Below are 72089 nucleotides of genomic sequence, written 5' to 3' on the forward strand. Positions count from 1 at the left end.
TAAATAGATATTTCTCCAAATAAGACACACAGATGGCCAAAAAGCACATGAAAACTGCTCAACATCACTAATTATTAGAGAAATGCAAATCAAAACTACAGTGAGGTATCACCTCACACCAGTTAGAATGGGCATCATCAGAAAATCTACAAACAACAAATGCTAGAGAGGGTGTGGAGAAAAGGGAACCCTCTTGCACTGTTGGTGGGAATGTAAATTGATACAGCCACTATGGAGAACAGTATGGAGGTTCCTTAAAAAACTAAAAATAGAATTACCATATGACCCAGCAATCCCACTACTGGGCATATACCCAGAGAAAACCATAATTCAAAAAGACGCATGCACCCCAACATTCATTGCAGCACTATTTACAATAGCCAGGACATGGAAGCAACCTAAATGCCCATCGACAGACGAATAGATAAAGAAGATGTGGTACGTATATACAGTGGAATATTACTCAGCCATAAAAAGTAACAAAATTGGGTCATTTGTAGATGCATGGATATATCTAAAGACTGTCATACAGAGTGAAGTAAGTCAGAAAGAGAAAAACAAATATTGTATATTAATGCATATATGCGGAACCTAGAAAAAATGGTACCGATGAACTAGTTTGCAGGGAAGAAATAGAGACAGAGATGTAGAGAACAAACATATAGACACCAAGGGGGGAAAGTGGCGGTGCAGGGGGCGGGGGTAGGATGAATTGGGAGATTGGGATTGACATATGTACACTAATATGTATAAAATGGATAACTAATAAGAACCTGCTGTATAAAAAAATAAAATAAAATTCAAAAAAAGTTGGAATACAAATAGTGATACTAATCTTTCGGCAAATCTAACAAAAACACATGTCCATGTGATCATTTAACTAGGACTCAACCAACGCCATGGAATGGACTTAAGCTTCCCTCACGTCAAGGTAAAACTACCTCTGGTTCTCAACAAAACTTTTTAATTTTTGTGACCTGAAAGTTCAGGTGGTTGCACTGGCCATCAGTTAACCTAAACTATTATGTTCTGTAAATCTAGTATAACAGTTCTTTTAAAACTTACATGGTAATGGCTGTATCTACAAAATGAATCTTCAGCACAATGTACGAACACCTCTGGACACTCCGTCAGAGACGGAAGAAGGGTACGAACACATGGAGGGCTGCTAAGTGGCCAAAAACACTAACTTACGAACCAAAAAATTAGAAGAAAAGAAACTTCACGGATTTTGTAATTCAGAGACATATATTAATATCCCATAAAGTGGGCTGGCAGGACTGTGAAGCTTTACTGATTTTCCACTTTCATTCTAATCTTTTTAAGCCAAGGGGAGTCATACCACCACCCTGCTGACACAGCATATTGACCCCAGTTTTTGAAAATTAAATTATACTGTTCTACTTTACTATGAAAACTGGGTGGTTTATTAAGTTCTTTTACATGTATCCTCCCAAAATGGCATACATTATCAAACTTCATTTATCTCTTATGATTGTCTTATAGTGTGTTTAGTGAAATAAATCACCATGACACAACAACAAATAGTAACACAATAGAAATAGCTGCATTAAACAGTAAAGCGCCATTTTAACATTATCCCAACAACCTTAAGTCCCACCAAAAAAATAAGACATGGAAGATGCTCCTGCAAAAGCATCAGAAATACATGCGTTTGTAACTGCAGATTCAGCATGCTGAACAGAATTCTGATGTAGGGACCTCACAGAATTTGATCAAATGTATCCATCTGCTTGCCTTCGTGTACATAATGCTCAGGCAACCAACACCAGGACCTCTTCTACGACAGGCCCTGAGACTTTCATTACATCTGTCACTTCCCCTGTTTACAGCTGCCTCATCAGTAACTCATGGGGTTTTCTTCCAAAACATTCCAACAGCATCCTGACTAAACGGCACCAGGATAAAGCTCTTTTTCTATCTCTTCTCTCTCTACCTGATTTCTGCCTCAGTCACTAATGTTAATAGCCAAGGTAAGGCCCTCTTCTTGGAAGCATGGAAACACTTTAAGAAAACCCTTTTGTTTTCTCATTTCTGCCTCTTGAACCCCGAGGGGACTATTTCACAAGCAAATGTGAGCACCTCCCAGCAAGTGCTCACACTCTGAGAAGCAAGAGGCTCTCCCAGTTTCTACGGCTCACATGTGGCTCACGAAATGCAGTCATCAATGCTCGGCATCCAACCATTTGAAACAGTCTGTACTATTGATGCCGCTAACAAAATCTCTGAGGGAAAGAGCAGTACACATTAACCCTTATCTGTAGGTGCATTAGGCTGTTTCTGTGGCGGCATCTTACTTACTGGCTGCAAAGTAGCTCTGACCTGACAGAGGGATGAAGCCGGCAGCAGTCAAGTAGGGAAATCTGATCTCCAGAAACTGGAGGATGCGTTGCTGCTGGTCATGCCATTGGCCTATTGCTCCATTTTCTGGGCTCTTTCCTGTTCCCGTGAATATGTCAGGTCTTCACATCCATGAAAGGTAAAATACGGAATTCCACTGACATAATATATCAATAGAACTGGAAACAGGCAAACTTTCCCTAGTTTGCAGGATTTTACATTTAGTAATGATAAATCTATAGCACAGATATAGGATAAAATAAAAAATGATAAAATATAATACAGATATTTTTAATTATATATATGTATGTGTGAACTTATAAATAAAAGTAATTACATGTATATCCACATATATGACACACACACATTTCTATTTAGTTTCTTCTACCGGCAGCAATATTTTTCAGTACTACTCTTTATTGCTGGAGGACCTTAGACCTTAGTATTCTCTACAACACACTAACACTTTTCCTCCAATTCCCTCTTGTTTAAGCACACTCATCTATTCAGAAAATTAAGTGGAGAAATGATGCACATACTGGCTATTTCAAGCACCTCCAAACACAAATCCTAAAATTTTAAACTGCATGCGTGGGGAATACAGTCAATAACATTGTAATATCTTTATATGGTGAAAGACGGTAACTAGATTTATTATGGTGATGATTTTGTAAAGTATAGAAATATCAAACAAGTATGTTGTGTACCTGGAACTAACATACTGTTGTAGGTCAATTATACTTAATTTTTTAAAAAGAAAAAAATAAAATAAAACTGCACGCATGGTGTATCTAGCCTGAAAAAATTCAAAGTGTGTGAACACTAAACTTTCCCTGCATCATTTGTGTCTACTAAAGGATATTTTGCTCTTTGAAACTGTTTTTTATATAGTACTTTTCATTTACTGCATCTAATATGTAGCCTTTAGACTCTATGAATCAGGACCTGTGTGTGGTACCAAGCAGACTGATTTTGTTAATGAACATTAGATATAAACTTCCTTTTATGGTGTATTACTTCGGAATATGTCTCATCTTTGAAATCTGAGCCACTTGTGAAAACAATAAAGGAAAATTAAATCTGAGAAATAACACATCCTAAAATGATGCTGGAAAAACTTCATAATATCCTTCACTACAACACTGGACAAAAGTTTATCCGAGACTCCATGACAAGACATTTAGCTTCTGAAGAGCAGAAATAGCTCTTTATAAGCTGATTTTATTTCTTTAAGAAATAATCATCAACATTTACCCGCTTCATCTTTTTTCATGGATTTTTCAGTAGCAACGCTGCAAAATAACTTAATGGGAAAAGTTAACTCTGTTACCACATGATTGTGAGATCTCCTCACTGATAAATTAGGGAAGTCACAAACATTTAAGACTATATTACACTTCAGTCACAATGCCCCTTCTCCAGCACCGTCTCCAAAGCTTTGTGTCCTTGGTTAGGACATGAGAATTCTGAACAGACCCAGCCATGCTCTACAACAATCAGGCCCTGGACAGGTGCTTTTCATGCTAGTTTCTCCCTTCACCTTTGACACAGTTGTCAGGTATAAGCATGACCTGGATATTTAAATACTTACTCAGTCAAACTCATGAATAAGTGAGGAAAATATCTTTTGAGAAGCAACAGTTGCGGCTTCTCTGTGATTTCTGATGATCCAACTTTCTGACTGAGCAACCACATGAAACGACAGGGCAGTAAAAGCAACATGAAATCACTCTCCTATGCAACCTTGTTCTCTAGATCTCTTCACCTAACGAAGGTGTTATTACTTCACAGTTCTAGAAGGCAAATCTGTACTCATCAGATACTGTGATCTCAAGAAGGAATAGTTCAAAAAAGGCTAAACCTTTTTATTTCCTAGATAGTATAATTTTTGCCACCTGGGACACCCATACAACCCCACATGGGCCTACACAGACAGACACACAGACGAACACATATACACCAACTGCTGTTGATCCCTAACCTACTCATCACCCCAACTTCCAGACAATTCATTAATCATTTTTTAATATTTTAATGGTCACAGTCATAAAGGTAGTTTTGCAAAGTAGTTTACAGTTTTTACTTAGAGGAGACTAAAATATAGTTTAGAATCTTTCTTATTCATCTGCTTACGTTTCTTCCTTGTAATTAAAACTGTGGATCTAACCTATAATTCGGTCAAAATCTTAAACAGTGACTGATGCTTATTACCAAGGAGGCTTATCTAACATGATGTACATTTCGGAGGACAGCACTTATGGTTTTTAAATCACTGGGTCTTTCTGTTCAAAATAATCAGGGGCTGAGCTTCATCTTCTGCAGCTTTCCCATTCTCAAAAGGCTGTTTTCTTTCTTTCCAATAAAACAAGCCGTTCTCCACATATCATGAGCTAAAAAGCAGGCCAAGAATACAGCAAGGGTATCTGGAAATGGGATTGCCTTAACTCCTACACAGGCTAAATCAATTAACCAAAATAGGTAAAATGTCCACGCTCTCCCTTAAACATTGCTAAAGCTATAATACTGCTTAAAATAATGAACAGACCCTTCATAGCAGGCAAATGACTCAATAAGCCAAGAAGATATGACTCCTTTTAAGACTGTCTTTTGTATTCTCACTGCATTCCCGGTGCTTCAGGTCAGGGCAAGAACTTCAGGAACTACGGCGCTGTGGAAACACAGCGTCTGTGGGTCTGGAACTGTGCGTGACTGCTCAGAACACTTCCCTAAGGAAAAGAATTGCACAAGGGCATAGTGTACCAGCTGCTGGCTCAGAACCAGCACAGCCTGCTCCACAGGGGTAACGGTGCTTCTCCTGACACTACCACAGAGGTACTCCTCAGCCAGCTTCCCCTGTCTTTTCCCTTTTCTACTCCTTTTTCTTCCAATTCTCACTTCCACATGGATTTTGGATGACAGCTTTGAATATATACGCATGTTAACTCTCAGTGAAAAGTCATTCACCACCAGCCCGCCATAAGCATCCCTCCTGTTTTCAAAATGACAGTGTCTTCAATAGTGGCAATTTTAAGTTAAAAGAAACTGGATTTTAAAAGATCTTAACAAAACATTCTCAAAGTTCCTTTCCAATTTCAAGTCTATGAAAATGTATGTGGATTCTTAATATTTAAAAAATAGTGTCAAGTATTTTATTCAATGGAGGTGAGTAATAAAGTAAAAATCAGCTACATAGAAATGTTATATTAAAACATTCCTTAGTTGTACTAGTGGCAGTAGTATTAATAGTACTAGGAGAGCAGTTGCTATGCGTAAAACATTATTTCCAGTATTTAACATGTTTTTCTTTTTTAATTTAAATCTCAGAAAAATACTGTGCGGGAAGTGCTTTGACTCACCCACTTTTTACTACCCCACACAGAGGTACATTGTTAGCTTCTGTGTTTCTGGTAAATCTTTACCCTCTTGTGCTAGCTCCAATATTCTCCTACCACTAGTCCAGGAAAAAATCACATTTCAATCATTGGCCTGAGTACCTTTGACTCTCAATTCCTCCAGAATGTGAAAGAGTAGTTAGTAATTTACAACATGCTTCATATTCGAGGTTAAATCCCTAATTTCAAATGTCAGAATAAGTAGAAAAAACAGACCTAAATCTAAAAGAATGAACGTTTACACAAAGTATCTCTCATTCTTGGTATCCAGCCAGGTGAGAATCTCATATTTTAAGTATTTTTCCTTTTTAACTGGAAGTGCTTATATCTGGGTACATTAAAAAGCCTTAGAGATTATAACCTATCCAGGCAGGGGTTCACGTTTTACGATTTATTGTCTATTGCTTAAAAGATTTAAAATTTTCTGCACAGCGTCTTCAAATCTCTGGAGAAAAGAGGCTATATAAAGTCAAAATAAACAAATCCTAGACAGTTTATGTGGTAGCACTTTTGATTTTCCCAATATGCCTTTCCAACTGACTCATGGACATGATTTCATTTAATAAATTAATTTCAGAAAAAGAAAACACATGTATCCCTAGTGAATGTCATTGTTTCCTACTATGTCAACTAAGTGCTTCCAAAGTTCTGCTTCAAACAAAGGTTTATTTTTAGCAGCTAAAATTTATCTCCTCTGATTTGATACTTATCATCTTTGCCTCCCTTGATTTTATGACCCCTTATTCTACCTTCCAGCAGTATTTAATTTGCTAAGACTAAAGAGGGCATAACAACCCTTCATTTTCCCAAGACGATCTCAAAGGTAAATAAAATTCTAGAGGCACTTTCCTAAAGGAACAAAGGTTAGTACAAACTTTTCCTTAAGCACTCCGATGAGAAAGAAACAACGCTGGAATTTAGAGAACCAAGTAAAACACTGCTGTTGTCAACAATATAAAACTTATTTTAAAATAATTTTTTCAAAAGCCACAACGCTGTATCTAAAGGCTGACAAAATTCTGAGACTGAAATCCTGCCAGTGGTAACTTCTGGGTTCAGAAAAAATAGAAAAACATGCCAAAAAGAGAAAACCCTGAGGAAAGATGCAGGGGAGACCCTACATGTAAGAATTAAAGTATACTGGAATTCAGATATATCTGCATTAACTATACATGTTAGCTAGTCACAGGAAGGCTTAAAAATGGTGTTAAATGTACCATCTGGAATCCTGTAAAATGAACTTTTACCTGATGGTTAGTGGCAATTTATTACTAAACACAAGAGAGATGTGTGAGCTATTCTGGACTCAAACAGGACATTATCCTTGCAGCAAGACCAATATTCACTAAGCAACGTATCCACTGAACAGTAAAGCAGACCACTGAAATCGTGGTAAAAATCCCATAGCATAATGGATTTCAGTCTAGGAACTGAGAGACTTTTCATTCCTTCTGTTAATCTCTCCTTACAACTTCTTTCTTCCAGGAAGCCATCCAGTAAGAGTTCTTCCAAAACTTTCAACTTTCATATTTTGTGTCTTAGAAACAGTATACTGCCTATTCATATAGTCCCAAATTCCTGGGTAACTGAGAGCCTACACGTCACCACAAGTTGTGAGAACCCAGAGTTAGGATTTTAACGCTGGGGGGGGAATCAGGCACTCATTTAAAAATTTCTTTCTACACCATCTTGTCTCTGTGTATATTTTATATATGTGTACATTAACTGAAATTTTATCTGTGTTTATCTAGCATGCTGACCTCCACCTTTCAAATGATCTTTGCATAGTTTTGTATAGAAAATGTTCCTCCTCCAGCACTGCCGCTACAAATGCCACGAGTAGCAAAACCCCAGGGTCTCCGGACTCTTAGCGCCACCCTGAGGTTGCCTCAGTGCTTCCTGCCATGAGGTAGCAGCTGCCGTAACCTTCCACCATGCAGAAAACCCAGACACAAGAAACCTGCAAGCTCTGCTTCCTAATTTGCCCCCAAATGAACGCATGAAGTCACTGATGATCCTGACACTTTAATGCCAATATTAGTTATTGAAAAAAGTATTCCACTTCAAGAGGCAATTTAATTCTCTGAGACCTAGTCCACTTTGTACTGAAATGCCATGACAGCTGGCATTCTTAAATGGGCATCTTAAAAAGTTGCCCAAAATGCCTAAGTGTCTGGATTATCGTCAGAAAGCATCAGTCTCAGTGGATCTATCTTATAATAACTGTGAATATATCTTATGATAATGATGAATATATCTTATGATATATTCTGCTAACCATGAATTATGCACATTCCACATCTCCACAATTAAATAAAAGAGCAGGGACCAAAATGTAACATCACAGAAAGTTTCCATCACTGCTAGAACTGACTAGCTAGTTAATAAAATATTGTTATAAAGCAAAGCAAAAGAGTATTCCAAATTCTTCAGTCCCTTACTACACTTTCTAACAATGTATGGTTCTGACCAAAACATATTTACTTCTGAAGTTATCCTTGTTCTGTTATATTTTAAACAAGTGTGAGTGAGCAAATATACGCTTGTGCAGTCCTGGGTGGAGGATGGAGAAAGAAGCATTTTTCTGTCTCTGGCTACAGGAAGTCGATAAGCCTACAGATATCAGGGATAAAATGATTGTGATCAAAGCTGATTTTAACACATTGAAAATGTTTTTCCTCAGTGCTGTTCTTTGCGCAATATATATCAACTGGATCGGTTTGGGTACAACAAGAAGCAAGAGTAGTTTTTGCTACAAATTATATACATTAAGTTAGTCATATTCACATACTTAAATATACATTCATAAGGTCTTCATAAAATCTCAGTAAGTTTAGCATAATAAAGTTTTTCCTCTAAGTTTCTCTTTGTTATTTTATCCCAAAAATAAAATATTAAAATCCAACTGGCAGAATGTTGTCATCTTTTTGACATGATTCCAGCCAGATGCAAGAGGATTCAGACATGTCCTAAAATATCCCCTAAGGTATTTCTATATCGTATGTATGCATTCCCATTCTCTCTCACACCTCTCTCCCTGTCTTTCTCTTTCTCTCTCTCTCTCTCTCTCTCTCTCTCTCTCTCTCTCTCTCTCTCTCTCTCTCTCACACACACACACACACACACACACACACACACACACACACACACTCCTACCTATGCGCCTCTATAGGGTTCGTTTGATTAAAAGAAGATATAACAAAATAACAATACGTGTATGCGTGTGTGAATTTAGTCTCATTTTTTATTTATATATGAGTATCTTGATTTCTTGGACTGCTGAATATATCTGCAAAGGCCCATAGAGAATAGTTTTATACAAGTATTTCTCACTATAATTTGTACTAAAAGCACTTTGTAAGTTAGAACCTGGAAAATGTTTTCAAAGAACTTCAAGGTGTTGCTTCTTTTCTTACAAAACATGGGGAAAGCAGGTTCTAAAACAGTATAAAGATAAGTCATATGGAACTTGAAAATGTTTTCTAAGTGTTGCAAGGTCCCAGGCAATTGGTGCAGTTAAGAGAACTCCCTCAGGGTAATCAGAAAAGAGGCACTGCCAACTCTGCTGAGAGTTTTAATGTGTCTGGGTGTTCAAGTTACAGCCCACAGAAAACGGTAGAGTAAAAAGAACTGCCGAGGATTTTAACACCAAAAGTGAACAGAGAATATAATCATTGTTGTCCAGAATCGGTCTCCTAAAGTGAGTGATTATCTAGGGACAGGGTCCAATGTGTCACAGTGGGACATATCAAAAGCCATTATATAGGGACAGCTGATGACAACAGCCCTTGGCGTGGGGAAAATGAAATTGCTGACTTCACGTTAGGAATGGGGGAAAAACAACAACAGTAACAACAACAAAAAACTAAATTTCTAAAAACAACACATGTTCAGAAATTGCACCAAATCTAAAAGTACACCAAGATTCATTACGAACTAGAAGGACCAAAGGAAAGAGCAGGCATAACATAAGACAAGGCTCACAAAAGAGGCCATTTTTATACCTACTGTGATTAGAGAAAAGCCACCCAAAAAACATGGCGCACAACGAATATATATACTAACGAGAAAGGAGGATATAAAGTATAATCCCCAGACAAATTCTGTAGCCACATACGCTTTTTTTAAATATCACCAAAAATATGTGAAATCTATACACATCCAGCATAATTCAGATATTCCTTGAAATTACTGATTTGTCTTACTCCAAAGTTAATAATACTACTATAGTATGTTATATTAATAGTATAGAGTAGAGGGGGAAAGTAAAAAGTTAGATGTGATCCTAACAGAAGGTCAAAAAGCACGTATCTATTTGCCCACTGAAGAATATCGACCAAAACATACTCTGGCCCTGATATGAGTAAAAGTCTTCTTAATCACTGGCATTAGGGAATCCATTATATACTACAGTATCTGAAAAAAACAGGTCATATTATAATGTTAGCGTTCCTTAATATAGGTATTCCAGATATAATTCCTATAGTTTAAGAGAGCTTGAACAATTTCTCTTATTATTTGTGTCATATGAAATGGCTGTGCTTTCAGCACTGCTCATTAACATCCTATGTAAGTAAATGAGGAATATCTCATCCCTTCTGCTGTATTCTATTTGTGGTCATTGTTTTAAGCAAGTCAGTAAGTCCAGCCCACACTCATGGAGAGAGGGTTACACAACAGTATGAATGTCAGGAAGTGAGGATCCTGGCGGGAGACATCTTAAAGGCCGCCTATCCCAACAGGTAAACTTAAAATTCGGTAAGTTCTATGTATTAACTTTCAGTTTTTGAAAATTGGGAAAAGTAAGCGATCATCAATTGTATGTTCCACTAAAGCAGAAATGTTGAGACTATTGAACTAAGGGAATCCTAAAGCTCTTTCCAATCCTAACATGCAGAGAATCTCTGAATTTATAGCATATACCAGACAAAAATACATCAGAATACATGTGTTTAAAAAGACAGGATTAAGTGCAGGAATTCAAAAGAGAAAAATAATATATCATATAGGAAAGAATAAAGGATAAAGGTTTGGACAGGTAGATTTTGGAGTAAAGAAAATTCCAGTGAAAGGAACAGCATGAACAAAGAAGAAAAGCACGGAGGTAGGGAAGTATAAGGTCTTGTTGAAGAAACTGAAAATGGTCTTGGTTTTAGGCTAAGGATATATCTGGTAGAGGAAGAGGGGAAAATGAAGCTGCAGTGGAAGACTGGGTTAGAATAGAGAGGAACATGAATTCTAAGCCAAAGAGACTGAACTAAACTAAACAAAGAGGAGCCACAGAAGATTTCTGAGTAAAGGGAGAACACCTGCAGAGCTGTGATTTAGAAATAGACATGTGGCGGCCACAGACGAACTCAGGGCTAGACACCACAGAAAGGGTGAGCAGTGTGGCAGTCACTTGGTCTGAAGGAAGGTCATAGCTGCCAGGGCAGAAGGGAGAGGACATGCCCCAGCACTGGGGTTTTGCAGACTTCTCTCCTTTGCCATGCTTTCTACTTGCTCTCTATGTCCAGCTCAAATCTCTCTCCTGACCCACATTTCCAATATGTCCACTCAAGTGTCTCCCAATTTACTTATGATGCCTCCTCTCCAACCTGCTTTCATCTCATATTCCTTCTCATTGCTCTCAGCGCCATGACTGATTCAGTGTCCCAAGACCCTCAGCCTCTCTCATGCCCACCTTTCAATCAGTCCCGCCACCATCATTACCGATTTACCTCCTACCTTCCGTTCCCAATATCCCTGGCTTATGTCAGGTCTTCAGAAAGTCTTGCTACCGCAATGTAAAGATGATTGAATTACCTGGAAGTATCTTCCACCCCAACTGACGTCTTTGTCCTGAAGAAGATCCTGGAAGACTTTTGACAATCATATCAAAGGGATGAGTCCGGAAGACCCATGAATGACAGATGTTAGATTTTCTACCCGTCTGACAGAATGGTGGCCTGAGAGTCAATAGTTATGTTATTATGACTAATTATGTTAATTTAAGATAATGATGTCAATAATTATCTTAAATAGTAGAAAATAAAGGAAATTATATTGCTCAAACACATGAGATTGTGTTCTCACGTTTATCCACAGTACGCATGGGGACCTTTTCAGGGATTGCTGGAAGTCCTTGAACATGCATAACTGTGACAAAAAGAGATGTCAATCCTTAGAACTGAACCCAATATGCTTTGTGACTGTGATTGTGATTGTGATCGTGTTGGAAATCTGGTATACAGAGGTGGGGGGATACATATTTCTGAAATATCAGTGGTTTGTGATGAAAATGAGTTCTGCTTTAAATTCCATAAGCAGATAAAGAGTGACTGGTAGATGAGAGGGAGGGTGAGGCAGTCTGGTTAAATGTGGCTGAAGAGATATATCTTTCTGCGATTCCTAGGTGAATACTTATGAGAGGGAGAGGTGAGGAAAGATGTTTTTCAGATCGCCACCTCAGACTCCAAATTTCTTAAAATACAAAACAAGACCAAAAAAAAGAAAAAAATCAGAACACTTCCTGGAAAGGGATGGGTTCTGCCCAAGGAAGTTTAGAATCAGAAACTGTAGATCTGACCTGTTTAGAACAGGTTTTGGCAGGTGTGAACGGTGTACCATGCTCTGCTTAAGGCACTATCGGACTGAGTCCCACACCCAGCAAAAATTCTCCTGAAGCTGGAATTCAGGGCTGGCAAGAGCTGGGGAGGGTGGGGAAAGTTGGCATTTGCCGCTCATTTCTGAGGAGCCAGGGGAACCAAGCACAGACTGGGTGATGCTTGCACCACCAGCTCTGATCCTGGAGATAAGAAGAGCCTTGGCACCGTAGTTCAAAGCTTGTCGTAGTGCTTTTGAACGCCAGTAGCAAAGTGACCCCAAAAGGAGAAAGGGGCAATACCCCTTCACCTATGATTTTTCCACCAAAGTAGCAGCCTAGGATCATGCAGAAAACTGTCATTTAGAGAACTAGATCATACCCCACAAGGAGAGCAGAGTCCTGGCCGCCTCACAGAAGGAAAATTTCTTAGACCCCCTAGAGCACTTAGGAAGTGCAATCACTCTTCTGGCTTTGCTTGAGGAGAAGAGGAACGTTTGTTATACCGAGATGGCACCCGTGAAGAGAAGCCACAACCCACAGGGAGAAAGCTGAGGAATGCTTGGAGAGGCAATCACTAGGAACTTCAGGGCGTTCAGAGAGTAGAGTATTTCCCCCTCACAGTTAGGACAGCTGAAACCCAGGGAAGGAAGGGAAAGAGGGAAAAATCCTTTGGAGACGGATCCCTGGTGGGAAGGTGGGCTGGGGATGGTAACTACCTTTCACTCTTACCCTTTGATGTGAAAAAATGTCAGAAAGGTGGCCAATTCTCAACCCAATTCCTAGACTCAGGGCAAGACAAGAACTCAGAGAAAAAAGAGAACACAGCTGGATCGGTGACCTCCACCAAATTATATTCTGTCCTCCATCTTCTGCCAAAGACCAATGCTCACCTCCCAAAGATTTCAGGACTGATTAAGGATGACAGCAATGGTCAAACTGGTGCTCAGATTCCACAAGGATTCAGCTGTGGTAAGACCACTCTGAGGGGAACTGCCATGCTCAGAAGCTCTTGGTTGGCAAAACTCCTCTTACAGGTATAAATACCACAAGGAAGCACCCTGAAGGGTTGCATGTGAAAAAGTTTTAGAAGTCAATCAATATTTATTGAAACTTATGTTCCATTGACCAAGCAACTGCTACGTATATTTACAAAGGAAACAAAATGTTTGTCTTCAAAGACAAACGTAAATATAGCCATATATTTGTCCATGAGAAGATAATACTCAAAACAAGTTTTCAAAGTAATTTTGAAGTATGATAGTGTATTTACATATTCATATAAGCATGTGTGATTTTCTGCAAATGCACAGTAATTAGAATGAATGAATGAAACAAATATATAAATAACAAAGAGCTAAGCAGCAACTTCTTCATTACCTTTCCCCCCATCACCAATCTGAATTTTATTTTTTCTTTGCTCCCAGCTTCATTTCACAAATGTATAGTAAACCTTTAAGTGTGTGGGATGACATCCTAAGTTCTACAATTTCCACATTTGCAAATAGAGATTTACACAAGAGCTTGTTGCTCATGAATCACAATTCTATTGAGAATCTGACTGCCTGAGTTTAATTCCACACCACAAGTTAGCAGCCTTTCCAGCTTTCACTAAAGTTTGATTTTCCCACCTGATGGTCATGCTTGAGAAAAGCAAGGGCAGAATCCTAAAGCCTTGCCTGTTGATTGCAAATGCTGGGTAGTCAGTTAGGATTCCTCTCTAGTTGGTAATGAATTTGATACTAATGGTAGATCCCATTGACTGAGGGCTGACCATGTACCAGATACTTTATAAATTAATGATGTTATTTAGGTCATCTGTTTATGTTACAGCAATCCTCACAATTTTTTGAGACAGGCTTTATCACCCCCATTTCAGATGAAGAAGCTGTAGTTTGAAAAGACTATCCAAATGTGTGATGAAGGACTCAAACCAGGTTTTCCTGACACCAAAGCCCAGATTCGTGATGACTATGCTACACCACGTCCCCACTAGTTCCAGTCTCTGAGACTCCCAAAGCACGTTTCAGGTGTTTGCCCAGGAAAATTACACCATACAACATCACAGAGCTCCAGAGTCTAATGAGAACAGTCAAAACGATGAATGTTAATAAATAAAATCTCTATTGTATGATGTAACTAACTTCTTCCTTGACTTTGCCCTCTTTTCTAAAATTGCAGTATTCACTGTATACAACGTCCCTGGAACAGGAGAGTTCAGTTAACTTCTTAAGCACAAACTGTGTAAGTACAAAGTGTGTAAGAACTTTCACACACATCATCTCTACCATCATCCCCACCAGGGTCCTCTGACAGAGGTATTATTTTTCCTATTTACTAGTGAAGAAACTGAAGCTTAGAAAGATTCAGGGATTTAGCCAATATACCACACTCATTAAGGACACAGATCATGCTTTTTTTCATGTATATATTTGCATACATTTTTATGCTTGTATATACAGAACCTGTCTCAATAAATGCTGAGTAATAAATGGAACAAGCGGAAGAAATGGGATCTGGCAGGGGCAGTAGTGTCTTTCTTGTTTACCATTGTCTAGCTAGATGCTCAATAAATGCTTGCTGAGGGAAGGAAGGAAGAGAGGGAGGGAGAAGTTCTTACTTCATACCTCACTCTCTTTTGAGCTTAGAACATACTAGACTATTTCTCCATCATCTTTCTACTTATAACATCTAGTGCAGTACCTGGCACTCAGAGGCATTCAACAAATGAAGATTGACTGTAGGATACCTACTGAAATAACAAATTAAAAAAAAAACAACACACATACACACAACTTTTTAATACAGCAAGAGACTTCCAAAGGCAAAGTAAACATAAGTCGATGATCAGGTCAACACTATAAAGAAGCAGATAAAATCAAATGGAATAGAAAATCAGAGAAATTGGTTGTTGAGTGTATAGAGACACAGCCATAGAAAACTCACAAACACACGCAGCATAATATAGCCCTACAGAGACATAGTTAAGTATTTAGATTCTTCAGGTATCCAGGTCCCATACCATTTAATACCTTAAAAGTAAAGGTCAGAACAGCGAACAGAATCACCAATCAGTGTGAGAAGCAGCGCTGATAAATACATAGAGAAACCGAATTCACACATGCCCCTCCCTTTTGGCTGTGATTTTTCGAATATAAACTGTAGAGAGCAGTAGAATGATGATATCACCGTAGATTAGATGTTCTATTTAACAAAAATGGTCATATTTTTATTTTCTTCTTCCTTGGGGAGCCTTCATCTCAAGATAACTTTTAAATAGAAACAACCAGCTTTTCAGCAGAGCCTGATTTATCAATTTGCACCTCCGGCAAAGGAAGGCCTAGAATTCTATTGTTTTGTTAATTGTCAATTTGCATCTTTGAAAGGTGTTGCATTTTCTCTTCTTTCCAGCAGGTTAAGACTAATTCTGTACGTTAATAAATATTATAAACACTTTCCACAGGAATGTAGCTTGCTAAAAAGTATGTTATTATTCTTATTCTTTATTTTCCTCTACCTAATTACACCATGGATCTTAAAGTTGATTTTATGAAAACTAGTTAAGCTCTTGTTTAAACTTTTTCTTCAAAAACACTTTTGCTTTTCAAATAAACATTTAAACAAAATGTTATGTAAAGCACCAATTACTGACAGTCATGAAAAAGTTACAAATTAATTAAGGCAAACTTTCACAAGGATATCTTAGATTTTTACCTTGAATAGACGTGAAAATATCCTTTCCTTTTCTTTCTTCTGGTACATATATAGCATAAAAAATATAGTAAGTAAAACGAAAAATCCATTTTACAAGGTAACAGAAAAGATGGAAACAGAAACTATAAAAAACGTATCAGGAAAAGGGATACAAAGAAGATAAAGATTATTACTTACACTTGTGTTTACAAGTAGTAACTTGGAGAACTAAAAGTTCTTAACATACCCCATCAGTACTAGTTCCAGTACTTGTTTTGGAATGATATGATCTTTTTGATATGCTTGTCAAAGCAGGTATTTTTAATCCACTGCAACATTTTCCCTATCTGATTGCTAGATATAAAATACTAAGCCAAATATATGGTAACTTTCAAGCTTTTGAACTGAGGGAGGTGGTGTTTAAAAAGAGCAAGTGATCATTTCCCATCAAATCCAAGTAAGGATGCTTAAAGGCCATTTCTGTTGCTAAGAAAATGACTTCACATGTCATAAGTAGCTTTAATTTACTAAATTTATTTATATTCTACCTTTTTCCTAAAGGGATTTGAGAGGGGTAATCTCTATTTGTGTTTCTCAACTTTGGTTTCTGAAGTACAAAATCACAGATGAACAATATTTATGGATCAATAACGAAGATAATATATTTAACATGTCTGTAAAGTGCTTTGTAAACTATGAATGCTACATGTGTTATTTATTACCGTCTATGGGCTTGCTCCTAAACCATGTATGTCATCACTCCAAGAAGCAGCACTTAATGATATAACCTTATTATAAATATTTAAAAGCTTTCTTGAAAGTATCAACACTTCGAAAAGAAAATTTAACATTTTAATCAACTTCCTCAATTCAGCCTATCCCTGGCCCCAGGATACTTCTGTCTCACACTCATATATATACATACGTTTTATGCACGAATCCATTATATAATGCCTCTTAATACTGTTATACATTCCTTTTCATGAAATCTATAATATTGATCAAACTAAATCTATTTTGGGGGAAAAGCCAGGAAAAAATGATAATACAGCAACTAGAAGGAAAAGTCATTGGGTACAAAGAATTAGTGAAGTAATGAAGAATGGAGCTCTAATAATACAAGGCATTAATTCTGTATGCAAATAACTCAATCCTGTCAAATAAATGTCAGGGAAACAGACAAGACTCATTAATAGCTTAAGTGGCTCTAAAGGATTTTCAGTGTTTTTTTCTTCCCTCCTTTTTTTCTTTTTTACTTGAAAAAATATATACTTCCAATTTTTTTTTTAATGGCTGGGGACAGCAGATATACACTACTGTGCTTCATAAACTTTTTATACACCATCTACTATGTGCCAAGTTTGTTGAACTTGGAAGATTCAATTTGGAAAATTTGGAAATTAAAAAAAAAATCAGATTTTGCATGTGGAATATTTTAGGAGTAGGATTGAATATAATATTACACAAATGAATTTCCAGTTTAAGTCAAACCTAATATCTTGGGGCAAAATAAGTATAATTTAGTCAGTTATCACCAGAGAATAATTTTAACCATTTTGTGTAAATACATTGGAATCACTTTCAGGTCAGGCTGTTAGTAGAAGTTTTGAAGATGGAAGTCCACATTTCTTTAATTCTTGACATCATTTAGTTCTTTCTAAAGGCTGAGGAGGTTCCCATCAGACACCTGGGCTCTTATAGAATCCCATAACCAGTGCCTCCTTCCCTCATCAAGTGACTACCTGCTTCTTTTTTGATAATGAATAAAGCTGTGATTAGGAATATGATATCTGGGAGGTCCCTTTAAAATACATAAAACAACAACAAAAGTACATACTTTGTCCCAGGCAAATATTTAGCAGGGTATGAAGGTCATAATGTATCCAAAATATATATGGAACTTAAGAGTTTTACAAAATTCCCTTTAAAAACAAGAGATTAAAAATTCTATATAGATTCAGCTCAAAGAAATTGGTATTTGAGAAAAGAAAGACTCTGGTTTATGTAATGAATAGAATGAAAAATAACTTCTTTTCAACTTACATTGAGATCACTGGTCTTTTTCCACTCACTGATGGTAGATATACGGATATTGGATTTAAATCGCAATATAAGGGTTATGAGTAATATGTGTAGAAACTTTATGAGGTTTCTGCTAAGATTTTCATCTCAACTTTTCCATTTTAGGTCTTATGGTTATGTAACTCCCTTCTTCAGAATGTTCCAAGAGTTCCTCATAATTTGCAGTAAAATCTAAAACCTTTTTCCTAAGTTAGCTGGTCCTCGAGGACTTCTTGTCGGGGTATATTTTCACTGCTTAACAATTTATTGCATTTATTTGTGCTTCAGGGTTTAGTCCTTGTATCCATATTCACATTCCTTCTCTCTCTTTCCATTTTTGTCTACGCTCATTTTCTTGCCGATGACTCTCACATTTGTATTTCCATCCGCACTTCTGTTCAATATTTCTACTTGGATATATAATCAGAATTGCAAACTTATGTTCAAAGCTGATCTATTCTTCATCCTCAAACCTGCTCTTCTTGTCTCCAAATCTCAGTAAATGAAAAAGGCTCTCTTCCCAGTTACTCTGGCACAAATCCCTCAAGTTATTTTGTGACCTCTCTCTTTCTTGAATACCCCATATTCATTTGGGTCAACAAATCTTGTTAACTGAATCTTTAAAATACCCTAAATCGAGGTTTTGACCACTTTTTACCACCTCCACTGCCACTGCCTTGATTTAATCCACCACGATCTCTTGTCTCTCCATAGCCTCCCAACTGGCCTCCCAGTTTCCATTCCTTGACCAAAATCTGTGTTTTCTCCATACTAAAGCCAGAATGATCCTTTTAAAACCTAAGTCAGGGCTCCCCTGGTGGCGCAGTGGTTGAGAGTCCGCCTGCCGATGCAGGGGACACAGGTTTATGCCCCGGTCCGGGAGGATCCCACATGCCACGGAGCGGCTGGGCCCGTGAGCCACGGCCGCTGAGCCTGCACGTCTGGAGCACGTGCTCCGCAACGGGAGAGGCCACAACTGTGAGAGGTCCACACACCGCAGAAGAAAAAAAAAAAATCTAAGCCAGTTCTCTATGCCCCAAACCCCATCAAGGCTTCTCATCTCATTCAGAGTAAAAGACAAAGTCCTCACAATGTCCTACAAGGCCTAAATGATCTGCCTCCCAATTGTTCTCTGACCTCATCCCTGCTATTCACTCCTCCCTACACTCCTCTCCAGCCCCATGGACCTCCTTGCTCTTACTTACAGACATGCTCCCATTTGCTATTCCTTGTTTTATTATGTCCATTACCTGTCATCCCCATGAAGGCAGAGATTTTTGTCTGCTTTGTTCATAATCACATCCTCAGTACCTAGAAATGTGCCTGGAACATAGCAGGCATTCAGTAGTGATTTGTTGTTGGATGCTAACTTAGCTGTGTCTCTCTACTATCTCTAAATTCTTTGCTTTGTTTATCAATGAACCCTCAGTGTCAAACTCAGTTCCTGGACAGTAATAAATATTCAATAAATGCTAACTAATTAATGAGTTAATGGATTAATTAATGAACTAATGAAACACTTTAGCAAGGAACAAAGCCTTAAGATAAAGAAACCTCCTTGAAATTATGTGAATTACCTATTTACCCCCTATCTAGCATTTGTGTTCTCTCTACACCTCTTCAAGGATTTCTTCAATCTTCCTTTTATTTTAACTCATCTTCTGCACTCTTACTACCCAGGTCTAGCTAAGTTATGCAGCATGTTTAGCTACTGAATAGCTGAATTGAGGTAGAATGCTTTTTCTATTTTCTCTTCTTGTTTATACCCATCTATTAAATATTAAAACCTTTTGCAATTAACATATATTGTTATTTAGTTAAAAGAAAAAAATACAAGTTAAGACTAAAATATTAAAAGCAAAAAGAAGAAAAAATACAGAAACCTCATTTAATTCTTTGAGTATTAGTATTTTAAGAAAACGCAAGCTTACCATATTTAGAAATTGTCTTCCCATCATAATAATCTACATGATTATGTAAAATGTATGTGTAAAGATGGCTGTTCTTCAAAGTTTCAAATTAATACACATATAGGTTATGACCAACTTGATTCCTCCCCATCCCTTACTGGATTTTTTATGACTTTCATTATCAGAATCAAGAGTAGAAAAATCAAAATAAAATATAAAAGTTTCCTTTAAAATAATTGTTCAGCAAATCATTTAGACAGCTTTACTAATCTCCTCTAGTTTCAAATATAAAGGGGAAACTAGTTCAGATAAAAACCATCCTGCTGCACCTTTCCAGCAGGTGGTTCTCTTTATTCTCAAGGCCTTGGGTGCAAATGAAAGTTAAACTTTAAGTCCCACAAAGAAATCTTGAAAGCGCCAAATATCTGTTCATCTAACTCAGGCTTCAGAAAACGGAGGCATGTGACTCTGTTTTTGAACCTGCCTTCAAAGCTAAGGATCTTCAGCCGCAGGCTTCTCTTTCACATCACTTGGGGCCCACTGGTGATCAGACAACTGTGAAGCTGCCTGCATTACCTCGAAAGCTTTGTAGCCTCTGCAGGCACAGCTATTCTAGAGACAGTCCCCTGTGTCACTTGTGGTATTCTCTTGGTTGGTAATTACAGAATAAAAATCACTGGAGTCCTAACATGTGAAGGGAGTGCCAGAAAGCAGAATTCTCTCAAGACGGTTTTAAAATGACTACTTTAAGTTTTAGCTGTGTCTTTGGAATAAGCAGAGGGGCAGAGGCAGGGGTGAGGTGGGAGGTATGGAGGGTCTGTCATGGCACCAGTTATACCTACCAACCAAACGTGCAGAGGGATCACCACCTCTGGCACCCATATGAAACTTTACCTAATGAAATACATACATTCATGTGCCTCGTTCTGACATTTAACAACAGACCTGACAATGGCACAATTTATCTGAATGCTCTGTCACGAGAGCACGTTTCCAAACATTGCCAATTTCCCACACAATTGCAAAATTTTCAGCACTCTTTCAACTCACTCATCAGGAGTGACTGGAATTCCCTCTTCTGGCCCTCTCACTTTTGGATATGAAAGTAGGAAGGAAGCAGAAGATCTGCAGAAATACAAATTAGTGCACAGAAATTCACAAGCTTCAGTATCTCTCAGCATGTATAAAGGAATAATGAAATAGAACTGTGCCAACTACATTGAAATTCCACATGTCGTTTCAAACATATTTAGAGAGAAATTAAAAATTTTTAAGTTAAAAATAAGGCTTGCTTTAAAAAGCATTCCTTATTAGGTAGGAGGCCCTTCATTTTCCATTTTCTTTTTTTTCTGAAAGCATAATAGGGCTTCCATTTGTATAAACCTCTCCTATTCTGGAAGCAAGAAACTGGTGGTGGCATGAGATAATTTGGTTCTAAGACAAGGTTAAAACAAATGGAAAGCTTTTCATAAGTTTTAGTTTTTAAAATTAGAGTAACTTTTGCCCTGGGGTCAGCATCTTACAATCCCTAATTCTAGGGAACCAGGGAGCAACCAAACTGCTAACGTGACAAAGATGAAGCCACTTCTCTAGAATCATAGCACTTCAATGCATCATAGAGGAGCTCCTATAATGAAAGAGAGGAAGAAAGAGCTGAGAGTCTTTTATTTCACTCCAGGACAATAACTGACAGTGGTATTTAACAATGAGTGTCAATCATAAAATATGTTCTGTATATTATTTAAAGAAAGGGATTTTAGGAACTTTTCCATCTGAATGGTTTGCACTGAATGAAAAGATTCAGTTATCTAAAACATTATTTATTTTAAAGACTTGCAATCTCGAACATGACAAATGTCATCTTGAACTTGACTTTGTAAAGCAAACTTGAACTTTATGACTAAGTCTTTGTATAAAATGAAACAGTGTAATCATTATCCCAGTAATAAGAAACCGTTTTCTAAACCCTGTTAACACTACTGTGATACATATTGAATTAAAGCATTTGCCCCTAAGTCTCTTCAACTAATATCAGCAAAATACCAAAAGTATTTTTTCCACTGTTGCTGGGACTACTCCAACTTTGAAATCTTCAAATCTCATGTGAGATTCTTACACAATCTCCATCTTAAGGAACTATTCATGAAGTTCTCTCAGTAATGCTGACAACACCTCCTCTTTGACTTCATTAAGTCATTCAGGCTGTTCCACCCTCCTTTTCCTTCCATCCGTCAGCCACCTCTTGGCCTCACTTCTTCCTTTGTTGTAATTCATCACTTAACCATACTATTTGTTAGCACCCTCAATTCTTTGTTCTCTTCTCTTTTCATCCAAAATAATCTGAAATTGTCCACATGTAGTAAAACAAGGTAAGAGACCTCCCCACTATTTGCTCTTTTCTTATTCCAAATTTTATTTATTCTAAATAAAAATATATCACAGCCTTCTTTGGAGCAGGATGTAGCCATGCAACCAAGTTCTAAGAGTGTATGCAAAAGTGGTGGGTGTAATTTCTTGGACGGGGCATTAACTGAAAGGGAAGAGCCATGTCTTTCTTGTTCTCCTCATTTTTCTCAACATCTGAAGTATGACTGGAACATGACTGGAGCACCAGCAGCCATACTGTATCATGAGGCAGGTTTGGAAATGGTACAGCAATCACACAGAAGAGCCGGTGTCCCTGAAACCATGGAGGGTCATATCAGTTCTAGACTGACTACCTAGGGATATTTTAAACAAAGAAAGAAACTTTTATCTTGTTTAAGCCTCTGCTTTTTTTTCTTGTCCTAATACTGGAATTTGAACCTAAGCTTAACCAATTATGCTGATGATCTGCCTTCTCCACTTTTAGACTTCTCAATGCCTCAGTTTCCTCTGTGTGAAAGTGAGAATAATAATGATACTTAGTTCATGAATTGGTTGTGAAGATTAAGGACTTAGCAGTGCCTGGTACATAATAAACAGTCAGAAATGTTAGTTATCATTAGTAGTAATACCCAGGTGAAACCCAGCATTGTTGGGAAAATCAGCAAAACTGTAAGGATTGGTACTAATATTGAGCCTTCAGTGATAGCAACGTCTTTCATTTGCTTTTAGTAACCTCCCAGCCATTTTCTTCAATGATTATCCTGTATGCTAACAACCTTCTCAATTCTTACCCCTATTACCCAGGCTCCATCTCACCAGATGACACCTCATCCTACAACACTGAGGCCACCAGGCATCCAACTCCCCGCATACAGAGTGACCCGCCTCCACCCCTCCCTGTCTTCTCAATCATGCTGCCTCTTTATCTTCAGCCATTCCTGAGAAGGAGGTACATTTTGGGCAGGTTCGTCCCCTCTGCTTGGCTCTGTATGCAATGCTCTCCCTTTCTTATTCCACCCCTCCCTTGCATATTCAGCTTTTGCTTTCCTATTGACTCATCTCCCCCTTGTCAATAAACACGCCCCAGTTTCTACCAATATTAGCATGAATATTCATGCATCCCCCTCAAGCCGACGTATTCTCTCCCATCTCCTTTGCATCTGCATGTCTGGTAAATCAACACTGCCCTTTAAACCCCCATCAATAAAGTTATGAATTATTTGTTTCAAAATCCAGTCCTTAGGTTACTTGATAACAACTAATCACCAATTTTCCCAAGCAAGAAAGTGGGGACTTTAGACTACACTTCTCCTTTTTTGCCCCATGATCAATGAATCACTAAATATTGATTCTACCTTTTAAATATCTTTAAAAGTCATTCTTCTTTCTCTGTCCCGGATGTCATTTTCTGTGTTTAAGTCTTCTTCATATCCTACCTGAATTTGTGAAATAACTATTTTCTCCCCTTGGAATCCATTCTACACATGGTTACCAGAGTGATTTTTCTAAACTACAAATCAAATTATACGATTTTCCTGCAGAATATAACACAAACTCTATAGTGTGGTGTAGAAGGCCCTTCATTATGGAAAACCTAATTAGATTCCCTATTTTATCTCCTAAAGCCACCATCTCGCACTATCAAATTAATGCTGTGACGTGCAGTTTTGTCTTTCTTTGCAACAGTTCATCCTTCAAACCCACACCTTGCCTTCTATGAATGGCAACATTTCCTGACAAAGTTAACAATTCCATCTTCTGTGTAATAACTCAGTAGGTTGTACATGCTTATGTCACTAATGTCATGCTTTATTTTTGTTTTGTCTTTTTCTATCTTTATTGAGATATAACTGACATAGAGCATTATGTAAGTTTAAGGTGTACAATGTGATGATTTGATATACTTATATATTGCAAAATGATTACCATAGTAGAGTTAATTAAAATCTCCATCACCTCACATAATTACCATTTCTTCTTTGTGGTAAGAACATTTAAGATCTATTCTCTTAACAAATTTCAGGTACATCATAACAGTACTGTCAGCTATAATCACCATTCTATACATTAGACCCCAGAACGTATTCATCTTATAATTCAAAGTTTGTACCCTTTGACCAACATCTCCCCATTTCCTCATCCCCTAGGCCCTGTCAACCACCATTCTACTCTACATTTCTATGAGTTCGGCATTTTTTAGATTCTACATGTCAGTGATATAACAGTATTTGTCTTTCTCTGTCTGACTTATTCAACTTAGCATAATGCCCTCGAGGTCCATCCATGTTGTTGCAAATGACAGGATTTCCCTCTTTCTCATGGCTGAATAATATTCCATTATGTGTGTGTGTGTCTGTCTGTGTGTGTCTGTATGTGTGTGTATACAAGCATACCTCAAAGATATAGTAGGTTCGGTTCCAGACCACTGCAATGAAGTGACTATTGCAATAAAGGAAGTTAAACGATTTTTTTTAGTTTCTCAGTGCATATAAAAGTTATGCTTAAAGTACAGTGTAGTCTATTAAGTATGCGATAGCATCATGTACAAAAAAATGTACATACCTAAATTTAAAAATAATGCTTTTGTTAAAATGGTGCTGATAGAGTTGCTCCACAGAGGGTTGCCACAAATCTTCAATTTGTAACAAATGTAATATCTGCAAAGCGCAGTGAAATGAAGCATAACAAAATGACGCATGCACATATGTGTATACACACATGCACATACACACAATCAATTAATTAAAAATAGAATTATCATATGAACCAGCAATCCCAATTCTGGTTATATATCCAAAGAAATGCAATCATGATCTCAAAGAAATATTCACACTCCCGTGTTCATTGCAGCATTATTCACAACAGCAAAGATATGGAAACAACCTAGTGTCTGTCATCAAATGAATGGATATATATAGTCACATCGTCTTTATCCATTCATTCATTGAACAATTCAATCTCCTTACTCTTTATTGTTCTGTGGAAATCTTTTTCTTCATGATTCAGTCTTGGTACGTTGTACTTTTCTAGGAACTTATCCATTTCTTCTTGGTTATCCAATGTGCTGGCATATACTTGTTCATAGTATTCTCTTAAGAGCCTATGATTTCTGTACTTGTAATGTCTCCTTTTTCACTTCTGATTTCATTTATCTGAGTCTTCTCTCTTTTTTTCTTAGTCTTGCTAAAGGTTTGTAAATTTTGTTTATTGCTTCAGAAAATCAGCTCATATTTGCATTGATCTTTTCTATTGTTTTTCTGGTCTCTATTTGATTTGTTTCTACTCTGATCTTTGTAATTTCCTTCCTTCTGTTAATTTTGGGCTTAGTTTGTGCTTTTTCTGGTTCCTTGAGGTGTAATGTTAGGTTGTTTATTTGAGATCTTTATTTTTTCTAAATGTAGGCATTACTGCTATAAACTTTCCTTTTAGAATTGCTTTTGCTTCATCCTGTAAGTTTCAATATATTGTGCTTCCACTTTCATTTGTTTCAAGATATTCTTTACTTCCCTTTTGATTTCTTCTTTGACCCATTTGTTGCTTGGGAGTGTATTGTTTAATCTCCACATACCTGTGAATTTTCTAGTTCTCCTCCTGTTATCGATTTCTAGTTTCACACCATTGTGGTTGGAAAAGATACTTGGTATGATTTTAATCTTCTTAGATTTTCTAAGATTTTTTTTGGTGACTTATTACATGATCTCTTCTGGAGAATGTTCTGTGTACACTTGAGAAGAATGTGTATGCTGCTGCTATTGGATGGAATGTTCTGTATACTTCTGTTAGGTCTAAAGTATAGTTCAAAAGTCCCGTGTTTCTGTATTAATTTTCTGTCTGGATGACCTATCCACCGTTGAAAGTTGAGCATTATAAAATGACCTTGTCTGTCTCTTGTTAAAGGTTTGGCTAAAAGTCTATTTTGTTCAGTGTAAGTATAGCAACTCCTGCTCTCTTTTGGTTTCCATTCTGATGGAATATCTTTTCCATCTTTTCACTTCAACCCTATGTGTGTCCTTAAAGCTGAAGTAAGTCTCTCATAGGCAGCATATAGTTGGATCTCATGGGGTTATTTTTATCCTTCCAGGCATTCTATGTATTTTGATTGGAGAATTTAATCCATTTACATCTAGAGTAATTATTGATAGGTAGTCCTTAATAATGCCATCTTTTAATTGTTTTCTGCTCTTTGTAATTCCTTTGATCCTTTCTACCTCTCTTACTGCCTTCCTTTGTGGTATGCTTTGATTCCCTTCTCTTTATCTTTTGTCAGTCTACTGTAGAATTTGTGGTTACCAGGAAGCTTCCATAAAACATCTTATAGATAAAATAGTCTAGTTTATACTGATAAAAGACTTAACTTTGATCACACACAAAAACTATATCATTTTACTACCCCTTTTATGTTTTTGATGTCACAATATACCTTTCTACATTGCATATTCATTAACATCATTATAGGTATAGTTATTTTTAACACTTTTGTCCTTTAACCTTTATACTAGAGTTGTTAACACACCACTATATTATAGTATTAGAGTAATCAGAATTTGACTATATACTTATCTCTACCAGTGTGTTGTATATTTTCTTATGTTTTCATGTTACTAAATAGTGTCCTTTCATTTCAGCATTTCTTGTAAGGCAGGCCTAGTGGAAACACTCTCAGCTCTCATTTATATGCAAAAGTTTTTTTGTCTCCTTTATTTCTGAAGGACAACATTGCTGGACAGAGTACTCTTGGTTGGCAGTTTTTTTTCTTTCAGCATTTTGAATATATCACCCCACTCTTTCCTGGCCTGTAGATTTCCACTGAGAAATCTACGGATGGCCTTATTGGAGGGAGGGTTCCCTTGTAACTTATAAGCTTCTTTTCTTGCAATTGCTGCTTTTAAGATGACCTCTTTGTCTTTGATTTTTGACAGTTTTATTAGAATATGTCTTGGAGAGAAGAATATGTCAGGAACTTGGATATCCAAATTTCTTCCCAGATGTGGGAAGTTCTTGGCCATTATTTCTTTAAATAAGCTTTCTACCCCCTTCCCCCCCCCCACTCTCCTTTCAGAACTCTGATAATTCGCAGAATGCTTCTTTTCATGGTATCCTATAGCTCATGTAGGCTTTCTTCACTCTTTTTCATTCTTTTTTCTTTGTTCTCATGTGACTGGATAATTTCAAAGTTCATGTCTTCTACTTCACGGATTCTTTCTTTTGCTTGATCCATTCTGCTGTTGATGCTCTCTATTGCATTTTTCATTTTATTTATTGTATTCTTTACCACCAGAATTTCTGTTTCGTTCTTTTCTTTGATTTCTATCAGTTTGCTCAACTTCTTATTTTGTTCAGGTATTGTTCTCCTGATTTCATTGAATTGTCTTTCTGTAGCCTACTGTACTTCCTTAAAACAGCTATTTTGAATTCTTTCTTAGATATAAATTGCCAATCTGCATGTCTTTGGGTTCAATTACTAGAGATCCTTTGGTGGCATCATGCTTCCTTGATTTTTCATGTTCCTTGAAGTTTTGCATTGCTGTCTTCTCATATGAAGTAGGAGTCACCTCCTCAGTCTTTACTGACTGCTTTTGGGAGAGAAATATCTCCCATCAGCCCTGCTAGGGATTCTGAGGCTTTCTCAGACCTTCTGTGGATCTGCTTGCTCCACACTTCTTGCTCCCTCTTGCTGTAGAATTCTTACATTTGTATGCCCTCTTTCAATTGTGCAAAATACCAGAACAGGTGCTGACAGCTTCCCTGCTGCTTTCTCAAGGCTGATTTTAGAACTGAAGTTTGTGATCTTTCCCTGGTCCATGGGTTTGGGCTAACTTTCTGTCTTTACTAGCTATCTGCCCAAACTCACTTTCACCACTGCCATGAGAAGCATACACACAGTGCCAGCCATGGGGTGGAGGCGGTTGTGGATGAGACGCACAAAGCCTGGGGGTGCCCATGGGCCAGCTGGAGAGATTGCAGGTGAGGAGTTCCCAGTGGTTCCTGGACAGGCTTCTTGATGAAACCCATGTCACAGTTAGGAGGATCCACATCCTTTTAATGTCCTCCAAGAGTTCTATCTGCTATTCTCCCAGCCACTTCCCATCCCTAGTCAAGTCAAGCACATGATTTAGTGCTCCTCTCCAATGTGTTCAAACTTGTATATATTTTCCCCAATGGTGTGTTCTCCCTCTGGAAACCTGCATTTCCACAAAGGCTTTCTGGTTCATGGGTAACTGAATGAGACAGTGTTCTGCAGGGGCTCCTGGACCATGGCCAAGATGGCTAGAGACAATTCATGGGCCACTGCTGGGTCTACAGCTGGGACCAAGGTCTATATGCCTACTACCGGATGCACAAGGAGGAGGGACTCCTCCTAGCTTCTTTGGCATATGATACTGGATCTACAGCTCCCACAAAAGCACTTGATCCATGGATGAATGCCAAATTGTTGTTAATGGGGGTCATGATGAGGAATATCTTATTCAGCCATGCTCCTGACATCACCCCTGTGGTCATCTGTTTACATTTCTATTAGACTGCTAAACTTCTAGTAGGCAGGTACAGGCTTCCCTTCACTCTGCATTCTCAGTGCATATCACAGCGATAAAACTCTGGGATAAGCACATAAATATATAGAAAATATCTGGAAAAAATTATACAGGTTGCACAAAAGCACCAAAGGTGGAGCAATCGGTTCTTTAATAAACAAGGATTCTCTTTCTTTCTCCTATTTTTGGCTCTTTTGGTTTTCATACAATCAAGTTAAAATTATTTTAAAAAATGTTTCCTCCTAATCTTTCCAAACAACTAGCTTCAATAGGAGCTTTCCTTCTCTATTTTTTCCTTTGTAGGTCTTATTTTCAACTCTTCAACCTTGAACCCTTGTTAATATGATCTCACTATTTATGCTTTCAAAGAGTTCACACTAAAGTGGTTGTTCTACTTCACCAGATTTCTCCAATTTCCATTCTTTAGAGTAAATTCTTATTATCTAGTGTCCTTACTCTTAGTTTTAACTTTTTTCCCTGAATTATATAAAAGCATATTTAATCCCCTCTTGCACATATATGGGCATATTTTGACTGTACGGCTAAACCAATTCACCATGAAGTCATGAAACTTTTTTCTGTGACCAATCTCATACAACATTCTTCAGATTCTAAATTTTTTACTCAGTGTATCATCTATAGGATGCAAGTTTAGCTTTTTTTTTTTTCCTGTCTGTGTTGTACTAAGTCTTCCACATTCCCTTTCCCTGCCCCCTCATGAGCAGGCCTGTTTGTGTGAAAATATTAGCCAGAGTTAATGCTATAGCCAGAATTTCAGACAGATTCACTCCTTGCAAAGCTAACTGGTTCATCAATGAATTAAAAAATTTAAAAACTCAGTTCTGATATTCACACATGATACGTGAGTAACTGATGTTTGTGAATTAATAAATTTCTTCATTAATTAATAAAATTTCATGTACTTAGGTACTGCTACTTCAATTTATGTTTGAGCAGAAAAATCTCAAGTGGGTAATCACACTGATAGAACTCTTACTAATTATATTTGTATGAAATTTGAAGATTAAACATTAAATAATTGCAATTAAAGAGACACATGAAATAAAATATTGGTATCTTCCCAAAGATAATCACCCAAAAGTGAACATCAGATTTTTTTCACATTGAACTGTTTAAAGGCTTATCACATAAAAGCCAAAGAGTACAATACATTAAATCTGGATCTATATTTTTTAAATTTCAGGTCCATGAATATCACATTCTCATTTTAAATTCATGCCATACTAGAGACTATCTTAGTTTTACAGTGTTGACTCAACATATTTGAACACATAATTATTTGGGCCATCTAGATAGAATATAGGAAAATAAAAATATATACTTATAGAACAAATTTTAACATTTCAAGGAAGCATCTTCAGAGTAACTGTAAGTAGAATATTTACTGAGCACCTGCAGTAGATTGGCTAAAGAATCTTTCATTTAATTCAACGTTGAATTAAAACACAAATTGGAAAAAATAAGTTATATTATGTGAATGAACTTCAAAAGGTTCAGAAGTTGGCCCTGATACACTCACAGTCTCTTCCAAACTGGAAGTCTGAAATATTATGTTGAAAATGGCTTAAAACTGTCTTTTTTGAAAGACTACAGGACCTTTATTTTCTCCTTCCTACCAGACTATAAATGCTGGAAGAAAAACCTGTCTTATGGCATTTTGGGCATACAATTTCCCTTCCCAGCAATAAATAAAGGGTACAGAGCTTATGTCTATTTGATTCCCATCTGTCAACCAAACAGCAGTGAGATCAAACCCATTATTCAATTTCTAAGGCTGTTTATTAGTTATATGCTTGATCATGGCCTTTTAGAAATCCCATTCATAAGATGAGAAAGTCCAGGTAGCAAACTATGTCACATTGATAGTAAATTTAAGTTAGATGTACATACGTTTTGTTTTTTATTAGCTGTCACACATTGTCATTATTAGCAAAGTGTACTTAAGTACTTCCTTAAGGTGTTATTTCTGATGTTACTTGTGACAAGTGAAAAAGATCACCTCTCCCCAGATGGGGACAGGCATTTAAAAAGCGTAAGAACTAAACAACATAACAAAGCCTGTGGTAACAACTATTGCCAATAAACAATGTTCATTGTAATGGGAGGTTTTATGAATAGAGGTGATGGAAATAATGGCAGCTTTGAAGGAAAAATTGTATATGTGTGTGCAGGCACGTGTGTGTGTATGAGTGTGTGTGTTGTGTGTGTTCCTGATTATCCATTCTAGTACAAGTTCTTCTTTGAGGCTGACCTAAATTTTCTTTCCTGTAAAAAGTCTGAAACCATCATGCTAGTGTCTCATTGAGCTGACATTTCTCACAGATATTATACTGAATTGTCTCACATTTTCTCTAGGTTATACCTTTGATAACAAGTTAAAAGTGTAAGAAGGAAAAATAAAACTACCTAAAAACAAGAAACCCCTGTTAATGAAATTCTGCATTGCATAGTCAACTTTTTGCTTGGGAAAGAAACCAAACTCATACTCACGAAAGGATGGGGTGCGAGTGTGAATTGGGGCAGTGTAGAACAATGGTTGATGTCATAATTTCTGAAGGCTATTTCTGTCATGATTTCTAGTCATTATTACCTCCAAAGATTCAAACAATTTCAAGATGAAGCCCTTTCCCCCATTCAAACATAAACCATGTGTTACTCTATGTTACTAAGTTGTTTTTTTTTTTTTAATCTCGTTCAGTTTTATAAGATAGGGTGGTCTCTGGCCCAGCAGCATCAGTATCCTCTGGGAACCTGTTAGGCATGCATATTCACAGACTTCACATAAACCTACAGATTCAGAAACAATGGGATCAGCCCATTAATCTATTTTAATAAGCCCTCCAAGTAAGCCTGTACCATTGTAATAAATGTATTAATTTTTATAATATGAATTTTTTCATTCATTCTCAAATCAGTTCAGTGAGGTTGTAGAGTAAAAAAAACAGGTAAGGATATATCATTGTAGAATGGATATATATATATATATATAATATATATATATAATTATTTATATATAAATAATTAAAATATAAATAAAATATATATATATAATTAAATTAATTAGTGACACAGCAGTGACGGAAGTAAGGTTCAAAACTCCAGACATAAATCATATTAATTTTCTGGAACTTCAACATATCCTTTCATTACAGTAAAACATTAAAAAATTCAGTAGATGTTTAATAATAGATTAGTATTAATCTCTTTATATTTAACATGTGTAAATGTTAATATATTAAAGAGGATGTTCCAAACAATTTTAAAAATCACTGCTATATTTTAAATGTTCATGAGGAAAAGAAAAATGTCCCTTCTGCTTGCTGTCAAGTTTGGGGAGCTTTATTACAGTTTTAAATATTGGAAAACTGTTAATGGTCTATTGAATTATTAAACAGTGGGTAAAAAGGTCATGTGCTCAGATATATCTGATTCCTGGTATTGGGAAATGACAGTGAAAGGACTATGTCTGCCATGCTGTTTTTAATTTTGTTTGGGAAGGGGGGATAAAATTTAGTTATACTTCAGAGGGGAGGAAAAGTCAAAATTTTTAAAGGAGAGTGAGTTTCATTTTCCTTAACTAAGTTCCTGGAGAGTAATTTGATGGAATTTTTTGATAAAGACTGCAAAATAACCACAGGAGGGACTTCGCTGGTGGCGCAGTGCTTAAGAATCCACCTGCCAATGCAGGGGACATGGGTTCAAGTTCTGGTCCGGGAAGATCTCACATGCTGCGGAGCAACTAAACCCATGCGCCACAGCTACTGAGCCTGTGCTCTAGAGCCCGCGAGACACAACTACTGAAGCCCGCGCACCTAGAGCCCATGCTCTGCAACAAGAGAAGCCGCCGCAATGAGAAGCCCATGCACCGCAACGAAGAGGACTCCCCACTCGCCACAACTAGAGAAAGCTCGGGCGCAGCAACAAAGACCCAACGCAGCCAAAAAAAAAAAACAAAGGCAAAATAACTACAGGAAAATGTTCAATTAATGGAGAGGAACACCTCCATTATTAAATCAATGTAATAAATTATTATGTATAAATAAAGGCTGCCATGAATTCAGTGTATTACAGATTTTTACCTTTAAAGGAAAGATGATGACCTTAAGACTAGGAAAACACTTGGTTAAAAGAGAAGTGGACTGGATAGTCCTTTGCTATTAGTTGCTCAGATTTTACGTTTTTTATTAATTTTTATAGGAGTATAGTTGCTTTACAATGTTGTGTTAGTTTCTTGCTGTACAGCAAAGTGAATCAGTCATACGTATACATATATCCACTCTGTTTTAGATTTCCTTCCCATTTAGGTCACCATAGAGCACTGAGTAGGGTTCCCTGTGCTGTACAGTAGGTTCTCACTAGTTATCTATTTTATACATAGTAGTGTCTATATGTCAGTCCCAATCTCCCAGTTCATCCCACCCCTCCCCTCCCCCCTTAGTAACCCTAAGTTTGTAGTTGCTCAGATTTTACTCTTTAACAAGCAGAAAGGAAGCAATCATTTTAGATTTGGGTCTTAAATTTCTTCAAATTATACCTCAAGTGTCTTTTTGCTTGAAGTTGATTTTGAAATGTAGCGATTAGTAATTAAAGATTATTCTTGATACTAATTCATTAAATCTTTTGTTTGGAAAAATCCCAATCATATTCATAGGGCTCTACTTTTCTGCATTAAAAAATCAAGGTTCAAACATTTCCATAAATTGCCTTTGGCAGAAGACATGGATAAATAAATTGATTCCAAGATAAGCTACCTTCTGTCTCTTATTAGAGTTCTGTGAAACTATGTCTCTTATTTGATCTTGGAATTTTTCTTTAATAAATATGTATGTTTTCCTATTCATAGTTAAATGCAAGAAAGGACTATTTTGCATGTGTAATTCTATAGGTAGTTGTGACACTCATTTTTTAACAAAGAAAAGTTTTTGTAATACTGTATTACATATATTAGCAGTTCTGAAATTCCACCTGTTTTTAAATCATTATTTTAAAACTCTATATCCTCCTTATTGTGACAAATATATAGCATAGTAGTTAAAACCCCAGATAGTGAAGCCAAATTACCTAGATAATCTTTTCTACATTTAGTAGTTATGTGTCTTTAGGCACGTTACCTAACTTCTCTGCACCTCAGGGTTGATTTTTTTTTTTTTTGGTATGTATGTAAAATTAAAATTATAACAATACCTAGCTTTTAGGGCTATTGTGAACTTTCAGTGAATTAATACATGTACAAGACTTAATACAATGTCTAGCTCCTGGGAAATATTCAATAAAGACTAGTTATTATTTTATCCAGTACATTTTATATTACAAACATTATTTAATCTTTTTAAGCCTCCTATTTCTCACATGTGATAATGCAAATATTTATTTCTTCCTTCCTCCTTAAAATACAAACCACAAATTAATAAACATTTGAGGTACCAAGAGTGTGGCTAATAGATAATTTTGGATATATTGTTTTCTTGAATAAAAGGCAAGATAATCCCAGGTCTAGCAGTCATATAATTGTGTAATCTTGGAAAAGTTATTTAATCTCATCACATATCAATTTTTAAAACTATCTGTAAAAATGAAATTGCAAAATAAACCCTTAAAATGGACAGTATTAATTGAACATAATAAAATGTTATACACACTAACACTATTGACTTTGAGGATAAAAAAGTAGGCTTTCAGTTGGATTTATAAAAATTTTTAAGTTATATATCCATAGATATAAAATATGAGTGTGATCTTTTATAATTGATTTATGACAGATTTAAACACACAGCATTTTCAAACAAATCAATATTTATCATATTTCAGATATGCTAATTTAGAGATATCTCAGGTAGTCACATAAATCAGAAAGGGGAGAATCACTGAGAGGTGTAACAGGAAGACCAAGATGGCAGGATATGCAATGAGTCTTGATTAAGAAAAAGATAGGACATTGCCAATAAAATCTCAGTGTCTTCCCCTCAATGAAGAATCTAGCCATCGATAAGTATATTCTAATATATAAAGAACAGTACTGAATAACTTTATTCTGTGTCTGTGGAGGACGAAGAGCATGCATTTTCACGGTAGTAAGATGTATTTTTGGGACTTCCCTGGAAGTCCAGTGGTTAGGACTCTGTGCTTTCACTGCCAAGGGCCCAGGTTCAAACCCTGGTCGGGGAACTAAGATCCTGCACCCCAGGCAGCACAGCCCACTCAAAAAGATTTATTTTAGATATAATATAAAAAAGAGGGCTTCCGTGGTGGCGCAGTGGTTGAGAGTCCGCCTGCCGATGCGGGGGACACGGGTTCGTGCCCCGGTCCGGGAAGATCCCACATGCCGCGGAGCGGCTGGGCCCGTGAGCCATGGCCGCTGAGCCTGTGCGTCCGGAGCCTGTGCTCTGCAACGGGAGAGGCCACAGCAGTGAGAGGCCCGCGTATCGCAAAAAAAAAGAAAAAAGAAAAAAAATGAACATTCTCAAGCATGTGAGTTACTACATACTGAAATAAACCCCACCCCATGACTGGTAAGAACAAGGGTTCCAGAATGAGACGGATATACGAATATACCATCTCTCAACGGAAGGCAATAAAATCTTCTTCATAGCCTTGTTGTAAGGATTAAAAAAGAGCACTTTATAGAAGGGTAATACTAATAGTATTCACCCCAGAGATAGGGGTGTGTGTGTGTGTTAGGTAAGGTGCTCAGTACTTGGCATTTGCTATTTGTTATTATTAAGCCTTGTCAGAAAATTTTTAATTCAAGTCTCCCAAGTTTAGGCTGAAACTATATTACAGGCAATTCCAGTCCCAAGAGTCTATAATCCTACATGTTACCTTCACCTTTATCTTTATTTCGTTATATCTCAAAGTCCCCGTTTGACAATGTAACCACGAGGGTAGGGAAGTACATACTGGGAGTTAGGAAGAAGACCTGAATTAGGAAACTGGTTCAACCATTTAATCACTCCGTAATTGAGGACAACTTCTTTACCTCTCAGAGCCCAAGTTTCATCATCTATAAAACAAGGACCCAAGTTTGTTCCGGTGAGAACAAAAAAAGACCATATGTACAAAGTGCCTAATATAGCACCTGGCCAGAGTGGGGTACCTAGTAAACAGCTGTTTCCTTTTTCTTACTTTCTCCCACAAAAACTAAAGAAAAACCCTCCATCATATTCATGCCATTCCTTAGATATTTAAAGCTATATCAGAGTTCTCCTTAACCTGAACATCTGCAAAGATAAAAAGGATTCAGAGCAATACAATTTGTAGGAACAGACCTGGTATGAATTCTTTCCTGACTTCCCATATACAACTGACTACTTGCTCCTTGAGCACTGTACCCCTAGCAAAGTCTCATGATTCCTACATATTTTTATTCTATTGCTTGTGTCTATATAATTATCTATCTCTACTTCATGAGAAAAGAAAGAAGATGTGGCAAATAACTGGTGAACAGTAAATGTTTTTGAGTGAGGGCATGAAGCAGTGCTGTGCTATTCCTTACAAAGTCCAGCATGTTCCTGCTTCAGGCTTCTGCATTTGCTGTGTCCTCTACCTAGATTTCCCCTCTCTCAGATATTGGCATGACTCCTTCCCTCACCTTTTTCAGTTATTATCTCAAATTTCACTTTTTCAGCAAAGCCTTCTCTATCCACCCTATTTTAAGTGTGTGTGTGCACCTGTGTACACAAACACACACACAATGCACACCCAGCCTCCCTTCTTTCCATCTATCACTATCTGACATAGTATAAGTTGTATTAGTTGTGTGATCATCTGTCTTCCCCCATTAGAGTGTAAACTTCATGAAGGCAAGTTACCTTGTCTTTTTTGTTCATTACCTAACATTTAGCACAGTGTCTGGGACATAGTACGTGCTCAGTATATATTTGTTGAATGAATGAATAAATTTCACAACAAAATAGTATTTGGAAGAGGAAAGATGAGTACTTCTGACTAATAACAATAGACACATTTAGAGAAATTTAAAATTTATGTATGATTAAGCTAATCCCTTGATATTGCATTACCGCTCAGAACTCATTTTACGTTACTTGATATACTGCAGTTTTAATTCTTCCACAAGCAAAGGAGCTTTGTTTCTTCTCATGGGAAACAAACTAACTAGATTTATCTAGTATTAAGTTGTCTCAATTTTTCCTTATCAACACAGATCAAAATATGCTGAAAGTATCCCTAAAGACTAAAGACGATGCAGTACATCCCCTCTGATTTACAGATGAGGAAACGACGAGCTAGAAAGACGGAGATTTCTAAATGTCAGTGTTAGTACTAGAACTCAGATCTTCTAACCAAGGAGTGTTACTGAGGAGCACACTTTGAAAAGAGCTATCTTTCCAGAAGTAATTTATAACTAATAAAATCTAAGCTATCTTCATTGCCTACATGGTATTTGTGTCATTTAGAACTATGTTTAGTTGTTAATTAGCCAATCTCAACTATTCAAGGAGAAGGCAAAGATCTACCCATGATAGTAAATCCTGTTTCCTAAATAAGCCCTCCTCTCAACTTCTACATTTGAAACATTAACAATGTGTCCACCTGGACTTCTTGGAGGGCTCTGGTTTGCAGGGACAATATATGCTTTGGTTCATCTATGGAACAATCAGCTTAAGGAGTTGTATTCAGATATTATTAATGTTTTCAAAACCACTTCCTATTTTCCTGCTGCGATCCCTGCCAAGCACACACTTCAGCAGACACAAAAATAATTTGGGTAGTTGACATTCAATCCAAATTTTCTATGGAAATCTGCCAGATTTGACATCTGTGAGAAAGTGGGTAATTTGTGTTATCCATAGAGAGCAAAAGCTTGGTTTGATATTTCTCTGTCTCCACCCATCTCGCTGTACTGGAGCTGCTACTCAGATATACACAAAAAAGTGGGTAGCAAGGAAAATTATTTAACTCTTTTTTTTAATTTATTTATTTTATTTTTGGCTGCGTTGCGTCTTTGTTGCTGTGCGTGGGCTTTTCTCTAGTTGCGGCAGCGGGGGCTACTCTTTGTTGCAGTGCGTGGGCTTCTCATTGCAGTGGCTTCTCTTGTTGTGGAGCACGGGCTCTAGGCTTGTGGGCTTCAGTAGTTGTGGCTCACGGGCTCTAGAGAACAGGCTCAGTAGTTGTGGCGCACGGCCTTAGTTGCTCCATGGCACGTGGGATCTTCCCAGACCAGGGCTCGAACCCGTGTCCCCTGCATTGGCAGCCACATTCATGACTACTGCACCACCAGGGAAGCTCTATTTAACTCTTTCACTCTTGTCTGGATACTGAAAAGGCTTAACCAAAATTAATTTTAAAGGCACAATAGCCATGAATAAATTTCAGAGGTGTGGGAGATGCAAACTACGTTTATTATTGCCACTACATTTTGTCTAAAAATTATTTAACTACATTTTATCCATTGCTTTAAAAATATTTGTCTTTAAAGCCCCCCCTCCTCACTTGGTTCAAAAAGTAAAATCAAAATTTCAAGTTGATTTTCTTTTTAGAATGTTTTTACAAACCTTAATATTTGACGCTGCAATACTATGGAAGCATGCTCAAAATCATACAAAAATATTTCTGTTAATGTTAAATTTTATTTCCAAAGAGTTAAGTCTAAGACATAGGTTTAACTCTTAAGGTTTCTCTCATCTCTTTAAAAGAAAGAGACAGACCTAGATATTACCATGTTCTTATATGTTACATACTAAACTGTTACCAAGATTTATACTGTAAAGAAAGTCACTAGTGAATGAATAATGTAGAAACATTAGTTCACTACATTAAAACCCTTGCTTATCTAATAATCTAATTGTTTAGCGTGACTCAAATTTAGAAATTAAAAATGAGTATGGCATCTGGTTCTATACTGACAAACGTTTAGAAGTTGGTCAGGGGAGTAGAAAGCATTTGAAATTGCTCATTTTACACAAGTAGAATGCAAACATTGGTGGTGTGTTAACTTTTAACACAAGAGAAAATACTTTTTCAAATATATATTTTAAAACCTAAAGATAACCAGTAACAGAATTATAAATAAGATATATAACCCCCAAATCACTAAAGAAAACATAAAATAAACATACCCTGTGTCACAAAGGACAAAAAAGAAAAGAAGGCAAGAAAGGTATTAGAAATAGAAAATGCAGATCTAAAAGAAGTTTAGACAAGTAAGATTAACACACCAATTATGACAATAAATGAAAAGTTAAATTCCCTTTTGGGAAAAAAAAATTCAGGTTGGCTTAAGAAACAAATTAAACACTATGTGTCCATAAAAGGTACTCCTACAAGAAACTTTCGATGAAAAGAATAAGGAGGGGTAGACCATGCTTAAATCGGGATATGATCTGGGCCATCAGGGCAGGAAGAATGCTGCTTTCCAAGATGGTGATAGACGGACATGGTAAGCCTGTTCAGCTTGCATATCTGAAACACAATCAGGACCTTCATTTCTCTGGGATCAATCCTGCCTGGGTCTCCTTTACTTTTCTCAATAATATGTGGCTATGACATTTTGTCTCGCCTTCACTAAAGAGCAAGCTTCCTAATTCTCTATCTACAAGGCCCCATTCAAAAGAAACCTTCATGAAGGCAGGAATTTTTGTAGTTTCAGTTCAAGGCTCTATCTTTGGAAGCAGTTTAGACACATGGTAGACACGGCAAACATATACTCTGAGTGAACGAATGAAAAAAAAATGAATATGTGTGTATACAGCATGCAAGAGACCTAAACACAATCATTTGATCTGATTCATCTTCTCTCTCAAAATTCCACTGAAATGAGTAAAAGCATTTTTTTAAAGTTACAAACCCAAACACTGAAGTATAAGAGAGGAAGACTATCCATTGTCAAGAGATTTCACCAAGTCTCCAGAAGATGGAAAGCAGACGGAGAAACAACGACTGATGAAGCAGCCATAAGCTAAATTATAAATACACAGGGCTGCAGCTGAAAAGCAAGCCTACTTCTCTATCAGAGCTCCAGTAGGAGATATTAGGTACCATGGAGAAGTAGAAGTGGGACAGAAAAGAGAGGTACTCACAGAAGCACTCAGTATGGAACAGTTGATTCCCCAAGTCTTTTATTATCCCCAGGTAGTTAAGTTCTTAACTAAAGAAATTGTCCCAACTGTCAAAAAAAGAACTAGGCCAGCTGGTATGGAAGTCAGCATCCCGCATCTTTCTCAGTTGACTTTAGCAGTCTTCCAAGGTAATGCAAGCAACTCAGCTTCTATTTTCAGCACTAAATCAAGCCCCACATTTGTAACTAACCTTTGAAATGGCTTTTTTATTGACTCATTCTTAAATATGCTGGGCAGCAATGGTTCACCTAATTTCTGAGAAAAGTCTACAGTACAAAACATAAACAACAAAAGCCCTCTGGGGATTTCCCTGGTGGCGCAGTGGTTAAGAATCCGCCTGCCAATGCAGGGGACACGGGTTCGAGCCCTGGTCCAGGAAGATTCCACATGCCGCGGAGCAACTAAGCCCATGAGCCACAACTACTGAGCCTGCGCTATAGAGCCCACAAGCCACAACTACTGAGCCCACGTGCCACAATTACTGAAGCCCACGCGCCTAGAGCCCGTGATCTGCAACAGGAGAAGCCACCGCAATGAGAAGCTCGCGTACCACAACGAAGAGTAGGCCCCGCTTGCTGCAACTAGAGAAAGCCCGCGCGCAGCAACAAAGACCCAACACAGCCAAAAATAAATAAATAAATAAGTTTTTAAAAGCCCTCTGGAATTTATTAATATAAAGGATGAGATCTTTAAAATATTTGATTTAGAATCCACTCATTCGACTCAAGAACATATGGTACCCATAAAGCAAGTTTATGTAAGAATAATTGGAAAAATCAAAAGAACTAGGAAATTAAAATATAATTGCTAAATAAAAAGAAATTAATAGGGCTTCCCTGGTGGCGCAGTGGTTAGGAGTCCAACTGCCGATGCAGGGGAAGCGGGTTCGTGCCCCGGTCCGGGAGGATTCCACATGCCACGGGGCGGCTGGGCCCGTGGGCCATAGCCGCTGGGCCTGCGCGTCCGGAGCCTGTGCTCCGCAACGGGAGAGGCCACAGCGGTGAGAGGCCCGCGTACAGCAAAAAAAAAAATTAATAGAAGTGTCTGAAGTAAACGAGGTGAATGTTTCCAAGAGTATAGAATAAATAGAAAGGGCTAGAATATTTGAGAGAAGATATAAAAGTTATATAGATGATCAAAACAGAAAGTCTAAGAGCTGGCCAATATCTCCAAAAAACATAAAAGGAAGCATATTATTCAATTAAAAAAAACAGAGAATTTCCCAGAACACAAGAAAATAAATCTTATGAATGAAAAAAGATCCATACCTACAACATCCACATCAATTTCAGAACACAGGGGATAAAGAAAAGATTCAAAACACTTAAAAGGAGGGGGGAACAGGTCTTCAAAGGAACATGAATTAGCCTGGCATCTGAATTTTAGCAACACTGTATACTAGAAGACAAAAGAACATAGCTTCAAGATTCTGAAAGAAAAAATTTCTTTCCATTTTGAAAATTAAGCCCAGCCATGCTATTAATCAAATGCACAAGAAAATAATAATACTTTCAGATATACAGGATCTGTTAAGGTTTAAATGGCATGTTACCTAGAAAGTTCCTTAGGGTGGTCCCCCAATAACATTCAGGGAGTAGGTGAGAGAAACCAAGACCGAAGTAGATATGAAGTTCAGGAAATCTGACCCAGGAGAAAAGCTAAGTAGTAGTAATACAGTATGGATTCAACAGGTCCCCAGGGAAAAGGGGAAATGATTAGTGTAGATAATCTGAGGAAGAATTTGAAACGCTGAGAGGATGAAGTGGAAGAGTATAAGAATGTAGTGACCATTTGAAATATACCCTAGAAATATTCTCCACAGATAATGGAATCCAGAGATCAGGAACATCCCAAATATTCTCAATTGTATACTGGTTTTACGTTTTAGAGTCAATCTATGGCCAAATCTCAGAAGACTTATGTATGGCAACTGTATGGAAAATAAATGTTGTCAACTGGGATAATATAAAAGTGTTGATAGAGCTGACGGAGGTTGGGAGGTGGAAGAGAGTTTAAGAGAGAGGTGGATAAAAGATGGGTACAAGAATCTGCTCATTCTGCAAAGTGAGTCATCAGATAATTTGTCTGTCTTTGATTTAACAATAAATGGAGAATTTGTCTGAAGTCGTTGGGCAATGAAAACCTATCAAAATTTAACCAATATAAAGAAAACCCAAATCGATTTAAAATAGCTACAAAAAATATCGAAAGAGTTACCATAGTATGACTTAGAGTTGTACTTTTTCCACCAATAAGTTCTTCTAAACTTTCTAAGATTGAAGATATAAAACACAGAAAAACATAGGAAGCTATCATATTCATATTATTATGCTAGTTTAAAACTGATACTAAGTGGACAAAGTTACCAGCAAAAAATATATAGAAAAAATTGATGGTCTGCACATTTTAAATAAATTTGTAACTAGCATACTTTCTTAGAATAAAATTTTTATGGAAGCTCTATATGTAAAACATTGAAATAGAAAGGTTTTGGTCAAAGGGATGACATGTAGACCAAGTTTATTTATTAATACAAACAGAAAAAAATCTAAATAAAATGTAGGCAAACTAAACTCAGTGGGATCTTAAAAGATTTATCCACTAACCCAAGAAGAGTTTACTGCTAGTATATTTATTGATAAAAGAATTCACACTAGTATGATCATCTTACTAGAGGGTAAAATGACATTTTAATATTTTTAAAAATCTACTTAATGTTTAACAACAAAAAATAAACTTTTAGTAAATTAAAAATCGAAGTATATAATGCCTGAACATGATAAAGTTTATCTGTCTCAATCAAACAGGCTAACAAAAAAGGGACTATCTAAAAGATACATTATATCACTAATATTAGTAAAAATATAAGATTGCCAGCTTTCAATATTGTTAGTTAATTTTTTGATTGTTGTTAATGATGTCTTAATAATAATACAAATAGACATTTTTGGATATTTCAAAATGTGTCTGAAGTTCATCTAGTAAGAAAGGAAAGGAAAATATCCTTACTAAGTTTATTAAGAAGCTGTATCAACTAAGTGAGTAATAGTACTACTATAAGAATCAACAATCTGGGGTCGGGGTGGGGGGCACTCCCCTGGTGGCGCAGTGGTTAAGAACCCACCTGCCAATGCAGGGGACACGGGTTCCATCCCTGGTCCGGGAAGATCCCACATGCCGCAGAGCAACTGGGCCCGTGCACCACAGCTGCTGAGCCTGTGCTCTGGGGCCTGCGAGCCACAACTGCTGAGCCCACAAGCCACAACTGCTGAGCCCACGTGCCACAACTGCTGAGGCCCATGCACCTAGAGCCCGTGCTCCGCAACAAGAGAGGCCACTGCAATGAGAAGCCAGTGCACTGCAATGAAGAGTAGCCCCCGCTCGCCACAACTAGAAAAAGCCCATGCACAGCAATGAAGACCCAAAGCAGCCAAAAAAAAAACAATCGCCAGGGAGGGAGAGGGATGGATTGGGAATTTGGGGTTAGTAGAGGCAAACTATTACATTTAGAATTGATAAACAACAAGGTCCTACTGTATAGCACAGGGAACTATATCCAATCTCCTGGGATAAACCATAATGGAAAAGAATATTTAAAAAAGAATGTCTGTATGTGTATAACTGAGTCACTTTGCCGTTCAGCAGAGATTGCCACAGCACTTAAATCAACTCTACTTCAACTAAAAAGAAGAATCAGGGCTTCCCTGGTGGCGCAGTGGTTGAGAGTCCGCCTGCCGATGCAGGGTACACGGGTCCGTGCCCCGGTCTGGGAAGGTCCCACATGCCGCGGAGCGGCTGGGCCCGTGAGCCATGGCCACTGAGCCTGCGCGTACGGGGCCTGTGCTCCGCAACGGGAGAGGCCACAACAGTGAGAGGCCCGCGTACGGCAAAAAAAAAAAAAAAAAAAAAAGAAGAATCAACGATCAGTAAATAAAAATGAGTAAAATAAAATGGAATCAATTTAATACAATACCATAACCCTAAAACAACTCTAGTATATGTAATAATTTAATAGAAAGATTATCTAATGAACAGATTGCAGAATACAGCCATTTTGGGTGAAAATTACACTAATTCCAAATTAAGCAATAAGAAAAAAAGGATTGAATGCAAAAAATCATTAAAAATAAAATTAGAAGTATATATGAGTAGTTACATTCTCTGAATACAAAAGAAACCGAAGAAACCAAAGAAATAAAAGTATAGATTTCAACGCATAAACAAAAATTAACATTGAGTACATTAAAAATTAAAAGTTAGGTTAAGGACTGAGAATATATTTATAACAAATATAAGAAAAAATTTAGTATATTAAGAGGATTTATAATCACATAGAAAATATATTCCAAGAGAAAAGTGGACAAAGGCTGTGACCAGAAAACTCACAGACTATGAAATACAAATGGAAATAAACATATAAGAAAGATTAGCTTCACTAAAAATCAAAGAAGTGTCAAATTAAAATAAGGGTGTATCTCATAGTGCCTATCATTCTGCAAATGCTCAAGCTTGGCAAGGGGACGGTGCGCCCGGCACTAGCTTCCATTGCTCACGGAAAGGCACAAAAACCCTAAGAATAGCGCTTGTGCCCTTGTCATTTAGTAGCTCCAGTTCTGAGGATCTGTCTTTAGCAAATAATCAAAGATGTAAACAAAGTTTTATGCACAAAGATGTAATTTAGAACAAACAACTTAAATGCCCACCCATAAGAGAATGGTCAGACACGGAAGAGTACATCATATACTCTAAAATATATCTACTTGATGACAAATCATTAAGAGTCTCATTGAGAACATTTCATCTCATTGAAAACTGATCAAAATAAGTTGTGATAAATGCACTGTATAATACCATATTTACAGTTATGATCCCAAATATGCTTAAAAAATAAGAGATCTGGATTACATATATATTAAAAAGTAACAGTGACTTTTCTCTGGCTCTTGAATTTTACATTATGCTTTATTTTCCAAATTGTCTGAAATGTGAAAATAGTTCTTTCATTCTTAAAAAGTAGACGTAACTATTTTGAAAAAAAATAAAATGATCATTAGATCTTAGCTCTTTTGTCTCCATTTCACCCATCCTAATGCTACAAACCACAGCAGTGAACTCCTCAGCATCATGAAAGAAAAATTCCTTTTGCCACCGTCTCAAGATTCTTTGAGACTGACAAATGTAAATCTTTACAAGATGCAACACATGCAGCCACCTTGTAGCTATTACAGAGATGGGGAAGCGGCCGGGGTCGGGGGTGGGGGTAGGAAAGCCCTTCTTCCTTCCCAAATCATTCTCTATCCACTACATGATTCCAACAATTTCTAAAGAGAGAGCACTGTCTTTCGTTTTCATTTTACTGTAATAATAGCCTTTATTGAGTGTTTAGCATGTGCTAGGCACTGTTATAAGTACATTACATGTATTAATTTACTTAACCCTCCCAACAACTATTCTTATCCCCATTTTATAGCTGAGGAAACTGAGGATGGGGGAGGTTAAGTTACCTATTTGAGGTCAGAGAGTAAGCGAGATACTGGTATTAAAACCCAGCCCCAAAGCTCCAAGGCCCACCCTCTTAACCCTATGCTGTAAGGAATATGTCCTTGTAAGAATTAAAATATTTAACCAAATTTACAGTAAGGTGTGAAAGGGCTTATCCTTTTTTAGGGGCAGGTTCCGACTGTGAAGAGAGTACTGGCATTTTGAAGGACAGGCAGGTGACACCAGGAAGTGTATAGAAAATTTAAATTGGGATATTGACTATAAACATATAAAAAGGGTTCCCATTGGTCACATTCTCCATAGATGCTATTTACAACTGTCTGCTTTCATTAGCCAAATTTTCAATATAATTTCAAGAATTAGAAATTGGAATGTTTTATCAAGTATATTTTCAATAGCTGCTGGTTCCAGGTTAGGAATATTACCTTTTATGTATCTGTAAAACTAAATTTTTCTTTGCACAAACATGCAATTGACTACTCTTTCCTAAATTTAGACTCAGAAATAAAATATGGGGATGTGAATTTTTTTGTGGCAAATGGTTCAACCATTCAAAGCTGTACCAAGAATGTTCTGAAATCAAGGGGGACAAGATCAAAAAGACACTATCCTAGCCATTGAAGAACTCCCATTTATGGCATCCATTGAGAGGCAAGAAAATCAAACAGACCATTTTGCTTTACTATCTAAATAAAATATGCCAAAAAGAAAAGAAAACCTTCCTCCCTGTTAGAAGCATAAGACATAAGAATAAAACTAAAATATCTGAGAGGCAGTATAAGAGAGAAGAGGGAACAACCTGTAGGCACAGCTGTCACTACAGAGCAGTGTGTCTGATCCTCTTTCATTAACGAGAAACCAAGTTGAGCAGAGAATGAAGATGGGGCCCAGACACTTCACAGTCAAATGAAAACCTCTGGGCATTTTCCAAGCAAATAAACTCTATAAAAGGAGATGTGTTAGCCAAAATAAAATTTTTTGTGTATTTACGCACCAGATGCATGCAATATAAGTTAAGCCGCACTTGGATATGTACTGAAAGGAGAGTCAAAGGGTCTGAGATCGCAGAATTCTCTGCTGCAGTTAACAATTTAGATGACAAGGTCACAGTCACAACTGCAAAGCATAACCAATAATCACCCACTTAGTGTTTTTAGAAAAATCAAAGAGAGTAACATCTCCAGAGAGAATATTAGCAGAGTTTCTTTTCTCGACATGGCTTTCAAAACCTGAGCATATGAACAACAGTCACCTTACTTCTTGTAAATTCTTTAATCAGACGTTATTTCCAGTTCACGATTCTCAGATGTATTAACACCGTTATCCAGTTTATTGGCTTTCTATCACTCTGAATCTGACTTAAAACATGGGGGCTCTCACATTACCTCTTTTTGGTTTGGGAGACACATACTGCTTGAGTTCTTAAAAATGATGTTGCCACTAGGGCTTCCCTAGTGGTACAGTGGTTAAGAATCCACCTGCCAATGCAGGGGACATGGGTTCAAGCCCTGGTCCAGGAAGATCTCACATGCCACGGAGCAACTAAGCCCGTGTGCCACAACTACTGAGCCTGAGCTGTGGAGCCGACGTGCCACAGCTACTGAAGCCCGTGAGCCACAACTACTGAGCCTGCTTGCTGCAACTACTGAAGCCTGTGTGCCTAGAGCCCATGCTCCGCAACAAGAGAAGCCACCACAATGAGAAGCCTGCACACTGCAATTAAGAGGGGCCCCCTCTCGCCACAACTAGAGAAAGCCCTTGTGCAGCAACGAAGACCCAGCACAGCCAAAAATAAATAAAATAAAAATTTTTTAAATGACATTTCCACTAGAGTAGGAAAGGAAATTTTTGCTAATGGGTAAAACTTTAAGGCACTGAAACTTTATTAAACATGGTTTTTATCAAACAACTGCCTTCCCCAGGTAATATCCTCTCTGGCACTAGCCAATACCCAATGTCTGGATGTGAGGGGATGGGGCAGGGTGGTACAGGAGCTCAGCGCCCTCACCTCAATTAGGGATGATGATGAAGGGATTACCTTGCAGATTACCACCGGCCTCTGCCTAATCCCATTTGCCTCATCTCTTACAGGTGTTCCCAGAGCCTCCTCCATAAACTGTCTGGACATAATCTCCCTCTCAGTGTCTATTTTCTGGGGAACCCAGCCTAAGACAGCATACAAGGAGTTTTTCTGTTTGTTTATTTTTAAATCATCATATTAGTTATTTAACACTGTTTACTTAACAGTAAGAAATATTATCTAATAAACTGCTTTGAAAAGAAGTGTATTTACAGAATGGATATTTTAAGATCATCTTAGACCCAGTATTAGACTGAACCAAATAAACGCTATTCAATATGATAATATTATAGCAAAGCTTTGGCACTCAATTCACTACCCAGGGAATTAAAATCCAAGCAAGAAACTAGCCTGACCCAGTTAATCCACCTACAGATTTTTCGTTCATTGGTTTCCCACTAAAACTGGTAAACACTACCATTAAAATATCTGGGAGCTAAAGCTGGTGAACAAGTATCTGACTCTGTGTGAGCCAGTAGACACTAAACGGGCTTGTCTGATCTATACAACAGAGCGTTCAACCCAGCGATTTGAGCACATCCTTTCTGCTTCATTGGTCACCAATGGATTTTCTGTTAAGTTCAATTGAGTCTGGCACTCTTTTTAGCCTTTCTCTTTTGAGGGAAAGGCTGATGCTGTTTAAAGGTCTTACTAAAAAGCAGAGCCCTTTGATTGAGAACCTCAAAAAAGAGTATATAAGAGCATACCTTTTAATACCGAGCTACACACTCCCTTATTCTAAGCCCAGTAAGGGAAGCCTAATTGTCAGCAAGATTTTTTATTAGTTCATTTTTATGAAGTGCACATCCCCACCGAGGCAGCTGAATCTGGGGAGAAGACTCAGTGAGAACAGTGACCCATTGTGTAAATTTAGTGTACCCAGTGGTTCTGGCTTTAATAGCCATTTAGGCAACCGAATATCAGTTTTTGCTTTTTTTTTTTTTTTTTTTTTTTTGCTTAGTCCCTACTAACCTAGGAAAAAGGCACAGCCTTACAGAAATGTCACAATATAAAAGTCCTTATGTTGTGAGGTAATTTTAAAAGATGATTAGTCATCTACTTGCAGTAGAATTTTAGTTTCATAAGGTAAGTGGAAGCAAAAGCACCTGATTAATAATTTTAAAAAATCAAACATCGTATCTTATTGGTTCTCTACTTTTATAATCATGATTTTTTTTAAAAAAAATCTATTTAGAGATATGCCTGGCAATTGTCTGTTTGCTCTCAGACCAGGCTAACCCTTGCCCTGCTCTGTATGACAGGGGGTTAAATCTCACACATAATATTTCTCCAGGCTCCACTGCTAGCTAGCCTTAAATCAGATTTGTCCAATGAGACGAACTGGCAGAATAGAATAAGTGGGAGGAGAGGAAGCCTTCTCTCTGCTTCAGGAAGTATCCCTTACCAATATAGCTGCATTCCCTTGAGAGGCTATAGTTCCCGCAAGACAGCGCCTCCCTCTGACGGCAGCTGCTGCTTGGGTCCAGTTCCCACTGGACAGCCTGCGCTCCTGAGTTCTGGTAACGTTGCCTCTTCCCTTGGTTATTCCAGCTCTACAGGTAGTAGTTGCTTCCTGTTATTGATAATCTCCAATTTTAACTAATTCACTCAGTTAAATTCCCTCTGTAGAACTATCTGATGTGGATTCTGTTTTCCTGACTGGTCCCCAAGTGACACACAAACTTGCCCAAATTATTCTAAAACCAGGTCCTAACTTACTACCCCATATTGTTTTGAGGTTTGTTTTTTTAATTTTTTTGTTGCATTATGGCTGGTGTATAATATCACATAAGTTTCAGGTGTATAACACAGTGATTTATAATTTTTAAAGGTTATATTGCATTTAGGGTTATTATAAAATATTGGCTATATATCTAAGGTTTGTAATTCATTCTGCTCAGAAATTGTTGGAACTCTCAAATTATAAACAACAAACATTGTGAATAGATTCTCATATCAGCCCATAAACTTTGCTTGATATTCTTTTTTTTAAATTTTCTCTCATTTTTATTTTACTTTTTATTTTTTTCAGCTTTATGGAGGTATAGTTGACAAATAAAATTGTAAGATATTTAAAGTGTACAATGTGATGATTTGATATATGTTAACATTGTAAAAGGATTCCCCACATCAAGTTAATTAATACACGTATCACCTCACATATTTACCTTTTTTCTTTTTTTTTTAGTGGGGGGCTGGATGAGAACATTTAAGTTCTACTCTCTTAAATTTCAATTATACAATACAGTGTTATCAACTGTAGTCACCATGTTATATGTTAAGTCTTCAGACGTTATTCATCTTACATTCTTAACATACCTGAAAGGCAATATTTCTTAGATCTCTAGTCTTCATTCTCTTCTCTTCTCACTCCATGCAGTAACTCTTAGTGACATCAACCAAAATCTTTAATTACCAATTTCTAACCAAATCTACCCCTCCAACCTAGACCTCTCTCCTGAGATCCAGACCTAAACATCTCCATTTTATTACTAGATATCTCCAACTGAATGCCTTACATGCATCACAAATTTACTCTGTCCTCAATTGAACCAGTTACATTATCCTGTCAAACTCGTTCCTTTATTTACTATTAAAATACTCCGAGTTACCAAGATCAGAAACTTTGACATAATTCTAGCACTTCCCCCTTTCCTTCATATCCAATTGGTCACTAAATCTCACAGATTATAGATCTGTACTATGTCTTATGTATCTTTCCCATTATCTATTCCTCCCGCCACTGCCTTAATTTAGAAACTCATGTCTTTTTGTTTGGGCCACTTCAAACAGCCTCCTAACTGAGCTTCCTGACCTCAGTCTTTCTATCCTTCCATTCAGCCCCTCAATGCAACCAGAGTAATCTATCTAAAGTGTAAATCTGACTGTCATTCAAATGATTTGTATTTATTTAAAGGATCCCCCATTGCATTCAGAATAAAGTACTAAATCGTATATAAAAAGCTTTCTTCTCTAAGTCCTACTTAATTTTCCAGCCTCATCACTTCCCCGTGCCTGCACTTCCTTCGACCCACATCAAACTCACTTCACGCCATGTGTTCACCTAATACTACTTAATATCCTTTATGCCTGTGGCTTAGGATGCCCACGTGGGCTCACCTTTCTAAACTAGTAACTCAACTGTTCTAGAGAGCAAGTTTAAAACTCATCCACTCTCATTTCACAAAGAAAATGTAGGGAAGCGAGGGGTTAACATTACGTATCTAAAGTGTCATATGAAGTAAGTGCCAGACCAATGGCTTGCAGAGTCTCCTGGAGGTCTGGAGTGGCTTCCTACTCACCATCTTTGTCATCTTCTACTCCCTATGGTAGGTCTGCCTGCATCACTTCTCTACTGGTTCTTCTCTCTAAAATTTATCCCCTATCCTTTACAATCTTCAAATCAAGGTCATTGTAACATAAGGAAAGAGATGCAGGATAAATCAGCTTGCTCCTTGGCTCTCCCGACCCCAACTCATGCCCTTTTCTATCTGAACTGTAGTCCATTAGGAGAAGACAAAAGGGGGACACAAAAGGCATGTATATCTTTGGAACTAGAGCTGCGCCAGGGTATCATAACATTCAGTCTACGTTTTCAATCTGCACTGAGCGTCACATTTGGTAGAGTCCATCTTATTCACACTTATATCCCCAGTCCTAAGGACAATATAGGCAGATACTTAATAAATATTTGCTAAAGAAATTGTTGAATGAACGTCCCTGCCAAAAAAAAAACCAAAAAAACAAACTGCTCTTGGTCACAGGTAAAAAGTTAGAGGGGCTGCTTTGAGGGGAAGGATCCAAGGCAGAAATAGGCAATGGAGAAAGGGAAACACTGATGGGAGCAGAGGAAGCAATGCTGTGGCCAGAAAGCCAACTGTATGTTGTGTATATTGCTACCTTGGCTATTATTGGCAAAACGTTTTTAGTACTACTTTATAGCTTTGGAGGATTTAAAAATTGAGACACTTGAGAATAAGTTGCCATGGTCATCAAGCTTCAAGCAGGACTCAGTGGTGTCTTTAAAATCCCTTTACGTTCCTTATCCTTTCCAGCCTCATTGCTGCTTGGCCAGCTTGTGATTTGGTATTTGAAATAAACAGAAACAATATAAGGGAGCAGATCTGGCATTACCAAGGACTACTGCTTCCTCTGAACGGCACTGGGCCAAGTTTCCAAACTGGAGACGAGCGCAGATGACCACTGTGTCACACCGGTTAACGTGATGACACAAAGCCAAAGAGACCAGCCTCTGTGAGCTGACGAAAGAGATGTAGCCTTTTTCAAACATTCAAATAACTCTATAGTTATCAGTTATAGAATGCTTCTGTGCTTCTCATCCTAAGTGGAATTTGCCAACTGAAAGGGATGTGCTTGGGTGGTCTTTTTTTAGAGCACTCCAATGTGCTCTGAATAACTGAAAAATATTTTTGACAAAGGTCAAAAAGGCTTCAGGCGGAAATACAAAACAAAGGCTTGTACTTTAAAAGCAAAACTTGGAGGATGTTGATTTTGCACCCAATCGTACAGCATATTATTGAAAAGTACTCTTATCAGCAAATGGAACCATCTGGGCCCCAGTTATACTTATAAAAAGGAAACCTAGGCTGCTTAGAAAGCCCACCAAACTTGTACAAAAGAATGTGTACACATACCATATGGTATGAGAGTCTTTTAATGGCTAAAGAAACTCTTATTTACTCAGCCTGATCACATGCTAATGGCCAAGCAAAGGCTCTTCTGTTTAAACGCGCTGTGATCCTGTACAGCCACAATTCTCCAACCAGTGTGTCAGTCATACTCCTGAGGATGTGTGGAGTTGGGATGGGGTGAGAGAATATCTTGGGTGAGACGGGCCATAACTTCCTGGCATATCAGACTAGGAAAACAAAACTAAATAATCTGAACGTAATGCAAACATCATTTTATTTTAGCATGGACACAGTTATATTGCAGGACAGAATGCAAAATTCACAGACAAGTTATAAATACTAAAAGTTCACAGAGCTTTCACTTTCTTTCCAAGACTTCAGGGGACCAAATTCTCAGGGCCCACCTCTGACCACACAAACTCCAAGGCCCAGCTCAAGTTCCAAGTGCCTGAACCCTTTCCAGGGACTCCAGCCCACTAAGCCCGTTTTCTCAGCTGGTTTTCCTCTGTACAGCCACTCAAAAAGTGCTTCCTTAAAAAAAAAAAAAAAAAAAAAAAAAGTGCTTCCTTGTTCTATTGTTTCATGTTTCAGTTGGATCTTCCAAACTTAAAAATCTCATTAAGAACAGGGTCATGGTCTTCATAACCCTTTACTTATTACTGACTATGTGAATTATTACCAGAAGTAGTTTCAAAAATAAAACTATAATATTGACACTCCAAATGAAAAAGTACAAAATTAATAATTCTAAAAGAATTATGATAATGATTATTGCATTTAACCACTCATCCTAGAATCTCAAAGCACCTTAAAATATTAAATATTTTCATCCCCATTATTTCTTTTGAAATAACTTAAGTTCTGAAATTGCATATGGATAAACTATGATGTTTATCCCTACTTCACGGAAGACATTAATAGAATTGTCATGAAGGAGGGCGTATAACCCTCAGGTACTACTGAGTTGATGTGGGGCTTACTCACATTCGTTGCACACTTGTTCTGTTGCTCTTTAAGCCCACCTACTCCTTCTGCTCCGCTCTTGCACATTTAGTGTAAACAAGGCAGCCCGGGAAGGTATCCTTCTCATTTAACTCCATAAATCACTCATACTGCCCTGTCTCAGTGTTTGGTCCAAACACACTTACACTTCATCAACTTTAAGATTCAACTGACGTGTCATCCCATTACGGATATATTTCTGCTTTTCTTCAAAGTCATATTTCCAATCTCCCAGATTCAGGTCCCTCTATTGAAATGTGGGGGAATGAACATCATCAATGCATTTGGGTTAATCTTCCCAGATTCGTTCCACATTACAGATAATCTGAGACAACTTTCAGGTGAGAAGTGGGTAAGAAATTTCAGATGAGAACTTTCAGTACTGCTTTGCTATTTTGAACCTTGAACAGTAGAGAACAATATTCCGAAGTAGGATAAAATTTCCAGATTTATTTGAAATAGAAAAAAATAGGTATAATGCAGAATACAGTATAAATGTATTGTTCTATTAAAGCAGATAAACATCTTTTTTTAGGGTTATGAATACTTTAAAGAATGGTATTTCCATCAAAGAAAACTGATGTATAAGGGGTATTTAACAATAAACCACATTTTAACTTTAGCAACTTTTGCTTTCACGTAAGAAAACATATTTAAATGATGACAGTTGCCATTTTGATAAACCTTTAAATTCTGTATGTTAACACTTCTAGGATGTGACTACACTATTAAACTATTTGTCATGAATTGACACTGCTAAGTGCAGTGCTAGACAATTTTCAGCAAAGTGAGCAATACTAACTGCTTATATTAGGGCCTCCAGAGTCTCTAAGATCACTGTAGTGAGGATTGATGAACTGACCTGGCCTGGGAAAACTTCCAGGGACACTGTGAAGTAGTTTGAAGTATAAAATGAATGCAGTGCTTTAAGTAATGGTTCACTGGTATTTACCAAGGTACACAGATAAAAAGGGAATTTCTTTCAGGTTGCAATTGCTCCAGAAATAATGTAGTTGATAAATAAAAATGAAACCCCACCAAGTTAACACACGACTTCTGGTGATTTTTTTTAAATTGTGCAATAAGAGGTCCTTGAATCATGACACTACTAAGTATGCTGATTAAAAAAAAAAAAGTATGCCGATTACTATTTTTGAAACAAAATGAGTACTCTAAAGTTTGTGATCTCCTAAAGTACAAAGAGCCCTTGCAAATGAAGCTAAAACATAACGATAATAATGCAGTCCAAAATAATTCCATGTCCACCGGTTCTTCTATGACCAGCCCCAAGTATATCACCTGCCACTATGTTCCTGTCACACTGACTTCCTTTTCATTCAACATACCTCTTCTTTGGCCCAGGGATTTATATGTGCAGATCCCTCTGCCTGGAGAGCTCTCTCCTTGGCTTTGGGCAGAACTGGCTCCACGGCATTGTTCACGTCTCAAACATGTTTTTGTCAAACAACTTACCTAACGAGCTCCTCTCCCATCCCCAGGTCCTCTCTGTCACCTAACCCTCCAAAGTTTCTTCTGTTTAATGTTTAATGTGGTAAAGTACACATAACATAAAATTTACCACCTTAACCATTTTTCAGAGTGCAGTTAAGCAGTGTTAACTACATCCACGATGTTGCACCTGCCATCTCCAGAACCCTTTGCATCTTACAAAACTGAAACTCTATGCCCATTAAACAACAAATCCCCTTTCCCCCCCTTGCCCCAGGCCCTGGAAACCACCATTCTACTTTCTGTCTCTCTGTTTTTAACTACTCTAGCTACCTCACCTAAGTGGAATCCTATAGTATTAGTCTTTTTGTTACTGGTTTATTTCATTTAGCACAAGGGCCTCAAGGATCATCCATGTTGTAGCATATGTCAAAATTTCCTTCCTTTTTAAAGTTGATGATAATTCATTATATATATATATGCCACATTTTGCTTATCCATTCATCTATCGACGGACACTTTGGTTGCTTCCATCTCTTGGCTGTTGTGCTTAATGCTGTTATAAACATGGGTGTACAAATATCTCTATGAGACCCTACTTTCAGTTCTTTTGGATATATACACAGAAGTGGAATTGCTGGATCATATGGTAAATCGTATGCTTAATTTTTTGAGGAATTGCCATACTGCTTTTCATAGCAACTATGCCATTTACATTCTCACAAATGTTCCAGTTTCTATATCTCTTTGCTGCCACTTGTTATTTTCTGGTTTTTTGATAGTAGTCATCCTAATGAATGTGAGGTGGTTCTATACTTCCTTTATAGCATGTATCTACTCCTGTTCATTTATTCTTTTTGTAAAAAATTGCTACCCTCAGAATGGGAGAAAATATTTCCAAATGAAGCAACTGACAAAGGATTAATCTCCAAAATTTACAAGCAGTTCATGCAGCTCAGTATCAAAAAAACAAACCACCCAATCCAAAAATGGGCAGAAGACCTAAATAGACATTTCTCCAAAGAAGATATACAGATTGCCAACAGACACATGAAAGGATGCTCAACATCACTAATTATTAGAGAAATGCAAATCAAAACTACAATGAGATATCAGCTCACACCAGACAGAATGGCCATGATCAGAAAATCTACAAGCAATAAATGCTGGAGAGGGTGTGGAAAAAAGGGAACCCTCTTGCACTGTTGGTGGGAATGTGAATTGATACAGCCACTATGGAGAACAGTATAGAGGTTCCTCAAAAAACTAAAAATAGAACTACCATACGACCCAGCAATCCCACTACTGGGCATGTACCCTGAGAAAACCATAATTCAAAAAGAGTCATGTACCACAATGTTCACTGCAGCTCTATTTACAATAGCCAGGACATGGAAGCAACCTAAGTGTCCATCAACAGATGAATGGATAAAGAAGATGTGGCACATATATACAATGGAATATTACTCAGCCATAAAAAGAAACGAATTGAGTTACTTGTAATGAGGTGGATGAACCTAGAGTCTGTCATACAGAGTGAAGTAAGTCAGAAAGAGAAAAACAAATACCGTATGCTAACACATATATATGGAATCTAAAAAAGAAAAAAATGTTCATGAAGAACCTAGGGGCAGGACGGGAATAAAGACGCAGACCTACTAGAGAATGGACTTGAGGACACGAGGAGGGGGGAAAGGTAAGCTGGGACAAAGTGGGAGAGTAGCATTGACATATATACACTACCAAATGTAAAATAGATAGCTAGTGGGAAGCAGCCGCATAGCACAGGGAGATCAGCTCGGTGCTTTGTGACCACCTAGAAGGGTGGGAGGGAGACACAAGAGGGAGGAGATATGGGGATATATGTATATGTATAGCTGATTCACTTTGTTATAAAGCAGAAACTAACACACCATTGTAAAGCAATTATACTCCAATAAAGATGTTAAAAAAAATTTCTTACTGAGACAGTTTTCTGAGATATAATTGCCAGAGAAGATTGAAATGCCAATCTAAAAGATGTGATAGATTCTTTCTGACACGGTTTTGGTATAGTCTAGAATTCAAATAAAAAACAGAATCAATTAAAATTAAATACTCTATTCAGTGAGCAGTGGCTTTGCATGCCAGAATTGAAATGACTCTCGATTATTCTTTCTGCAGAAACCCTAGAACTTAGTAGAGCCCAGCCCAGACTGCAGTCTGTTCTTTCACTTACTTGCTCAGATGACCTCTGGTCAGCTATTTAATCCTAGTTTCTCCATGTGAAAATGGAGATAAAAGAATTCACTTATGGAGAATTCCCTGGCTGTCCAGTGGTTAGGACTCCGAGCTTCCACTGCAGAGGGCACTGGTTCGAACTAAATGAAAACTAAAAACTGTATAAACTTGCTCATTAAGTCATGATTTCCTGCTTTATCATCTGTACCTCTATCCTTGTCTTAATTACCATTGTATCCCCAGGCCTAGCAAAAGGTTTAACAGATAACAGGCACACCGCCTAATACTCAGTATCCTTGGCAGTGGTTCTAAATATGTCCCTAGTTAGGACTCCACAACTTGTCCTCGTTTCCCAGCAAGGTTCTGTGGGAATATTCCAGCAACTCCTAGACAGAGACTTAAGAAATTGAAAGTTTGAAGTCTTTCTGTCTAAGGAGTAGTCCCAGATCGTTAGTAGTTTATAGATAAGCACTGAATTAGAGTGGCCTTTAGGTAACTAGGTTGAAAGAACTGCTTAATGCCTTTCCACTATAAAGTATTATTTTTATTGTTATTAAAAATTGCTAATGTCAACTGAATGAACATGTTACCCAGTTTGTAGCAGCCTAAACTGCTGAGGTAAGAAATTATAATGATTAGTTATTAGAGTGAAAACCATTACATGAATGCAATGGGGAGTCACAGAGCAACAACTAGATAATTTCTAACTATTAGGTAATTAATGCAGTAAGAAAATAACATGTACATATTGAGAATGAAGAATTATAGATTATTTGCACTTATTTTCTTTCTGTGGCAATTAAATGAACTATCTTTGATTTCTCACCTGTTACCATGGTTATTTTCGGTGATGCAGGTCATTAATGTCTTGAATATAATAGTTACATTAAAATTACAGCTCTTTCAACTTTGCAAAAAGATTCTGAGGGTACTGTGAAAGAGAAAGCTGTTGGCTTATGGATAAAGAGCTGCCTGTTGAATGAAATTGTTTAATCATCTTAAAACTAAGGAATCCCACACTTTGTTCCTTCCTGATTTTCTCCAGTAGTATCACTGAAATTGTGTTTGCTTAGGACAGCAATGAATGGGCAGGTGTTTTCATGACAGTAAATTCTAACCATGCTATTAACTTCCTACTTATGTTGCTAATACTTCCTCTCAATAATTAGAATAACAAGTTTTCCCTACCTCACTCTTGAAAATTCTGGGAAAATGATATACATTAATTAGATGATGAAAAACATATACTGAAACAAAATCAACCCTTAATTCTCTAAAAAGAATGTGAATAACAGACTGAGCTCCAGGGAAGCCATGAAAACCGGTTCCAGGTTCATGACATTCTTCATTGTCCTAAGCTTTCTCTTTAGAACAAACGTCTGACTATTGATGGTTTGGTGCTGACTAGACGTGAGAAAAATCCTGTAAAAATCAAGGCTTTACTTTACTAATTCTAGTTTTTCTGGTTGACTTCTCTTTTCAAAAGTTATTTTACTCAGACACTTACTGGTTTATTTACCCATCCAGTCAAGTATTAACTTGCTGTGATGTTCCTTAGGGCTTCATCCTCTGCCTTCTCTTCCTACTGTATGCCTTCTTCCTAAAGTGCCCTCCACCCTCCAGCATCTCCCTAACATTCGTGAACCCAGGACAAGAGAACAAAGGGAGGTACCCCTTCTCTGAGGCCAGCCCCTCCCAAACAGCTGCCCCTTGGCCACCCTTGGGCCTACGACCACACACCCCACTAGTACAATATGAAGGACAGACCATGGAGGAAGCTACACAGCCCTTGTCGACAGATGCGAGGTCTTTGGAGAGAGAACTGCAAGGTATGAGGTTCCTGGAGCATGTCTAGAATAGGGCCTAGTGGATTTCTCACCGCCTGGGGGCAAGGGGCACAGCCAGAGGGGGGTGAAGGAGAGGGCTCTCTCATATATGAGGTACATGGCAGGGGCTCCAGTTCCTCAGGTCACATTTTAAAGAGAATATGTTATCCTTGAAAAGCAGACAACAATAAATACCCTGCCTTCAATAAACTCCATGTCTTAAATCTTCTCCATCTCCAAAAGCTGTCCTCGCAATAACCTGTGTGGAAAGAGTATGTCAAGAGAGGAATCTGACACTCTGATTCACCACGTCAGATCTGAGATCTGTGTACTATCTATGGAGCAAGCTCTATACGTGAATAAACAAGAGATTCCAGAAACGGAGTCTTTATTTCCTACAAAGAAGCTCTGGAGGGGCTTCTTCTCTACCCGTATTTCTTGCACTGAGCTATGCACAATTTTAGACCTCATCCCCAAAATGCAGCAACGCCTAGAGCACCTGCTTTTACACTCCTCTTTGACCTCAGTGGAGTACAGAAAAGGGCTCAAGCCAGGCGTTCAGATGTTGCTGGAACAGAGAATGAGGTGGCAGGTTGAGAAATGATCATTCCTTGCTGCAGAAAGGAGCACTGTAAGAAAAATGACGATGCTCTACATACACCACTAGAACTGGAAAGAGTATATGTGGGGATGGGGGAGGCGCTGCTGCATAAGTGAGCACTTTTCTTCTGTGGATTCATTTATTCTTTTACTCAACAAATATTTCTTAAGAACCTACTATACGCTACACACTGTTTGGCGATTAGGAAATCAGTGGTAAACAGAAGAGTCAAGGTCCCTACTCTCACCAAGCCTACAGTCTTATAGATTAGATTAAAATTAGCCAAAACATTGTATTCATGTAAACTATAAACTGTGAAAAATGCTCTGGAAAAAATGCAAGTTATTCTACACAAGCATATAGCAAGTGGACTTGATCATATCTGGAGCATCAGAAAAGGCTCTCCTGAGGAAATGTCATTTCAGCTGATCTGAAAAGAACGAGTTGGAAGTGAAGAGCTTCGTAGACAGAAGGAAAAGAAAAATCAATGGCCCCAAGACAGGAAGGGAGAGCACCATGTGTGGGAATCTGAAGGATGGCCAGTGTGTCAAGAGTGCAGAAAGTAAGGGGGAGAAGGACAGACTAGGTCATGCAGGGCCTTGGAGGCCAGTGAACAGATTTTGGTCTTTATTCTAAGCACAATGGAAAGACATCGATAGGTCTGTACTAGGGAAAACCTACAGTTGGATTTGCTTTTTTGTTTTTTTTGGCCGTGCTGCACGGCATGGGGGATCTTAGGTCCCCCACCAGGGATTGAACCCACACCCTCAGCATTCAAGGAGCAGGGTCTAAACCAATGGACCGCCAGAGAAGTCCAGATTTGCATTTTTAATCTCTTTGCGGTACTGAGTATTGACTAGAGCACAAGGTGGCAAGAATGGTGAAAAAAGACTCTCAGTTGGGAGGTTATTGCAGAACCCAGGAAAGATGGCACCTGGCCCAGGATGGATGGTGGTAGAGATACAAAGAAGCTGGCGATGAACAGTTTTGGGGGGGTAAAATCAACCTAGGATATCAAAAATAAATAAGAGGGAGAGTGACTCTCGGTTTCTGGCTAACACAACAAGATGTGGGTGGTATCATTTGTTAAGATAGGAGCACCGATGAACAATCAAGTTTGGTTGGGTGAAGGAGAATTCAGTTTTGCATCTGAAGGTCTAAAGGACAGAGCAGAAAATTTTCATTTTCATGATTGATATCATGAAAAGAAAGGTCCAATCAAGCACTCATAAATCAAACTCAGGGTGAGAGGGGAGAATCCTGACTTCTTTTATTTGCTTACTTCTATTAACTTAAACTAAGAATAAAAACTGATAGCTCTGTGTGTGTCCATTTTAACTCAGTTTTTAAGTAAAAAATTTTTTAAACCTCATAAATGTAATGAAGTTACAGGGCTTTAAAGTTGGAAAAGACCATACACATTGTATATAGTTGAAAAACGTGCTCCCTCAAAGCTTGCAATCTGCCATAAAGTTACTCAGTGAGTGAATGATAATGTTAGAAAGCAGCCAGAAGTCTAGTGAGAACCAGAGCAATGCTCTTGCCCTGACAGGGACAGTGCGGCTCCTAGCCCGGCTGATAGCCCACATCACCTGGGGGTTGGGGGTTCAGAGTGGGGGGGATGGATCTTACACACACCTGCTGGGCGCCCATCCCTGAGATTCTCTTCCAGTCAATCTAGAGTGGCCTAAAGGGTCTGTACTTTTAAATGCCTTCCAGGTGATTTAATGATTGGCCAGATTCGGGAGCCAGTGCATTTAGATATACCATACCAGCTCTCCTTAGAGCATTTTATAAGATTTTTCAATTGATATCTAAAACACAAATTGTTGGGGGGCGCCTTCAAGACGGCAGAGGAGTAAGACATGGACATCACCTTCCTCCCCACAAATACATCAAAACTACATCTACATGTGGAACAACTCTTACAGAACAACTACGCTGGCAGAAGACCTCACACTTCCCAAAAGGCAAGAGACTCCCCAGGTACCTGGGTAGGGCAAAAGATAAAAGGAAAAACAGAGACAAAAGAATAGGGACGGGACCTGCACCTCTGGGAGGGAGCTGTCAAGGACGAAAGGTTTCCACACACTAGGAAGCCCCTTCGCGGGCAGAGACTGCGGGGGGCGGGGGGCGAAGGGGTGGGTAGCTTCGGGGCCACAGAGGAGAGCGCAGCAACAGGGGTGCGGAGGGCAAAGTGGAGAGATGCCCGCACAGAGGATCGGTGCCAACCAGCACTCACCAGCCCGAGAGGCTTGTCTGCTCACCCGCCGGGGCAGGCGGGGGCTGGGAGCTGAGGCTCGGGCTTCGGTCGGAGCGCAGGGAGAGGACTGGGGTTGCCTGCGTGAACACAGGCTGAAGGGGGCTAGTGCGCCACAGCTAGCCAGGAGGGAGTCTGGGAAAATGTCTGGAGCTGCCTAAGAGGCAAGAGACCATTGTTTCGGGGTGCGTAAGGAGACGGGATTCAGAGCATGGCCTAAACGAGCTCCAGAGATGGGCACGAGCCGTGGCTATCAGCGCGGACCCCAGAGATGGGCATGAGATGCTAAGGCTGCTGCTGCTGCCGCCACCAAGAAGCCTGTGTGCGAGCACAGGTCACTATCCACACCTCCCCTCCCAGGAGCCTGTGCAGCCCGCCACTGCCAGGGTCCCGTGATCCAGGGACAACTTCCCCGGGAGAACACACGGCGCGCCTCAGGCTGGTGCAACGTCACGCCGGCCTCTGCCGCCGCAGGCCCACCCTGCATCCGTACCCCTCCCTCCCCCCAGCCTGAGTGAGCCAGAGCCCCCGAATCAGCTGCTCCTTTAACCCTGTTCTGTCTGAGTGAAGAAAAGACGCCCTCAGGTGACCTACACGGAGAGGTGGGGACAAATCCAAAGCTGAACCCCAGGAGCTGTGCAAACAAAGAAAAAAAAGTGGGGTTTATCCCAGGGATGCAAGGATTCTCCTATATATGCAAATCAATCAATGTGCTAAACCACATTAACAAATTGAAGGAGAAAAACCCTATGATCATCTCAATAGATGCAGAAAAAGCTTTTGACAAAATTCAGCACACATTTATGATAAAAACCCTCCAAAAAGTAGGCACAGAGGGATCTTACCTCAACATAATAAAGCCCATATATGACAAACCCACAGCCAACATCATTCTCAATGGTGAAAAACTGAAACCATTTCCACTAAGATCAGGAACAAGACAAGGTTGTCCACTTTCACCACTATCATTCAACATAGTTTTCAAAGTTTTAGCCACAGCGATCAGAGAAGAAAAAGCAATAAAAGGAATCCAAATCAGAAAAGATGAAGTAAAACTGTCACTGTTTGCAGGTGACATACTATACATAGAGAATCCTAAAGATGCCACCAGAAAACTACTAGAGCTAATCAGTGAATTTGGTCAAGTAGCAGGATAGAAAATTAATGCACAGAAATCTCTTGCATTCCTATACACTAATGATGAAAAATCTGAAAGAGAAAATAAGGAAACACTCCCATTTACCACTGCAACAAAAAGAATAAAATACCTAGGAATAAACCTACCTAAGGAGACAAAAGACCTGTATGCGGAAAACTATAAGACATTGATGAAAGAAATTAAAGATGATACAAACAGATGGAGACATACACCATGTTCTTGGATTAGAAGTATCAACATTGTGAAAATGACTATACTACCCAAAGCAATCTCCAGATACAATGCAATCCCTATCAAACTACCAATGGCATTTTTCACAGAACTAGAACAAAAAATTTCACAATTTGTATAGAAACACAAAAGACCCTGAACAGCCAAAGCAATCTTGAGAACGAAAAAAGGAGCTGGAGGAATCAGGCTCCCTGACTTCAGACTATACTACAAAGCTACAGTAATCAAGGCAGTAAGGTACTGGCACAACAACAGAAATATAGATCAATGGAACAGGATAGAAAGCCCAGAGATAAACCCACACACATATGGCCACCTTATCATTGATAAAGGAGGCAAGAATATACAATGGAGAAAGGACAGCCTCTTCAATAAGTGATGCTGGGGAAACTGGACAGCTACATTTAAAATAAGGAAATTAGAACACTCCCTAACACCACACACAAAAATAAACTCAAAATGGATTAAAGACATAAATGTAAAGCCAGACACTACAAAACTCTTAGAGGAAAACATAGGCAGAATACTCTATGACATAAATCACAGCAAGATCCTTTTTGACCCAGCTCCTAGAGAAATGGAAATAAAAACAAAAATAAACAAATGGGACCTAATGAAACTTCAAAGCTTTTGCACAGCAAAGGAAACCATAAACAAGATTAAAAGACAACCCTCAGAATGGGAGAAAATATTTGCAAACGAATCAATGGACAAAGGATTAATCTCCAAAATATACAAGGAGCTCACGCAGCTCAATATCAACAAAACAAACAACCCAATCCAAAAATGGGCAGAAGACCTAAATAGAGATTTCTCCAAAGAAGATACGCAGATTGCCAACAAGCACATGAAAGGATGCTCAACATCACTCATCATTAGAGAAATGCAAATCAAAAGTACAATGAGGTATCACCTCACACCAGTCAGAATGGCCATCATCAAAAAATCTACAAGCAATAAATGCTGGAGAGGGTGTGGAGAGAAGGGAACCCTCTTGCACTGTTGGTAGGAATGTAAATTGATACAGCCACTATGGAGAACAGTATTGAGGTACCAAAAACACTAAAAATAGAACTACCATATGGTCCAGCAACCCCACTACTGGGCATATACCCTGAGAAAACCATAATTCAAAAAAGAGTCATGTACCACAATGTTCATTGCAGCTCTATTTACAATAGCCAGGACATGGAAGGAACCTAAGTGTCCATCGACAGATGAATGGATAAAGAAGAAAGATGTGGCACATATATACAGTGGAATATTACTCAGCCAGAAAAAGAAACGAAACTGAGTTTTTTTGTAGAGAGGTGGATGGACCTAGAGTCTGTCATACAGAGTGAAGTAAATCAGAAAGAGAAAAACAAATACCGTATGCTAACACATACATATGGAATGTAAAAAAAAAAAAAATGGTCATGAAGAACCTAGGGGTTAGGACGGGAATAAAGACACAGAGCTACTAGAGAATGGACTTGAGGACATGGGGAGGGGGAAGGGTAAGCTGGAATGAAGTGAGAGAGTGGCATGGACATTTATACACTACCAAACGCAAAACCGATAGCTAGTGGGATACAGCCACTTAGCACAGGGAGATAAGCTTGGTGCTTTGTGCCCACCTAGAGGGGTGGGAGAGAGTCACAAGAGGGAGGAGATATGGGGATATATGTATATGTATAGCTGATTCACCTTGTTATATAGCAGAAACTAACACACCATTGTAAAGCAATTATGCTCCAATAAAGATGTTTTAAAAAAAAAATCGTTTTTTTTCCAAAATAACTGCTTCCAGTTTATAAGGCAACTAAAAATGTTCATTATGAAAAGTATTCATCTTTGGCGTGAACTCCAAGATTTTAAATTCATTTTGACGTAGATGTGAATGATAAGAGGTTTTTCCATTTCTGTGGAAAATAACTTATTTCCAGTATAAAAGTGATCCAATATAAATACTTCTCTTTTATAAAATAAAAATCCCTTGGCTGCACTAAGATTCTTCTAGAAATTTAAAATAGTTCTGTACTCCTAAGACTGTCTAATTTCGGTATTTCACTGTAAGTGTTTTGGGTTTTTTTTTTGAAGAAAGATACAGCAGGTTCAAATCAGTTCCAATTTATTCTTTGTGGATTATAAACCACTCAACAGTATTTCAGAAGGGATGTTTTTAGACAAGAATGAATATTTTTGCATAAACAACCTTAAGACCAGATTTTATAAACAATACAAACGATAGTAAACTCGGAAAACTGGGCAAAATTAGATACTACCAGTATAACATAAAGTGACCCCTAAAGTATTGATCATCAATCCAGACTTCAGTGAAAGGAGTCACAGAAGTCAAAGTTAAGTGAATCAATTATGCAGGACACAGAGGAAAGCACGAAAAGGGCTCGGGGACTGTAGGTAGGGAACCAGCACATCTGGCTTTAGTAGAGAAATGAATACGGTGAGCTATTTTCGTCTGACTGACCATTATGCCATAGAAACACGCAAATGCTTTCCTGGTTTCTTTCTTTTCAGATTCCATAGTACCTTTGTTTCTCTCTGTTCCTCCTCTCTCTCTCTTTCTCTCTTGATGGCCATTAACTATACTGACAGTTTGACAGGCTGAAATAAGGAAATAAAACACTTAAACATTGTTTCCTGATGTATGTATTCACGTCTCCTGCCAAACACAGATATTGAGGAGATACTTCACTCCTCCTGTCAGCTCACTAAATTACACCCCAAGCTCTCGGGTCTCTCAATCTCAGTGAAGCTCCATTCCTTCCAGAAGAATATGCAAGGGCTTCCGTCTTTTTGCCAAAATCCTTCCTTTATCATTTTTAATACTGAATTTTCTGAAGCTATGGGTTGGATTTCTGTATGTGAGCTGATTATTCCCCTACTTTTTAAAAGCTGTCAGAATTCAGCTTTATTTTTTGGAGTGCCTTCACCTGAGCAATGGCAAATGAATACTGAACCTGCTTAAAGCTTCTCTCTTTGTCAGAACCAAGGAAGAGTTGTGACTTTTTAAAACTAGATACTAATTAACCTAACATTGAGTCTCTTGCCAGGTCCAGCGATAGAAAAAAGCTTGATCGTATTCGTGACATCCCCATATGTTCCAGACCACAAATAATAGATGCTTCTTCCATTATTATTTGCATGTGGCAAGCAACTAAAGTCAGCCTTCTGCACAGCAAACTTTGAAAGGCTTACAAATAATTAACTTCTTCCAGAGGTAACTGCCGTGGACTAAATTTTGAGAGAATAGTAGGTGAGAGGGAGGAATTAAAGGAGAGATAATGACTTTCAGTTGGTTATTTACCTGCTTCTAACCACCATTAACATGAAGAAGAAATTTCAAAGTGAAATATTCAAGAATTTAAAACGAAAAGGATAATGAAATTAAACCTCTAAGACCTTTTCTTTGCTTCATTCGCTTAACTGCGTTTATTTAGTGCCTACTCTGCAGTGCACAAGGGTATGTTCTCTGAAAGATGCCGAGGACAGTCCCACATCTCCTGCCCGGTTCCTAAGGAACCTGCTGCAGTCTAGAAGAGATGCCACAGTTGTAAGTAACTAGAACACAGGGGGAAGGTACTTCCAAGTGGAGCCACAGATAAAATGCGATTGAAATTCAAAGGACGAAGGAATATCACTGACGGACACAGTAGGTGGCATATCATGTGTTCCCAATAAATATCTGTTGAATGGGTGAGTGAATCATCTTGTGATAATAAGTAGTGAATGAATCTGAATCTTCTGAGGTTGGTTTTCTGAATTTCTGATTCATGTAATTCCCTAACTTATTGAAGATCACCAATAAGACAGCTCTTTTTGTAAAACTGGTGGACACCCCAATGATCATAGATACTGTATTTAATTAGCACAATTGCCAAAATATAGCCATGACCAAATGACCATTTTTGTAGACCTAAGGGTTTCCTTTTACTTATAAGGAGCCTCTTTTGCAACCTGGCAATCATTAGGGATTACAGGATTAATCACAGAAGTGACGCACAGGATAACTCTCTCTGCAGTGTTTCTTTCTCCTCTTTGCTTCATATTTTCCCCAAGGGATAATACTTTCTAAAAATATCTTTGCACCATCTTCCAAGAATTGTAATCCAGTTATTGCTAATATAAATTATCAATAGAAGTGAAAGGTTACTACAGTAAAGATTAGAAAAATGCAAGGATAAGTCATTCAGCAAATCCATTTGAGGACTAGCTCCACCAGACAAGATTACATTCTTTTACAATGAACTACTTAGTATCCAAATCATTTTGCTTTATCAAATGTTATCTGAAATATTAGCTACTGTTCATTAAGCATTTATTTATAGGCACAACACGTCGTATTACATAAATGTTTCTTCACTCAAGTCCCACAATTATCTTATAAAAGAGGAATTTTTATCCCTACATCACAGATAAAGAAATTGAGGCACGGAAAGATTATCTTGGAAGTTGAGAAACCCAAGTCCACTGTGGCCTGGAACCCCCAAACATTTCTATTTCAACTATTCCATGCTCCACGCCCATTATATAATGCATTGTATTATGCATGAGGCCAGGGCTGGGTGAAGCTGTGACAATTGGGTCTTGCAGGGATTTCATGGGTAAGTTAGGACGTAAACAATAGGATACTTTTCACTAATTTCTCCTACATGCCTCTTGGTCTTGTTTACTCCCACTGTTTTCTCAAATGTCTTGGTGACATATTAATATATTACCTTTTAAAATGTTAAAAAGAGCACCTTTGGGAAAAAATGCTCTTCTTGTTCTTCCTTAGCCATATATTTGGGGTCAGATATGAATAATTCTGACCCCCAAAATGGCACTCTTTCTATTATAATATACTGCCTCCCAATAATTTTTTCTGGTTTTAAGAGTCAAAAGAAACTCCGCTTTTGCCATGCTCCCAAACCCTTTTCTAAATTTAATTAATATATTTGATCAAGGGATAAAAAGAAGGCTAAGATTTTTGTCCTCAGTCTCAAAGACACCAAAATGATTCTATGCATATCCTACCCTTGACCAAAAAAAGACATTTGAATAGCACTGAAACAAAAAGACTATCTCTTTTTACCACATTTACATCTTTCCTCAATTCTACTTTAAAAATAGAATCTTCACTCATAATAACATTAGATCTTTACCTTACAATATGGAAAATGAAGGTAGTGGAATGAAAAATGGAGAGGACTAGTGGAATTGTATAGAGACAAGAAAAAGAAAGAAGAGAAGAAAAGAATAGAAGAGAAGGAGGAAGGAAGGGAAATGCTGAAAAAATAAGAAGGGATAGAGACAGAATCCTTTTGTCCACGCCCTTTGGTGAAGTTAGAGGTTTGCTTTAAGACAAAATTGCCTCTTTCAGTAGTCAATGATATTTTATTTCTATGTAACTTCCTTCTCAAATAGGTTAATTACAGAGGCAATTAGTCTAGCACACACATGATGTCACTATTCCCTTATATAAACAGAACTGGCACACATGTTTCAGGCAGAGAAAAATATCTGTAAAGACTGAATTTCAAAATGTAATAGAATTCTGTGCTGCTATTTTGCCCAATTTGGGTTAAATTTCACTGTTGTCATCATCCTTATTTATTGAACAGCCTTTATGTTTTATTCTTATCATGGAAGTTCTCTACGTAGCTAGGAAGGTCTGCTCAAATCATAATGAAAAAATCCAAAATGAAGAGGTATCGTGACATAAGGTAACTGAACAGGAATGAGTAAGGCCTTATTAGCAAGGCAAATAGATAGGAAAAAGGGAGCTGGAACTGAAAAAGCTAGTTCTATATTAGTTTAAACAAATGTTCTGACCCATGCAGTCTCCTAGGTTTTCTGTGTGAACACTTTACTTTACATATTCAGAATTTGGAAATTAGTGACTACTGTCGTTCTGAGAAACAAAGGGTTCATAGCATAAGAGGTTTTTAAAGCGAGCTTTTCTAAAAGCTGACTATACGTAGCACTGGGTAGCATGATCCAGTCTTGGGGACACACGTGGAATTCACAGGAAAAGTTGTTAAATCACTAATAATGGCATCCATTTTAGACTGAAACTCCTAACTACTGATTATTGCTTGTATATTTATCAAAACCAAAATGATAAAGTGCTCTTCAAAAGAATAAATTGCCATATCTAGTACTAAATACATATTCATAGAGGGCACTCTGTCCTTCTTGATGGTGGCTACCCAGGATGACAAAACTGCAAGACACTGATGACACACTAACATCTACGGTTCATCAGCTCCCTGTTTACTGCGGTAACAGTGAAAGCAAGGTCTTAGGGGCAGATCCTCATATGAATCAATACATTCCCTTCTCTTCTATGGCCATAAACGATTAGACTCGTTTTGACCGGCTGTCTCACATAAGACGTGCCACTGGTAACAACAGTGTCTGAGAGAGAGATAGGGACCGTTATTAGTACAAGGAAAAACACTCAAATTTTATTTCCTACTACGTGATGGTCCCACTGCATTCTTTTCATGCACAAACCACTGCATATTGCTTACAAATCAACCTAGTAGAGCCATGGGGTCACTCGGCCTGGGTTTGAAAACTGGCGCCACCTCTTACTAGCTGTTGAGTCACAGCAAGTGACTCACTTTCTCTGGCTCTCAATTCCCTCAGCTGAAAAATGGGTATAGTACCTACTTCACGAGGCGCTTAGGAAGCTTAAATTAGATACTACATGCAAAGTCCAAGAACAAAACCCGGCAAAAGAAAGTCCTCAGCAAATGATAGTTATTGTAAGAATTCTGTAACTTACAAAAAGCGATGGGGCTTTTTCTGATTTTATGTGTGTGTATGTATTTAAATCAGGAGGTCTTGCATTTAAATTTAAGCTCCTGTAAGAAAAAGCAGATTTTTAAATGGTGGTTAAAATTCTACAGGATAAATGAAGTTAGGTTTATAAAGCCTTCTATCAGCAACAGAATCCTTCTAGTCTGGTACAGCAGTCTCTCTGGGATTTCAATCTGGGCTTACCTGAGTATATATATGGCAGCAGCAAGGTAGAAACAGGCTTTCTTCCTCTACAATGAATCCAAAGCTACTGCTGATGACACAGGGGTGGGCAGAGAATGTAGTGATCTCCCTTCCAGAAGGTGAACAGTGGCACTGAGAACTTCTTAAAGAACTTCTTTTGTAAAAGATCACTGGCTTTACTGCTTCTATTTGACCTTTTTGCCCTATTTCCCCAGGGAGTTTGCTAGTGGGTGGGTAGGGGTAAGTCAGCTTTGCAGCTAAGCCAGTTAGGCAAATAAGTAGTTTTGACTATAGTGGCTACAAATATAGAGATATACTCATATGTATATTATTTCCCATGCATGTACCAGGATACCTCCAGAAAGTATGATAATTAAAAGTATATTACAGGGGCTTCCCTGGTGCTGCAGTGGTTGAGAGTCCACCTGCCGATGCAGGGGACACGGGTTCGTGCCCCGGTCTGGGAAGATCCCACATGCCACGGAGCGGCTGGGCCCATGAGCCATGGCTGCTGAGCCTGCGTGTCCAGAGCTCCGCAATGGGAGAGGCCACAACAGTGAGAGGCCCGCGTACCACAAAAAAAAAAAAAAAAAAAAAAAAAAAGTATATTACAGAGATTATAAAGGAACACATCAGGATGTTTCCTTCTCGGTAACAATCAAATAAATAATATTTGTTATTACAAGTCACACACACCCACACACACACACAGTGGTTTCAAGTCTCATAATCTTTTCACTTGGGGATTGCCGATGAGAGTTAGTCCTTTTGAGCAGGACAGGAACCTCTAGGTTTTAAAATTACTGATCTTGTATTTTCAGCCACTGTAACAGCTGATTTGGACTGACTTCACGGGTAACCAGATCAATTGTGTAGACATTAATACTTACGAGGGCGTGAGGAAAGGGAATCAACTGAAACACTTAGCCTATGAAATGGACTATAAAATCACTGTCAGAATAGACACTATAAACACAATAGAATTCTTCACAGGCCAGTTCTTCTTTACACAAATTAGGGCATAGAACAATTCAAATCAGCCTTGATGCTAGGACTGTGTGATCAGGTAAAGAGTTAACACCAGGAGTAGCAGAAAATTGCCATGAATCTGGCTGGTCAGTTATACGAGTGTTACGCTTTCCTTCTAACTCAGCATTTTAGATGAATTTGGTATTTAGCAATTACTTGGATCTAATATGACCAATTATTCAGAGATTGTTTTCAAATTCTTTAGGATCTCAGAAAGAAAATCACAGTAAGTCATCAAGGTGAAAAATGAAGGCTGTTAGTATAACAGCATTATACATAGAATAAAATGTCCTGATCCACCAGCAGAACCAGGAGATTTGCAAAACTCCATTCCTCACAGAAATGCAAAAAATTGTAAGTAAATATTATTATTTATATTACACACTGAAAATAATATATCATATAAATATTGTTACAAAAGTATATACATACAATTACAGAGCTGCTAGTCTATTCTTACCTTTATGTTTACTTAATATTATTTAAATAATGAAAATTTACCTGTGAAATGGTATCTAACTATATTTTTCTGAATTGGTTCTACTAATTCTTTTCTCCTGTTTGTTTTTCACCCTTTTCTCTATCACTTGTTTTCCTGACTTTACTGAGCAAAAATTAGTAAAAATTTAGGTTCATTTTTTTGCTAGATACAGTTTCACTTTCCCCTCTCACTCCTTCTTCTTTCTGCCAACACCCCTGGAAGACAGCCAGAAACCACGATGCAGAGGTGCCAGGGTGTCCTGATCTTGTGCAGTTTGAGTGCCTCCGTGTGTATCTAGGCAAGGCTTACTTACCTAAGTCACCACTTACAATATTGAGTAGAAAGTGCAGGTTGGAAGAGTCAGCATTTATAAGTCAGCTGGTTATATGATACAAAAATATATAGCCAACTTCAGAATTTATAGCAATAACATTTATGTATCGTGTTACTCCTAGGACAATCCAATTTATAAAGTGCCTATTGTGTATACATAAGGAACAATCATAAATCATTTACATTAAACAGTGTCAACTAGCAAAACACAACTTTCCCCCTAAATTCTGCACACTGAGATTAATGAGGTTTTTGGAAGGAAGCACACTAAAAAA

The sequence above is a fragment of the Grampus griseus genome (assembly GCF_964374135.1).
Source record: "Grampus griseus genome assembly, chromosome: 11".
Taxonomy (NCBI): domain Eukaryota; kingdom Metazoa; phylum Chordata; class Mammalia; order Artiodactyla; family Delphinidae; genus Grampus; species Grampus griseus.